Source organism: Pelobates fuscus, chromosome 7, assembly GCF_036172605.1.
Source record: "Pelobates fuscus isolate aPelFus1 chromosome 7, aPelFus1.pri, whole genome shotgun sequence".
Taxonomy (NCBI): domain Eukaryota; kingdom Metazoa; phylum Chordata; class Amphibia; order Anura; family Pelobatidae; genus Pelobates; species Pelobates fuscus.
The window spans coordinates 210446515-210518603 of NC_086323.1; the positions used below are offsets into that span (position 1 = coordinate 210446515).

A 72089-nucleotide genomic window follows, 5' to 3' on the forward strand; every position below is an offset into this window, starting at 1 on the left:
TCGGCCATCATATCGGTAACCACCGGACAAACCCTGACTAGCCGCCCCTAGACTCAAACAGCACCGAGCCAGAGTACCAGAGTACCACCGGGGTATAGGGTACTGTAACATGTGACAGACAGCCAGCATCACCCCACGATGGTCCCCAAGGAAAACCCACCCACTTGTTCGTGAGCTGGGTACCACATGCCTACCATGCCACCAGAAAGGGGGACCTCCAAGAACACCAGAGTCCGCCAGAGCCAGCGTATTGGCAAGAGGCAGCACCCCCCGAGAGCCAAATGGCCCAAAACCCAAAACCTGCTGCGGCGGTGAAACAGTTGGAAGCCAGCAGAAAAGGACACAGGGGGCCAGAGTGCACAAGCCAGCATTAGAGGAGGCCCAGCAGGAACCCCATACAGTCCCAAGGGCAACCCCAACAGGCAAAGCCCAGCGTACCACGGAGAGCCCACGGGTAGCGCAGCCGAAACCCACAACGCCCCTCCAAGCCCCCGACGCCTACTGCCTGATGCCCCAAACCGCAGCCAGGGGCACCGGCGTTTCCCTTACAGGAATTGATCCCACTATCCAGGAGACAAGAGCACACATCCCGACCCACGAATAAGGCCTTGGCCACGGAACTCAGAAACTCCAAAACACTATCCCAAGAAAAAACACTGCAACAGCAGAGCGCGTACATGCGACACTGACGGCCCCACACATAAGCGACATCGGGAGCAACTTACGTGGAGGCACATAGCCACCTAGTCCTGACCGTCAGAACACAGCCCAGAAACAACAACTCGACGGGCGTACCGGCAGCAGCCGGAAGACCGATTCCACCGCCGCCTACATCGGCAAGGCCCCAAGGCCCCGCAGCCCCACTCACGCAGACCGCTGCGCCGCGCCACCAACACAAACCCAGCCCCCGGAAGGAAAACGACAGACGAGTAAATAAGGAATCAGGCAATATCAACCCCGCTCCACCATGGGTACCACATCCCAAAGGGGGGGGACCCACAGAGCGAACTCCAGGGGCACCTGTAACGATTGGGAAGTAAGCTAATCGAGCGTACTTGGGAGCACCCACGTCCCCATCCCGACAGATCGCAGGGAGGACGAAAAATGCACCGTGCTGAGGCACCAGGCGAGACCTAAGTAAAACCAGAGGCCGGAGCCCATCCGGCCCCAGGCCAAGAAGGGTTGCACCGCCAACTAAAGTGCAAAAGGGACCTCCACCAACCCAGCTCCTCCCAGGGACGATACGCGTCCCGAAAGTGTCCTGACCGCAGAACCACGCAGCGCATCCCCGGGGAGCCCTCTCCCCGACCATGCTAACCAGAACACAGGGTGCATTCGAACATGTGCCATGGGGTGTAACCGACCAGAGCATGCTCCCCACAACCCTCCTGGAGCCCCCAATGTCCCTCTTAGTCAAGGGACCCCCGTGGCAGGAGGGAACGTCCCTGCAATAAAAGCCCCTCCCCACCATCTGCTCCCCAGCATTGCGCGCAAGCCAAGCGGGCCATATAAGCCCAGCAACACCCAGAGTCACGCGAACTCGGGCCGCTGCAGGAAAGCAAGCTGAAACATACGATGCGTACTGAAATTTAAGGGGGAGGGGGAAGCGGCGTCCATGCACCTAAGTACTTGCATTCTATTTCAGACGTTTTCTTCCGTTTACGTTCTTTTTTTTTTTTATTGTTGTTTTGCTTTTCTTTTACTTATTTATTTATTTATTTTTTTATGTGAACGATCAATCTTCTTGTATAAGTCATAGTATGCACTGTCTTTTCTTTTTTTATTTTTTTTTTTATAATTTATTCCAGTTGGCAATTTACAGTGTATTCTTTTTTTTTTTTTTTTTTATTGTGTGCAAGAGGACCAGACTGAATAAAGGAAGGAACAACGTATGCACGCGAAGCGCGAAAAGGAGGGGGGAAGCGTACTCACCGGTCGCAGCCTGGCGATCCAAGCCCGGCACTGCGCTCACAGAAGGCTGAGGCGAAGAAACAGCAGTCCCAGCATCCACAGAAGACATCAGCTTTGATCCAGGCGCCACCTGCTGGACGGTCCATGAACTGCAGCAGTATCCTGAGAAGAAGCAGCAGAGAAGATGAGAGCCCACGCCCCAGAGGAGATGGCCGAGGTAAGTGACCTACATGGGGGGGGGGGGCAGGTTTAGGAAGGGGGGGGAACAGAGGGGAGGCAGACGGGGAGAGACAGAGAGGGGGGGGATTACAGCAGAAAAGGGGAAACAGGATGGGAGAGGGAGAGGGAGGGAAATTAGAGCAGATGGGGGGGGGGGAAAGGGGGCCACCGGAGAGGGGGGGGTGGAGAGGAAACCAGGCACGAGGAGGGGGGGACCAGCCAAGGGGCCCCCCAGCGGAACGGACAGCCCAACAGGGGAAAGAGGGGGGGGGGACAGGTGAGACAGCCCTGGGAGCCTTCCTCACCGGCAGAGGAGGCTCCCGACGAGCAAGGGGACCCCCCCTGGACTCCCCACGGCGGTACCAAGGTACCCCGCGCGGCCCGCAAGGGCCTACTCACCACCACACCACCCCGCGGGCCGCGGGGGGACCCGGACCGTTGCCGGGCGGCCGCCTGCCGCCCGGATGGCTGTAACCGCCGCCCACCGCCCCCGGACCGCAATCCAGCACAGGCGGCCGGGGCGGATGGTGAAGTAAGGAGAAAACATGTAGGCCGCGCGGCAGCCGGAAGCAGAAGGCCGCGCGGCGGTACCAGGCCGCATCCCCGGCTTGGGAGTCCCAGGCTGTGCGCCAATGGAAGCGGCTGGCCGCGCGGCAGTGGCAGGCCTCGTGGCAAAAGGCCGTGCCACGCGCGCAGCCGCGGAAGGCCGCAAAGCACAGCAACTGGAGGTAGGCCGCGTGTCTGGAGCCCCAGACACGCGGTCCCGTTGATGCCTCGGGCCCGGGCTCCACCTCATCAACCGGGCCCGAGGAGTGGAATCAGGGGAGAGCCTGGCAGGTGGGTGGGAACGCCTGCCAGTGCTGTTGCGGCCCCCAGGGGCAGGGGCCGCAGGGGAGGCAGCAGGGGAGAACGCAGGGGGTGCTCCAGGGGAAGGCAGCAGGGGGAGGTAGGCCACGGGGGGGGGCCCACACCGGTAGCCATACCTCATTAATGCTTGCCCATTGTACCCACAGGTGCCGGCCACAATCCACGCTGCAGCAGCCCTGAGGGAAGCCAGAAGCCTCAACCATCAAGCTGTGTCAATCTGCAGGCCCAGGCAAACAGGAGCAGGAGGACAGGAAGCTGTTTGCTGGCCCGAATCCCAAGTGGCACTGAGGTAAGACCTCCCCCACACTGTCTTACACAGAACATAATCACACCCACAGACTCTTCCCAACCAATCCCATGCATCTATCCCCACACTCCTACATGTGCCCTTGTCCGCTTAGCTGCGCTATCTCCCCAGGGCCTTGTCACTAACTCATGAGGTGACACTTGAGTTTGGATTTGCAGGAATAGACATTAATACTCCTGGTAAATATGTTAACCAATTACTCTTATCTTAAAGCATTTTTATTTTATTTATTCATTTTAATTTAGAAATTAATTTATATAGAGTACCATGCGCTTTTTGCCAAAGGAACTCTCTGCAATTTTGGTTTCTAGTATTTAGGTCTTGGATTAATTGAGCACATATGAGACACTTCTGCAGTATATTTCTACACTTTTTGTTTTAAATTAGGATGATACAATTTATTTTGCAGGACCTTAAACAGTTTTCCTGTACCCAAATGCCCTGTGTACGATGATTGAATACAATCAGCCCTGTAATAAGCCACTAGGTACAAATGTTTGTGTTTCATTGTGTTTAACCCTGTACATGCCAGTTTCAGTATCTAGACCAGGGGTAGGTGTCAGGATCGGGACAGGGATCCAACCCGCAGAATACAAACAGGAGCTAGGTACGTATACCGGACCTTAGAGTGGGCAGTTATTTTGCGCCTTGGTTTTTCCACACGCTTCTTGCGACCCTGTTGACTATTTTGAATGAAACGCTTGATTGTTCGATGATCACGCTTCAGAAGCTTTGCAATTTTAAGAGTGCTGCATCCCTCTGCAAGATATCTCACTATTTTTGACTTTAGTGTTCTGGAAGTAATCTGAATAAAAACGTGTAATTTCATATCACAAAACAATCCTACAACTCAAATATTTAAAGTTCCTATTTCAAATTTATCTCTGAAAAAATGTATATGGAGGACATTTTTAAATTGAAAAAAAAAAAAGATTTATATAAAAAAAAAAAAAAAAAGTTCCTAAAATATATTTTAAGGGAACGGAAAGACATACTGATGGGCTCTTTTACTACCTGTATATTGTAAGTGTACTGAATAAAGCGTGTGATTTATACTCTCAAGCAGTGCTATACTATGTCCTTTTATATATCTCTTCCATGCATCCACGGACACTGAGATCTATGAGAGGGTGAACTCCTGAGAATTTAAAGCAACACTGACGGGCCTGAAAAATCCATTCAGTCTGTGAGTGCCATATTGTTATAAGGGTCTTTTTTGACCTATGGTATTTTCCTGTGAGTTTTTTTCTTTACTCTGTTCATATTTAGGTGTATCTTTTGGGGACTTTAGAAAAACGAACATGTGTTAAATTAAAAGACCTGAGGTTTTTCATATGATTCATCGGTGTTTTTTATCTCTGTGGTAAACAAGGTCAACAATATTGTCAAACGATTTTTTTCCCCTTTACTGTTCGTTTCTGCTCTCGTGTAAGAAGGAAGACCAAAGCTCCTGAGGAAGTTGGATCAATGAAAAGCATAGATCATTAAAAAGGAGATCCCCTAGGAAAGGACTTTAGTATTTGGTTCACTTTTTGCGCCAATATCACACTTTATCCATGCACTTTACACTAGATTGTTTAAGGTGGTGTGCTATTGAGATAATGGCCTCCAGGCTGCTTTATTTGGAGGACTACACCTATTCAGGTTACACTGAGTGTTTGTTGCACAATATAGTTTTTGCTTTTTGTGACAAATGTGAAGGCTTGGCAGGCAGTTGTGGGAGGAGCATGGTACTCTATTTAAACCCACTACTCACCTCCCTCTGTCTCATTTGTACCTTGGCGTTGCATGACGCTGATTCCGGTCACCTTTCCACGCTCACCTGGTCCTCGTGGCTTTCGTTGCCAGGCCTGCCGTCCCTCGCTGTGTCACTTGCCTGTGGTCGTTCTGGGCTCCGTTTCTGGCTCTCCTGTCGTCCCCAAGCCATGGCTATATGATCCGTTAAAAAATACCCTTTTCTGTCTAATTAGAGATTTTTGCCAGAGGCTCAAGGAAGCAAGGTGAATGGTTAGAGTTAGGACCCACCTAGTGGGGTCTGCCTTGACGTTGGCAGGTGGGTGTAACGGATCGACGGGCACCCCGACTGGGTACCTCCGTTGAAGGATGCTCCTAGCATTTCCTGAGGACTCCAAGCACTCTGGCAGACACCACAATCACCGAACCGGAGAAGCATATAAATTCTCTCAAGCATATGAATGCTGTATACAGCCGAATAGGAAAAACCATGCGAATAGGTTTACACTCCTAGCAGTCAAACTGGAACAGCATACAATAAATCCTTCCCCCAATAATGAGACGACACTTCACTTTGAGGGGAGGAACTCACTGTACTGGCACATACAGCCTTTTTTATTCCCAATCCACAAACATAGTACAGCCCACAGGGTTTTACAGAACAACCAATCAATCCGTACAATACACACAGACACTCCCACACAAAATCATCCCCTCTGCCTGTGATATGATTACTGAACACAATGGGTAATCTCATTATCACAGGCAGAGGAATACAGTTTTATAAAACATATCACAGGGACCCCAAAACATGCCCAGGAATGAGAATTAGCCCCATGATGGCATACCATTTGCAAAAGAAGACAACCCAAGGTATTGCAGATGGCATATGTCCAGTCTTTTTTAGTAGCCACTTAGTCACAAACGCTGGCCAAAATTAGTGTTCAATTTAGTTTTTTACTTTTTTCACACACAAACAAATATGAACGCTAACTTTGGCCAGTGTTTGTGACTAAGTGGCTACTAAAAAAGTCTGGACATATACCCCATATTGAATACCCTGGGTTGTCTACTTTAAAAAAATGATTTTGGTGTGAGGTGTGATTCAGAGGTTTCTGAGAGATAATAGTGTTACCATGTCACTATTGATACATTTTTGAAATAAATATTTTGAAACAGCAATTTCCTACTTGTACTTATAGCCCTATAACATGCAAAAAACAAACAAACAAACATGTAAACACTGGGTGTTTAAACTCAGGACAAAATCTGGGATCTATTTAGCATTTCTTTTCATTAGCTTTTGTAGATAAGTAAAAGATTTTTCAAGCAAAACTCAAAAAAGATGTTTTTTTTAATTTTTCACAATATTTTATTATTTTTTTGAAAGTAAATTATATGACATGATAGAAATAATGGTATGTACAGAAGCCCTTTTTGTTGTGAAAAAAACAATATATAACTTGTATGGGAACAGTAAATGAGAGAGCGGAAATTTACAGCTAAACACAAACACCACAAAAGTGTTAAAACTGCTCTGGTCCTTAACGTACAACATGGCCGAAACAGGCCGGTCCTGAAGGGGTTAAACAAATATGAAGCCTCCAGTCATGTTATAAAATCAGAGTGTGCAGACTTTGTATTCCATACCTCCTCTGTTCTGATATTACCCACCCCCCATCTCCACCCCCCTCCTGCTGAGCTAAAGCCCATTTGCTTTCTGTCCTGTCTAAATTCTGTAGGTTTCTATGTCCCTCCCCCCCACCACTACTTAAAATCTCCTCCAACCCTCTAGCCATCCTGCCCCCCAGCCCTGCAGACCCTCTCCCATTTAGGTTCTATCTATCACGGCTATAAAGATTGTACCCAGTCCAGTGCCCCAATAACGCCCAAACCCTCCTTCCTGCACCAAGACTTAAGCCACGCATTGACCCCTCTAATCTACCCCTGCACGACACAGGTAATATCTCAGAATACCACCTTGGGGTATTGTGTATTGTATGACTGTCTCTGTATTGTACCCAGCTCTGTGTATTGTATGGCTGTCTCTGTATTGTACTCAGCTCTGTATATTGTATGGCAGTCTCTGTATTGTACCCAGCTCTGTGTGTTGTAAGGCAGTCTCTGTATTGTACCCAGCTCTGTGTATTGTATGGCAGTCTCTGTATTGTATCCAGCTCTGAGTATTGTATCCAGCTCTGTGTATTGTATGGCAGTCTCTGTATTGTACCCAGCTCTGTGTATTGTATGGCAGTCTCTGTATTGTACCCAGCTCTGTGTATTGTATGACAGTCTCTGTATTGTATCCAGCTCTGTGTATTGTACCCAGCTCTGTGTATTGTATGACAGTCTCTGTATTGTACCCAGCTCTGTGTATTGTATGACAGTCTCTGTATTGTACCCAGCTCTGTATATTGTATGGCAGTCTCTGTATTGTACCCAGCTCTGTGTATTGTATGGCAGTCTCTGTATTGTACCCAGCTCTGTGTATTGTATGGCAGTCTCTGTATTGTACCCAGCTCTGTGTATTGTATGGCAGTCTCTGTATTGTACCCAGCTCTGTGTATTGTATGGCAGTCTCTGTATTGTACCCAGCTCTGTGTATTGTATGGCAGTCTCTGTATTGTATCCAGCTCTGTATATTGTATGGCAGTCTCTGTATTGTACCCAGCTCTGTGTATTGTATGGCAGTCTCTGTATTGTACCCAGCTCTGTGTATTGTATGGCAGTCTCTGTATTGTACCCAGCTCTGTGTATTGTATGGCAGTCTCTGTATTGTACCCAGCTCTGTGTATTGTATGGCAGTTTCTGTATTGTATCCAGCTCTGTGTATTGTATGGCAGTCTGTGTATTGTATCCAGCTCTGTGTATTGTATGACAGTCTCTGTATTGTACCCAGCTCTGTGTATTGTATGGCAGTCTCTGTATTGTACCCAGCTCTGTGTATTGTATGGCAGTCTCTGTATTGTACCTAGCTCTGTGTATTGTATAACAATCTCTGTATTGTACCCAGCTCTGTGTATTGTATGGCAATCTCTGTATTGTACCCAGCTCTGTGTATTGTATGGCAGTCTCTGTATTGTACCCAGCTCTGTGTATTGTATGGCAGTCTCTGTATTGTATCCAGCTCTGTGTATTGTATGGCAGTCTCTGTATTGTATCCAGCTCTGTCTATTGTATGGCAGTCTCTGTATTGTACCCAGCTCTGTGTATTGTATGGCAGTCTCTGTATTGTACCCAGCTCTGTGTATTGTATGGCAGTCTCTGTATTGTACCCAGCTCTGTGTATTGTATGGCAGTCTCTGTATTGTACCCAGCTCTGTGTATTGTATGGCAGTCTCTGCATTGTACCCAGCTCTGTGTATTGTATGGCAGTCTCTGCATTGTACCCAGCTCTGTGTATTGTATCCAGCTCTGTGTATTGTATGGCAGTCTCTGTATTGTACCCAGCTCTGTGTATTGTATGGCAGTCTCTGTATTGTACCCAGCTCTGTGTATTGTATGGCAGTCTCTGTATTGTACCCAGTTCTGTGTAGTGTATGGCAGACTCTGTATTGTATCCAGCTCTGTGTATTGTATGGCGCTCTGTGTATTGTATGGCAGGCTCTGTATTGTATCCAGCTCTGTGTATTGTATGGCAGGCTCTGTATTGTACCCAGCTCTGTGTATTGTATGGCGCTCTGTGTATTGTATGGCAGGCTCTGTATTGTATCCAGCTCTGTGTATTGTATGGCAGGCTCTGTATTGTATCCAGCTCTGTGTATTGTATGGCAGGCTCTGTATTGTATCCAGCTCTGTGTATTGTATGGCAGTCTCTGTATTGTACCCAGCTCTGTGTATTGTATGGCAGTCTCTGTATTGTATCCAGCTCTGTGTATTGTATGGCAGTCTCTGTATTGTACCCAGCTCTGTGTATTGTATGGCAGTCTCTGTATTGTACCCAGCTCTGTGTATTGTATGGCAGTCTCTGTATTGTACCCAGCTCTGTGTATTGTATGGCAGTCTCTGTATTGTACCTAGCGCTGTGTATTGTATGGCAGTCTCTGTATTGTACCCAGCTCTGTGTATTGTATGGCAGTCTCTGTATTGTATCCAGCTATGTGTATTGTATGGCAGTCTGTGTATTGTATCCAGCTCTGTGTATTGTATGGCAGTCTCTGTATTGTATCCAGCTCTGTGTATTGTATGGCAGTCTCTGTATTGTACCCAGCTCTGTGTATTGTATGGCAGTCTCTGTATTGTACCCAGCTCTGTGTATTGTATGGCAGTCTCTGTATTGTACCCAGCTCTGTGTATTGTATGGCAGTCTCTGTATTGTACCCAGCTCTGTGTATTGTATGGCAGTTTCTGTATTGTATCCAGCTCTGTGTATTGTATGGCAGTCTGTGTATTGTATCCAGCTCTGTGTATTGTATGACAGTCTCTGTATTGTACCCAGCTCTGTGTATTGTATGGCAGTCTGTGTATTGTACCCAGCTCTGTGTATTGTATGGCAGTCTCTGTATTGTATGGCAGTCTCTGTATTGTACCCAGCTCTGTGTATTGTATGGCAGTCTCTGTATTGTACCCAGCTCTGTGTATTGTATGGCAGTCTCTGTATTGTATCCAGCTCTGTGTATTGTATGGCAGTCTCTGTATTGTACCCAGCTCTGTGTATTGTATGGCGCTCTGTGTATTGTATGGCAGTCTCTGTATTGTATCCAGCTCTGTGTATTGTATGGCAGTCTCTGTATTGTATCCAGCTCTGTGTATTGTATGGCAGTCTCTGTATTGTATCCAGCTCTGTGTATTGTATGGCAGTCTCTGTATTGTATCCAGCTCTGTGTATTGTATGGCAGTCTCTGTATTGTATCCAGCTCTGTGTATTGTATGGCAGTCTCTGTATTGTATCCAGCTCTGTGTATTGTACGGCAGTCTCTGTATTGTACCCAGCTCTGTGTATTGTATGGCAGTCTCTGTATTGTATCCAGCTCTGTGTATTGTATGGCAGTCTCTGTATTGTATCCAGCTCTGTGTATTGTATGGCAGTCTCTGTATTGTATCCAGCTCTGTGTATTGTATGGCAGTCTCTGTATTGTATCCAGCTCTGTGTATTGTATGGCAGTCTGTATTGTACCCAGCTCTGTGTATTGTATGGCAGTCTCTGTATTGTATCCAGCTCTGTGAAATATATTTAATGAACTTTAAATATTTGTGTTGTATGATTGTCATGGTGATATGAATATTATAAATTTTTATTCAAATTACTTCCAGAACACTGAAACTGAGAATCCTTACCTAGTATTCTATTGGTAACAGACTTTCTTTGTATAGGAATGGTTACCACATGGTTCTCGTTAAGAATGATGGATGAAGGCCTGTTTATAGTAGCCTTTGACCTAAGCTTTGCTAGCCAGACTCCCGGTGGATTACCAAGGCTCCGATTTCTAAAGGCATTTATTCAGTTAACCATGTATATACAGGTGATACTCAAAAAATTAGAATATCGTGCAAAGGTTCATTTATTTCAGTAATGCAACGTAAAAGGGGAAACTAATATATGAGATAGACGCATAACATGCAAAGCAAGATAGTTCAAGCTGTGATTTGTCATAAGTGCGATGATTATGGCTTTCAGCTCATGAAAACCCCAAATCCTACTGCCGGGAGCAACCGGGTCCTCTCCTGCCTCCCTCCCCAGCCGGCGGCTACATCTTAGTGCCTCTGGGCCAGTGAGGGAGATCTTTGATCTGTCCACCGGCCCATGAAGGCACACAGCAGGGCCGGCGCTCGGATAGTGCTGGCCCTGCAGGGGCTGACAGGGGAGATTCTGTGATCTCCTCCGCCGGCCTCGGCCCACGCCCATCAGTATGCCCGATGGCCAGTCCGAGCCTGGTACGCAGAACTAGAGACTTATCTCCAAAAGGATATTGATACCTTAGAGAGAGTTCAGAGAAGGGCTACTAAACTGGTCCATGGATTGCAGGATAAAACTTACCAGGAAAGGTTAAAGGATCTTAACATGTATAGCTTGGAGGAAAGACGAGACAGGGGGGATATGATAGAAACATTTAAATACATAAAGGGAATCAACACCGTAAAGGAGGAGACTATATTTAAAAGAGGAAAAACTACCACAACAAGAGGACATAGTCTTAAATTAGAGGGACAAAGGTTTAAAAATAATATGAGGAATTATTACTTTACTTAGAGGGTAGTGGATGCATGGAATAGCCTTCCAGCTGAAGTGGTAGAGGTTAACACAGTAAAGGAGTTTAAGCATGCGTGGGATAGGCATAAGGCTATCCTAACTATAAGATAAGGCCAGGGACTAATGAAAGTATTTAGAAAATTGGGCAGACTAGATGGGCCGAATGGTTCTTATCTGCCATCACATTCTATATTGCATGGCAGCAGAGGGGTGCACTATACCTGTAGTGGAGCGGAGCTCTCTGCTATGGCCCCCCTGTAGAGCAAGCATGTCAAACTCAAAGTCTAGCACGGGCTACATAAACAAGGTTTACATTTATGTGGGCCGCAAAAAAAACAAACCTTTAAATTTTCATAGAAACATAGTTTTATTGTGAAAATTACAGTATTAAAAAAAAAATGGCAACCCCTCTACAGCACCCCCTATACTGAATCTCAGTCCCAATCCCCCCCCCCTACACTAAATCCCACTCCTTCCCCTCTACTAAATCCCAGCGCCACCCTCTAGCCAAAAAAAAAGCAGACTCCACTCCACATTGCCGCTGCCAGTATGCGACTCTGGAGTCCGGCCTCTGGTATACCCCAAATGGCACCGTCCACACCCTGTGCCAAATCTGATCCTCCCGCTACTTCTTGAAACCCTGTGAAGGTGGAGCACGTTGATGTCACGTTGGAATGTGACGTGGCATTGCGTGCCTCCATGCATGTCCAGTCACAGCCAATGCAACACTGACCAACACACACACACATTCTTGCACACACATTTTCTTTATTGCTCCCTACCTTTTGGAGCCGATGTGGGGCCTCTCCCTGGCATCCAGTGGGGATCTTCTATCTGCTCCTCACTGCTCCCTCGCATGGTTTAGTGATGCTGGGTGCCAGAATATGACGTAATATTCCGGCGCCCGGCTTCACTACAGACGGCGCACGCGAGGGAGCAGTGAGGAGCAGGAAGACTGAGCTCCCTTGCTGGCCCTCCTCCCCGGCCGGTTAAGTTTTAGCAATGTGGGGAAAGCAGGTACCTACTCTGATTGGAACACTAGGCATGTACTCATGCGGCCCGCAAGTTTGACATGCCTGCTGTAGAGGCATCGGGTCTCGCACCACTCGCAGTTCCTATGTTACCAATGCAATTTTAAGCTTGATTGACATATGCCTCATGATCTTCCTAGGCTTTGTCTGTGCTGTTGCACTGTGTATATATCTCATATTGTCAGTAACCATACTTAGCCACTACTTCTATGATGTTCCCTTGGCTTTATCGTGTTATCTCTTGTCTCTATCCCTTAAAATTGTGCTGATATTATGATTGCCACACTGTCTTGTTATGTATTTTACTGATCTTGGCTCAATGCAAGCCTGTTTGTTATCTGAGCAGAACAAAACTATTGACAAAAACAAATTGTGACCGAATGTGTCCAGAAGGATGCACGTTCGCACAATATCGTTCTCTGGCTTTTTACTAGCAAATGATCATTTTAAGTACGAATATTCCATGGCCGTGCTAGCAGCCAGCGGGGTAATGGCTAGCCAGTAACTGCATTTATTAGTTAAAAAACAAGTGAGCCTATGGGGGTCAATATCATAACATGTTGTAAATCCTCCCTCATGCGTCAGGTAGGTCATATCTACCAAATAGTGAGCAATCACTGGCTGTATTTCTAATCTAGCAACTCCATGTAAAATAAGGGGACCTGCCTCCCCCCGTACCCTTACCCATTACTGAATGATGTCGATAATCAAATGAAAGGTACATAAAACAACATGCCAATTTCTTTTTTTTAAGGTTTGTGTTTATTACAAAATCTTTGCCTAAAAAGCAGACTCTGAGAAAGCAGCTGTCAAGCTCTATTCGGTAAGTTGAATAGCTTTTTATTTTGTTTGTCTGTGATGTGTGTGTATCTCTATTCGTATCTCTATTCGTATCTCTATTCGTATCTCTATTCGTATCTCTATTCGTATCTCTATTCGTATCTCTATTCGTATCTCTATTCGTATCTCTATTCTTAGCTCTATTCGTATCTCTATTCTTAGCTCTATTCTTAGCTCTATTCTTAGCTCTATTCTTATCTCTATTCGTATCTCTATTCGTATCTCTGTTCTTTTTTTTTTTTTTTTTTCTTTCAATTCTTTATTTTTGAAAGTGCATTTATAATTACATATGTCAGTAATACCAAAGGTTATTACAGTAGAAGATTATTGGTGACATTTTGGTAAAAAATACAAGATGCATTGCACTTTTTTTTTTAGATTAGAAATTCAAGAGTTAACAGAGACAGGCGTAGTAAAATAAAAGCAAACAATAGGTTATACATGCTGCATGGAACACTTTAGCTTGAGATAATATTACTAGGTTTGGTCATAAAATGCAAGTAAGTACCATTGTTACAGACAGGCTTGTTATGCCCCAGAAGCAAGTAGAGCCTATAATGCATATAAACATGGTGAGGGCACTTGATGGGACTTGCATATTTTGTTTAAATGGTTAGTTACTCATGGGTTAACGTTTGCTGGAGCTGGCTATTTGCTTTTGCCATTGCTATTGCCAAGAGCGTAACAGGTTGGACTGTGCTATCACATGCTGCAGAAACTACAAGAAGGTAAGCTTAGGTTGAACTATGGGTTAAGTTAAGCTTAGTGCTTATGGTTAATAGGTTAACCCTTTCAGGGGACCTATGTCATGGCGTTGGATTGGATATTTTAGGGACCGTGTCTACATTTTAAACTTAACTTTGCAGTCCAGTATTGAAGAGCTATCATATACTTAGAGTCCTGAGAGCACTTGCTTGTGATGTAGGAACACCCCAGCAGCAGGCAGTTGTATACCCAGACTCCATGGAAGGATGTTAAGCAGGCTCTGCACCCTCAGTGAGGGCAGAGCTGTTTTCTCAAGTCCTCTCTGCCTGGGGTCTGTAGTGTGGATGTGTAAGGCTGGTATGTCCCCCTGTGATAAGGAGTTTGCCTTTGCCGCTATCCTCCAGCCGTTGGTGTCCTCCCCTTGCAGTCTGGCTGTGGAGGGTCGCTGTGCTGTTGTGGAGGCGTTGCGGGCCAGATCCGTGGGACGGAGCGATGAAGTGCACTCTGTGTAAGTCTTCTGGAGGGGTTGTCTGATGGGTCTGGGTAGCTGGGTCTGTGCTTTGTGTGACTTTTGTGTCAGCTTGTAGCCGCTCCCGCCTTTTCGCCGTGTGTGGACTCAGGGCCTTGGTAGCTGTTTAGCCAGGCAGAGACTGAGGCTGTGTGTCAATGTGTATTGGGCTGCTCCATGCAGGTATGCAGGGCCTGCATGGATTTGGAGGGGATTGCATCCTCTTGGGAGCCAGAGGTAACAGTGTGGGTCAGCAGGGTCACTGTGCCTCCATTTTAGATGTGGCTCCCGGTCTGTTCTTCGTTTTGGCGGCCGGTTGGGGCCCCGAGAGCTCCGGTAAAGCAGGGGCTGCAGGGCGTACAGGGTGTGGGCCAGGATCACCCCCACCGGCCCAGGGGGGGAGGGCAGGGCCCGGTCCTCCCAGCTGAGGGAGTCTGGCTGGATATCATCGGGCAGGATAGCGGGCGGCGGCCGTCCGCCTCACTCACCGCCTGAGTAGGCCTCATCCGAAAGGAACGATGCATATCTTTCCGAGGGACTAGAACATTAACTGCAAGCCTCTCCCCGGGTCCAGTGTCTCCTCATGTGCCGGCCCACCGCGGTAGGTCGTCAGGTAGGTCCAAAAGTGCCTTATTGTGGGCTAATAAGTCGAAAGTTGCTGGAGCTGTTGTGCCATGCGGCCGGCCAGCATGGCGGTCAGGCCCCGCCCCCTCGTATCTCTGTTCGTATCTCTGTTCTTATCTCTGTTCTTATCTCTGTTCTTGTCTCTGTTCTTATCTCTGTTCTTGTTTCTGTTCTTGTCTCTGTTCTTGTCTCTGTTCTTATCTCTAGTCGTATCTCTGTTCTTATCTCTATCGCTATTCTTATCTCTATCTCTATTCTTATCTCTATCTCTATTCTTATCTCTATCTCTCTTCTTATCTCTATCTCTATTCTTATCTCTAGCTCTCTTCTTATCTCTATCTCTATTCTTATCTCTATTCATATCTCTACTCTTATCTCTATTCATATCTCTATTCTTATCTCTATTCTTATCTCTATTCTTATCTCTATTCCTTATCTCTATTCCTTATCTCTATTCCTTATCTCTTTCGTTCTTATCTCTTTCGTTCTTATCTCTTTCGTTCTTATCTCTTTATTTCTTATCTCTTTATTTATTATCTCTTTATTTATTATCTCTTTATTTATTATCTCTTTATTTCTTATCTCTTATCAATAAGATGGCACAAATGGGAGAAGGATCTTAGTACATGCAGCAACCAACAAAAACAAATCCTGGTAAAACGATTTGAACATAAAATAACTTACAGTAGTGATGGTGCGCAATAACAAAAATCGTATTCACTATGGACCTCTTATAGAGAGTGAAAGTAACCCTGTGTACATGAAATGAGGTGTATACAGAGTGGAAATATTATAAATAATTGAAAAACAAACAGTGGTTGTGGTGAAACAAAGCCCAATCTGATGGTATACTTGCAAACATGGAAATCACTCTGACACCTATTAAGGAGACAAAAACAGAATAAGTAATTCACTTATAAATATATAGAATAAAGCAAACAGAGGTGCCTTTTAGGTGTTACATTCACAAAATTGGAGTGGTAAAAGCACCACTCGTTGCTATAGCACTCAGGGAGGATCAGCCCCTAGAGTGCGTGGGATCCGGGAAAAGAAGCTTGCAATCCGGATCTCAGGTAAGTATACTTTATTAATAGCAATTTAAAAACAGCAAAACTTGTTGTGGAGGTAGTTAGTCCGCTCACCAGCCTCAGGAAACCGCAAAGAAAGTTCCATATACTCATGCAATGTAAAAATCCTCCGGCTGCTGTTACCGACTGTCTCCAATTCACTTCCTGGTTCCGGGTCCGTGACGCGTTTCGCCTCGCCCACAGGGCTTTGTCAAACGGCTGATGCTTCCTCCCACTGTCCTGTGTCTTATATACACCAGTTCATGTTACCAACCATTTTAAAATCAATACAAACTTTCTCGTCAACATTACAAAGTCCAAATTAAGTCTCTTATTAGTAGCACTGCTGATCCCAGTGCTAACTGATAGAAATGGGGTCTCAGATATTCAAAACTATGAATATAAAAACGATTCCTTTTTTATAAAGTGGCAGCATACATTTTCATAATCCCACTAAAAATCCACCTAGAAACCTGATTTAGGGACAGACAACATATATAACCCTAAATAAATGAGGGTGTTTAACATTTGGAAAACCTCTTTCATATAACATACATACACACATAAACCGATTTTTCACATATATCGGTGGGCAATAAGAAACTCTAAAAAAAATTATTTTATTCAATTAGCAGTATGAATTTAAGTAAATATATACATTTACAATTCTAAATAAAAAAGACAATTTCTTTTCTTAAAGTGGCAGCACACATTCTCATAATACCACAAAAAATCCATCTAAAAACCTGATTAGAGAACAAAAAACATATACACCCCTACATAAATGGGGGTATTTACCACTTTGAAACTTTATTTCATGGCAGCTCGTTTGTTTAGAAAAAAAGAGAAAAAGAAACAACTACTTTTAAAAATACTTAAAACTTGATAAAAGGGGTATATTGCCTAAACCAAATTTTGCACATATTTCTATATGTAATAAGAAATTCCAAAAAAACCATTTTTGCTTAATTAGCATCGTGAATATAAATAAATATGTTCACGATGTAACAATCAGTAAAAACTATACACTACATAAAAAAATATAATAAAAAACAAATCCTCATATATCATGAAAAAAAAAAAGCACAATTTAAGATCACAAATATAAAAACATAAACATTTTAAAATACTACAGAAAATTGTAAAGTTCAAAATCTTTGTTAAGACCGGATGGAGTTAGTGTTTCCATTTGAAAGATCCATCTCATCTCCTCCTGTCCGATCTTACGAATAAAATCACCTCCCCTCCAGTCCCGCTGTACCTTCTTAATGCCTATGAACTCTAGTCCCCGTGGATCCTGTCCATGCACTTTCTTAAAATGTTCTGAGACACTATGACTTTCTAATCCTTTTCTAATGTTATAAATATGTTCTCTTATCCTTATGTGGAGTGGACGGGTCGTCCTTCGCACATACTCCAGTCTACATGGACATTTCAACAAATAGATCACATTATTGCTGTGACAAGTGATGTGCTCTTTAATCTTGAATTCTCTTTGCGTTCTCTCTGACCTTAATTTTTCTACTTTGCTCTCTTTAATATTCCCCATATTCCTACCGGCAAGACACATCTTGCATCTGTAGAAACCGATGGGGTGTCCTAGGAAATTCTCCGTTACTCTCTTAGGCTTTTCTCTCAAGTAACTTTGTACAAGATTGCTTCTTAAACTCGGAGCCCCCCTAAAGGTAATTTTGGGTTTGGACGGGAGTAGCCCACTTAAGTCTTTGTCTGTTTTTAATATTGGCCAGAATCTGTTGATAGTTTTTATCAAATATTTATGCTGATTATTAAAATCAAAGACTAACACTTCATTAAAACTTTCCTGGTTCATATTTTTCACTTTTTCTTTTTGAATTAGATCGATTTGTGCAATTGGTTTCACCTCGTTAAAAGCTTTTTTTAGGATATCGTCTGGATAGGATTTTTCCCTAAATTTCTGTAGAAGGTCTTCAGCCTGCTGATCAAACACTTTTTCCTCTGTACAATTCCATTTCAACCTAAGTAGTTGGCCCTTGGGTATGTTTTTAAGCCATGGCGAATAGTGCCCACTGTGATATGAAACATAGCCATTCACATCAACTTTTTTTTTTTAAAAAGTCTGTGTTTTCAGGACCCCATTTTCTACGTATATTTTGAGATATAAAAAGTCAATACATATAGTGCTGATATTACTTGTAAGGCGTATGACCCAAGTATTATTATTCAGGTATTCTAAAAAATCTCTAAAATTGTCTTCTGTGCCTTCCCAAAATTAAAATCATATCATCAATATAACAGCCATAGGCCCGCACCCGCGCAGTCCAGCTATGTTCATTATTAACGGATCACTTGGCACCCTGACTGGGTACCTCCGTTATTGGATGTTCCTAGCCTTCCTGAGGGCTCCAAGGACTCCAGCAGACACCATACCCACCGTAGACTCCTTCCGAGAGCAAGACAGGAACAAGCTCTTAAAAGAGCTTAGAAGTGATTATCCAAGGGAACATGCAGAGTATAGCAATCCCTTATAGTGATACATCAATTCCCCCAATAAGAGACTGGACTCTAGATTGAGGGTGAAGAAGAACTGTCTGTACTGGCACATACAGCCTCTTTTATTCACATTTTACACACATAATACTGCCCACAGGGTTTTGCAGAACAACCAATCAATACGTACAATACACTCAGACACTCCCACACAAAATCCTCCCCTCTGCCTGTGATATAATTACTGAACACAATGGTCTAACTTAATTATCAGGCAGGAAAATACACAGTTTTACACAATATTCATAACTCTAAAAGTATACATCACATTCACATAAAACTTACATTTTCAGAATCGGCATACTCAAAATACAATAAAATACGTAAAAATATATAACTGTGCAGCTACTGCATAAAACAGGTACATTCAACATATCCCCAGATAGCTTAGGTCTGAGCGCACATTATTACTGAATGGCGCTCAGATCACATACATACAATTCAATTGCCATGGAGCCAAAGTATTTCACATAGTCTTTCGTTATACGAATGGGCTCCATGGCATAGCTATCTGGGGTAACACTGCTCCAAAGTAGTTTAAGGGCCAGGAACATCAATATAAACATCCATTAAGCCCAAATCAGTTCCTAGAAGGGCAATACATCCCAGGGCCATAGTCGCAGGGCAGGAGGCTGGCAAACAGGACCCTCCAAAAAACAAGTGGCGAGGTTACTTTCGCCACAATTATAAATAAAAGAATTCTCCCAGTGGGCCATAAAAATATTTGCATAGCTGGGTGCGTAAGTGCTGCCCATCGCTGTCCCTCTTTTCTGTAAATAAAAAGAAGAGTCAAACCAGAAGTAATTGTTATTCAGAGTCCATCAATTTGTGCAGATAAGAATGTCTGATCTTGTTCTAAGAAATACTTGACTGCTGCACATCCTATATCATGTGGCATACATGTATATAGAGAAGTGACATCACAGGTTACCAGGCAATATCCCTCCTTCCATTCAAAGTCCTTCAGCATCCTCGGGACGTCTGTTGTATCCTTCAGAAAGGACTTTGTTTTAAAAACTACAAAGAAATCAAGGGGTATTGGCGCTATTAATTATCACAAATATAAAATTGCTGGTGCAGTGAAAAGTGAATCCCACAACACTTAGAGATAAATAATAAAACAATAGAATAAATACTGCACCAGTCAACGAAATGACAATTCGGGATCAATCTAAAAAACACAAATGACATCACATAGTGCAAAATATATATATATAATGATAGACCCCTTATGTAGAGTAAAACTCACAGGATTTAGAGCCGTCCCAGGCTCTATATAATTAGCAGAAGGGAGCCGAAAAAGGCTAAAACAATATCCTTGAGGAGAGCAGCACAGGATACAAAGTGCAGAATCCAAAATGTATTGAACAAATAAACAATTAAAACAGGGTCAATAAGCAGTGTATAAATAGTAAAATATACCAGGCACAAAGCCTAAATAAAACACTGTAGAGTAAATAAGAAAAAGTCCCAGATACAAGACTTTGGTCCAGCAGCAAACGCGTTTCAACTCCAGCAGGATCATTGTCATTTCGTTTACTGGTGCAGTATTTATTCTATTGTTTTATTGTTTTAAAAACCACTGGTTGGAGAGAGGAATCAATATATTTCGATAAATTGTTAGAGATTGAGCCAATCCCCAAGACAATCGGTCTTCCTGGTGGGTTATGGAGATCCTTATGCACCTTTGGTAGAATGTAAAAAAACTGGGGTCCTGGGTGATTCAACATAAAAAAATTCATATTCCTTTTGTTTCAGGATACACACCAGTTTACCTCTATCCAAAAGTGCTGTTAAAGGGACACTATAGTCACCTGAACAACTTTAGCTTAATGAAGCAGTTTTGGTGTATAGAACATGCCCCTGCAGCCTCACTGCTCAATCCTCTGCCATTTAGGAGTTAAATCCCTTTGTTTATGAACCCTAGTCACACCTCCCTGCATGTGACTTGCACAGCCTTCCTTAAACACTTCCTGTAAAGAGAGCCCTATTTAGGCTTTCTTTATTGCAAGTTCTGTTTAATTAAGATTTTCTTATCCCCTGCTATGTTAAAAGCTTGCTAGACTCTGCAAGAGCCTCCTGTATGTGATTTAAAGTTCAATTTAGAGATTGAGATTGAGATACAATTAATTAAAGGGACACTATAGTCACCTATAGTTACCTAAATTACTTTAGCTAAATAAAGCAGTTTTAGTGTATAGATCATTCCCCTGCAATTTCACTGCTCAATTCACTGTCATTTAGGAGTTAAATCACTTTGTTTCTGTTTATGCAGCCCTAGCCACACCTCCCCTGGCTATGATTGACAGAGCATGCATGAAAAAAACAACTGGGTTCACTTTCAAACAGATGTGAGTGATAATCTACATAATAGCTTGAGTCTCTGCCCCGTAGATCCGGTGAGCCTCCATGGGAGTGGCGTGGGTGGCCAGTAATGGTAGCGGATTCGGTAACCGTTGGGTAGCGCCGGTCTCAGGGGGCCAAGGAGTCAGCCGATGCACTCAGTGGGCCACGTTTTGTAGTCTCCGTCCAGGCCGGCTATGGGATGCGCGTGGTGGATCGAGCCTCTGAGGGCTCCATTTCTGTTTGCCGGGCGGAGGTGAGGCGAAGAAGCTCCGTGGACCCAGGCCCGTATTGAGGTCCGTTTCTCTATGCCGCTGGCCGGGGGCCCAACAATGCCCAAGTTCGTCCCCACCAAGGGAGAACAGGGTCGGGTCGCGAACTTGCATCGCCTTGCGTATAATTTGCTCCTCTGGCGTGGTTGCTGTCGGTCTATTAGTGTTTCCCTTCCCTGGAAGGCAGTTGCCGGCTGTAGTGGGTGCTGGGCGCCGCTGTGTGTTTTGTGGTTTGCGGTCATTATGTGTCTTCTGGCTCTGAACTTTTGTTTGGGGTTCCCATTTGGGATTTGTTGCTTTTACCGCCAGCTTCGCCCAAAAAGCCTCCAGGATAGCATCAAGACTTGACTCCAGGGTCCCCCGGGCCACTGGTCTGCAGTGTGTGATTACACGCTTTGTTTGGTTGTGGCAGGTGAGTGCGCCTGGCCTTTTGTGTGTCAAGTTGCTTTTCGAGGATTCGCTTTGTGATTTGTTCGGGTCCAACCACTCCGTTGGCAGTGGAGTGTGGGTCTGGGCTGGGGGAGGGGAGGGGGAACGGGACTCTGTGTGGTCTTGCTGGGGTAAGAGACAGAGGACGGGAGGTCAGCCGCTTCTTCCGCCCAGGGTCCTCTCTAGGCCGCAACCACTCTGCTTGGTTGTTGGCAGTTGGCATCCCGGTTTTCCGTGCTGGAACGCTACAGCCGCTGTCTTCAGCAATTAAAAATTACATTTGTGGGTCGATTTTGTGAGCGGCAGGAGTCTCTGTTCCATGCTTGGTCAAGTACTATGCTAGGGAGCTCCTGCAAGTTGTGACCCTCCGCCATGCTGGTCAGGCCCCGCCCCCCCAACTCCTCTTTTGCACCCCATTCCCCCACTATAGCCCCTAACTCCCCTGTTACACCCCATGCCCTCATTACAGTCCTTACCTCCCCACTACAGCCTCTTTCTTCCAATTGCACCCTATATCCTCCCCACTACAGCCTCTTTCCCTAATTGCAGCAATCCACAAACTTAAGCCCCTAACCCTCCTAAAACAGCCCTTATGCACCACTACTATTGTAGCGGAGAACTGGTCTCTCACAGACTATTTCCGCTGGTAATCCAAGTGAGGCTCAGGAACAAATAGTAAAACCCAACAGAATAGTATCCACAGCGAATAAAGCAATCCAAGGATATCCCATCACCTTTCCCAATGACTGGACGACACACAGTATCAGGAGCAGAACTGATCTTTTATTCCACATACCCTGCTTTTATGCATCTCTCCCATGCAAGGGAGATACCCACAATAATTAGTACAATAACCAGATACACGTTACCTCCCACACATCTCCTCCCCTCAGCTTAACGGATAATTAACTTATACGGTACATACTTTTCCCCAATTCCTGGATGTTCCCCTAAATATACCAGATACACCCCTAAATGTGGTATCCCCTGGTAGCCCTGATCTGGGTGAGCAACATATTTAAAAATCACCCAGATCGGACCAGGGGTTCGGGACCGCACAGGCAGCAATAGCCAAAATCAGTTCCATACAGTTTGGCCTTGCGGTTGGTTGTTCGTGAGTAAAAAGTCCCCAAAATCCTTGCCAGCCAGGGCTGAGCTGGCATTCGTATGAATCCCCTAGTTAGTGGGATTCATTTAGCCGAACGGCGGGTTGTTTGTGTGTTTCAGTCGGCAGTTATGGAGCTCTGGATGTCTTAGCGTTGTTCGCGTAGTCGAGTGTCTGATTTGGGTTCCAGACACTCGACAACAAAACACCACTGAGCGTGCAAATGCTAAGATGGCCGCCGCCACGTGTTCGTATGCCGAATGGCGGCCACCCAGGGAATACAGCAATGAGTTCATGCTTTTCAATTCAGATTTAATAAAATGAATGGGGAGGTAAATTGCAGACACACTTCTCTCAAGGGTGGTCTGGTTGTTCGGTATTTTATTCGTATGCCGAACTAAGTGTTTCATTGTAGTCTTTTGGGGCTTTTTAACGAACAACCAGACGGATGCTTCTGGACACAATACATCCACACGAAAGTCTTGTGGCCAAATAACACATAAAAAGGGAATATGATGGACAGCCAGAGGGTCTCTGCTACAACTATTCCAAACCCCCATTTACTCATACCCCCCCACTACAGCCTCTAACCCCTCAATTAGAGTCTCTATCACCCCACTACAACCCATTACCAGTGCCCCTCCAGAGATTATGTTTTGGATTTGTTCCTGCCCTGTCAGCCACTCCAGGTAGACACTGGGCAGATGGAAATGCTAGCAGAATGCTTGGTTGTATAGGGAGAGGTATTAGCAGTAGAAAGAGGGAAGTGCTCATGCCATTGTACAGAACACTGTTGAGACCTCACTTGGAGTACTGTACGCAGTACTGGAGACCCTATCTTCAGAAGGATATTGATACCTTAGAGAGAGTTCAGAGAAGGGCTACTAAACTGGTTCATGGATTGCAGGATAAAACTTACCAGGAAAGGTTAAAGGATCTTAACATGTATAGCTTGGAGGAAAGACGAGACAGGGGGGATATGATAGAAACATTTAAATACATAAAGGGAACCAACACAGTAAAGGAGGAGACCATATTCAACCCCTTATTGACCAAGCCGTTTTTAAATTTTCTTACTGTTTTGGACCAGGGCTTTTTTTACATTTCTGCTGTGTTTAGCTGTAATTTTCCACTTACTCATTTACTGTAACCTCACATATTGTATACCGTTTTTCTCGCCATTAAATGGTCTTTCCAAAGATACCATTATTTTTATCATATCATATAATTTACTATAATTTATTTTATTTTTTTAATATGATGAACAAATTCAAACAATTTTTTTTTAGAACTTTGACCCCCAAAATCTGTTACACATCTACAACCACCAAAAGCCACCCATACTAAATAGTTTCTACATTTTGTCCTGAGTTTAAAAATGCCCAATGTTAACATGTTCTTAGCTCGATTTGCAAGTTATAGGGCTATACCTTCAAGTAGCACTTTGCTATTTCCAAACCAATTTGTTTTCAAAATTAATGCAAGTTACATTGTAACACTGATATCTGTCAGGAATCCCTGAATAACCCTACACATGTATATATTTTTTAAAAGAAGATAACCTAAGGTATTAAACCTGGGGTATTTTGAATCTTTTCATGCAACCATTTTACCACCAGTCTATGCCAAATGTAAACAAAAACAATTGGTGTTTTATTTTGACACATATAGCAATTTAAGAATACATGTACTGCCAAAGAACACCCCAATAAGTGTTCAGCAACATCTCCTGAGTACAGCGATACCACCCACGTATAGGTGTGCCGGGTTCTCTGGGGGCTAAAATACCTTATTTGGAGGGTGTGCATTCCAGTTTTCCAACTTGGAATTTTCAGTCATCAAGCACCCATGTCCCATTTGGGACATTTTTGAAGCTGGACAATATAATTTACCCCCATAAAACCATATATTTTTTAAAAGTAGACACCCTAGGGCAGTGATGGCGAACCGGTGGCAAGCCGGGCCCTCACTGTGGGCACGCGCCCATAGGTTCACCATCCATGCAGAGTAGGCACCTGTCTGTCCAAAATGGCAGGCGCTTACTCTGCTTCCAGGTCAGGTGGACAGGAGGAGGGCTCTAGGAAGCAGCTCTCCTGTCCTCCCGCGCGATGCTGTGTGGAGCGTTGCTGCGCGTTACCATGGCAACGCTCCACACAGCATCGCGCGGGAGGACAGGACAGCTGCTTCAAAGAAACATACTAACCACCACCGGACCACCAGGGATTGATGTGTCCCCTCCTCCTCCTTCACCAAAGGGGGGGGGGGGGGGTAAACAGGATTAATAGACCTTATTTATTTATTTTATTTGTGTATCTTTACCCCTATTCCCTATAGCACCCATACCCCCCACAGCACAGCACCCCTTCCCCCGCAGCACAGCACCCTTACCCCACAGCACCCTTACCCCACAGCACCCTTACCCCACAGCACCCTTACCCCACAGCACCCCTACCCCCACAGCACCCATATCCCCCACAGCACCCCTAGCCACCACAGCACATCACCCCTACCCCCACAGCACAGCACCTCTACCCCTCACAGCACAGCACCCCTAGCCCCCACAGCACAGCACCCCTACCCCCCCACACACACAGCACCCCTACCCCCCCACACACACAGCACCCCTACCCCCCCACACACAGCACCCCTACCCCCCCACATACATCACCCCTACCCCCTCCACACACACAGCACCCCACAGACAGACACACACAGTACTCCACACCCTTAAACACAAACACATACACGTCACCCCTCAATGCAGTATGTGTGTCTGTATTCAGCAGTCTGTGTGAGTGTATGTATTTTGCAGACTGTGTGTGTATGTTGTAACGGATCGATGGGCACCCCGACTAGGTACCTCCGTTGATGGATGCTCCTAGCGCTTCCTGAGGGTTTCCAGCACTCCAGCAGACACCATAACCACCGTAGACTCCTCCAGAGGACAAACCAGGAACAAGCTCTTAGAAGAGCTTAGCAGTGAATATAGCAAGAGAGTATGCAGAGCATAGCAATCCCTTGTAGCAGATTCCCCCAATAAGAGATGGCACTCCAAATTGAGGGTGAAGTAGAACTGAACTTTTAATCCAACACTCTGCTTTTATGCCAATTTTAGAAACATAGTACCGCCCACAGGGTTTTGAAGAACAACCAATCAATACGTACAATACAGAAAATATACAGTTTTTACCAAATATCAATAACTTCCAAAATATACATGCCATTCACATAAAACATACATTTTCAGAATCAGCACACTTGAAATATACACATACTCAAAAATCATGCAAATCCCTCCAGTAGTTCTAAAGTTAGTCGGAAGTCCTTTGTGACCGACCGCAAGCACATTTTCATGCCCAAAACGGTTCTATAGATTAGGGCTGTGCGGTCGGTCTATTTTACACTGAAAAACATGCGTTCGAATCTTCGAATGGGACTTAGTCTCTGACCGCAGTGTCGGAAGAACGTACGGGTCAGCGGTGTTCGTGGAAATGTGTAGCCGATTTCAGTTCCATGGATTTGGCTACACACACCGCTGACCGCGTGCGAATAAACAAAGATGGCCGCCCTCATGTGTTCGTTTGTCAAATGGCGGCCACTTCGACTACTTCGTCACTTCGGCTGCATTTATTTAAAGCTACAGAACTGCACCAATACAATTTAAAGGGGCAGCAAGAGTCTTTTAAAATCCAATCTTCTAAAATAGAGTCTATAACAGGCAATATCTTCCAGGGGCCATTGTCTTAAAGGGGCATTGTTCACCAAAGTCACAATGTGCCCACGCCCACAGACGGTTCTTAAAGGGTCATACACAGTCCAATAAAAGTCCATAAGCCCAAATGCTGGTTTTAAAAGGCACAATCTCCCAGGGGCCATAGTCGCAGAGCAGGAGGCGGGCAAGCACTCCCTCCAAAAACTCATAGCAAAATTTCTTACAGGGGTGAGTTTGCTACATATGTATTCAGCAGTAGGTGTGTACTCAGCAGTGTGTGTATTCAGCAATCTGTGTGTATTCAGCAGTGTATGTATTCAGCCGTCTGTGTGTGCGTGTGTGTACTCAGCAGTCTGTGTGTGTGTACTCAGCAGTGTGTGTATTGAGCAGACTGCTGAGTACACACATGTAACGGATCACCTGGCACCCCGACTGGGTACCTCCATTGAAGGATGCTCCTAGCGCTTACAGAGGGCTCCAAGCGCTCCGCAGACACCACAACCACCGCAGACCCCACGAACCGCCGCAGCTTGGTTGGGGTCTCGCCGTCTCCTACCCACCCTGGACCTACGACAAGGCTCCAGGTTCAAGTGGGTGAACCTCTCCTCCAAGAGAGTGAAGCAAGAACAGGATCTTAAAAGAGCCTAGAAGTGATTATCCAAGGGAGCATGCAGAGCATAGCAATCCCTTGTAGTGATATAGCAATTCCCCCAATAAGAGACAGGACTCTAGATTGAGGGTGAAGAAGAACTCTGATGTTTAATGGCAGGTACTCTGCTTTTATGCAGTGCTCCCCTGCAAGGGAGACACCCACAGGCAATTAGTCATTAACTAATCACATATCGGTTACATCCCACATATTCCCTCCCCTCTGCTTGGGAGATAATTGAGTTTCTTACTGTATCTCCTCAATTATCTCCAAGCTAAAACTTATACATTTGTATACATTTTTATAACTTTAAAACTATACATTCAATCGTGATAAAAACCACATATTATTAATCAGCACACTTGAAATATGAACATGCTCAAAAATCATGCAAATCCTTCCATTAGTTCAAAAGTTAGTCGGAAGTCCTTTGTGACCGACCGCAGGCACATTTTTATGCCCAAAACAGTTCCACAGATTCAGGCTGTGTGGTCGGTCTATTTCTGCTCTGAAAATAACAAAGTCCAATCCGAAGGCGGTGTTCGAATCGTCGAACGCACTCCGACATCTGTCCAAGTCTACTGTCCATGTCTACTGTGGCGAAACCAACCTCGCCACTATGAACTGGAGAAGCCTGGTTGCCCGCCTGCTGCCTTTGGACTATGGCCCTGGGAGATTGGGCCCTTTAAAAAAACGCATTCGGCCCTAACAGAGTGCATGTCACTCATTCTGGCCCTTTAAATACAGTGGGGTCATTCGGTACATGCCCTGTGTGAGCGGTGATACCCCAGATAGCTATGCCATGGAGCCTATTCATATAATGAAATACTATGGGAAAGACTTTAGCTCCATGGCAATTGAACTGTGTGAATAGGATCTGAGCGCTATTCGGTAGTTTTGTGCGCTCAGATCCCAGCTATCTGGGGATATGTGAAATGTCTGTGTGTTATGTGTAAAAGGTGACTTTATGTATTTTTAAAGTGTTTTACTGTCTTTGTGTCCCCATGTGCATAATGGAGTCTTGTCTCTGTCCTGGGAGGTAATCGGATTACTTCTCCATTGTCTCCAGGAGAGAGGGCTCTGTAAAACCGGTCTGAGCCGGAAAGCCATGCTGGCAGGGGTTTTTAAAAGATACTTTACTAACTTTTGAACCCCTGGTCTGATTCATGCCATTTTTTAATATGTTGTTCCCCTGAATGGATTGATTGTGGATATGTATTTTTATGTGAATGTGGTGTATGGTTTTAGAGTTATGAAAGTTGGGCAGAAAGTATGTTTTAACTGTATGTGTAATTGAGTTTCCTCTCAGGATAAGGGGAGGGAATATGTGGGATGTAACTGATGTGTGAGTGGTTGTTTTATACCTCCCTGTGGGCGGACCTGTATTTGTAACAACTGCAATAAAAAACAGGCTGGGTGTGCCAGCACCTCAGTTCCTGCTTAACCCTCAAAGTGAAGTGTCGTCTCATTATTGGGGGAGGATTTATTGCATGCTGTTCCAGTTTGACTGCTAGGAGTGTAAACCTATTCGTATGGTTTCCTATTCCACTGTCTACAGCATTCATATGCGTGAGAGGATTTATATGACTCTCTAATTCGGTGATTGTGGTGTCTGCTGCAGTGCTTGGAGTCCTCAGGAAACGTTAGGAGCATCCTTTAACGGAGGTACCCAGTCGGGATGCCAGGCGATCCGTTTCATCTACTGTCTACCAGATGTCTATTTTACACCCAGAAATGACAAAGTCCCGTTCGAACGTGCGTTCAAATATTCAAACGGGACTTAGTCTCCAGCCGCAGTGTCGAAGGGTAGGGGAAGGTACAGCTCACCGCGTTCGACTGGATTAAAATGGCCGCCGCCACGTGTTCGACTGTAATGGCGGCCACTTCGACGACTTCGGCACTTCAACACTTCGGCTGCATTTGAAGTGCCAGTTTAAAGTTGTAATACTACTCCCAAGTATTTAAAGGGCCAGGAACAGCATACAAACATCCATTGTGCCCAAATCTACTTCTTGAAGGGTTAATACATCCCAGGGCCATAGTCGCAGGGCAGGAGGCTAGCAACCAGGCTTCTCCAGTTCACAGTGGCGAGGTTGGTTCTGCCACAACACAGATGTATGTGTATTGAGCAGTCTGTCTGTATGTGTATTGAGCAGTCTGTCTGTATGTATTTAGCAGCCGGTGTGTGTATGTATTAAAAGGAATCTCCAGTGCCAGGAAAACAATCAGTTTTCCTGGCACTGCAGGATTCCTCTCCCTCCCACCCCCCAATCCCCAGTTGCTGAAGGGGTGAAAACCCCTTCAGTGACTTACCTGCTCCTCCCCCGCCGCTCCACCTTCTGTCTACGTCGGCCGGTGGGCGAGACTGATCCCGCCCACCGGCCGAGGAGACCTAATGGGGAATTGAGCAACGCTGGAGGTCCTCACACAGCGTGAGGACGTCCAGTGACGCTCTAGCACAGAAAACCTGTGCTATAGAGCAGGAAGTTCCCTCTAGTGGCTGTCTAATAGACAGCCACTAGGGGAGGACTTAACCCTGCAAGGTAATTATTGCAGTTAAAAAAAAAAACTGCAATAATTACACTTGCAGGGTTAAGGGTAGTGGGAGTTGGCACCCAGACCCCTCCAATGGGCAGATGTGGTCTGGGTGCCTACAGTGTCCCTTTAAGCAGTCGGTGTGTGAATGTGTTCAGCAGTCTGTGTGTGTGTGTATTTAGCTGACTGTGTGTGTGTGTGTGTGTATTTAGCTGACTGTGTGTGTGTGTGTGTGTATTTAGCTGATGGTGTGTGAATGTGTTCAGCAGTCTGTGTGTATGTATTGCATTTGTTGGAGATACTAATAAATATAAGCTGAATTTTATCTATTTATATCATTATTTAAAATTTGTATCATCGAACTCTCTGTTGTGTTCTTCTTTTAAAAGTTGTTAATTAGTTCAGACAACTGTACGAGTTGTTTTATCTAAACTTAAACCTCAGTATTCAGGTTTAATTGCCGTGTTGGCACTTTGAGGAAAAAAAAGTTGGCATGTATTGCGGTTTGGACACTCGGGCTCAAAAAGGTTCGCCATCACTGCCCTCGGGTATTTCAAATGGTGGTATTTTAACACTTTCCATGCACTAATTCTACCACCAGCCTTTGTCAAACTTTTGGATAGTCGTTTTTTGGTGTTATTTTTCTCTCACATTGTACTTTAGGCATGGATTTTTAGTTCCGTTTATGTGTTACTGACAAAGAAACCCCCAATATGTGTTCAGCAACATCTCCCGAGTACGACAGTGCCCCCAATGTACAGGTTTTATGGGTTTTTGCAAACTTACAGGGGATCAAATGTAGGGCTTTTCCATGTTTGCACATTGAAATTTGCCAGATTGGTTTGCTGGGCCTATGTTGCCTTTGAGACCATATAGCAGCCTAGGAATGAAAATTAATTTTATAATATATTATACATATATAATGCATCTATGATTTCATCATGTGTATTTTAAGATATATGTGTATATATATTGTGGCAAACCTAGCCACTTCAGACTATTACTGTTTATATTTCATGGTTGTCCTAGAAAGGCTGTTTAACCTATGTTGTTTTATGTGTTCGCGGTAAAAGGTGATAGAGGGCATTTGTATGCTAGTGGCACGAAAGCCGCTAGCATTCATATGGTAGTTTCACAAACAGTGACTTTCAACACTGTTCGTGAAACGTACAAAGTACCTAATGGGAGACCACACACAGGAGGTCGTGTGGCTCCAATTAACAGATTGCAACATTGTAGCATTCCCCAGTTAATAGATTCACGGGGTGGCCGCCATTCAGATACCGACCACGTGGCGGCGGCCATCTTGGATTCACTTTTAGCTCAGCGGTGTTCGGTCGTCGAGTACCTGGAACTAAAATCGGCTACTCGACGGCACGAACACAGCTGGACTTCCAGACCGTTCGGGAACACCGGTCTTTCGGTACTTTTACTCACACCATGTATTCGAGTCTTTTATGGAGAATCCATATTAAAATGTATTTTGTGTGGCATTCGGCTAATTGTGCTGGGATCTGAGCGGTAATCTACCGAAATATGCGCTCAGATCCCAGCTATCTACTCATATGTCATTCGGTCCAAGAGCACGAATAATGTGGCAGTTACATATTTTTGAATATAAAGCTCAGCTCTGCTGTACGGGGGGATAATCCACTTAACAGGATATTCTGTGGGGGTATCCCTCTCATACAGCAGTGCATGGTGGGAGAAATGTCCTGTATATTCAGTTTCCCATGTAGTCCCCTACTGTATAACCCCTGTACGATGATTAAGGATACCCCTTGCATGGGGAATCCCATAAATACTGGAGCCTGTAAATAAAAACCTCAGTTGACTCCCAGAACTGTGTTTCGTCCGGTTACTGGGGGATTTGGGATATTGCCTTCATTTCCAGCGCTTTTCTTGGATTACTTTCTGTACCAGCGGAGATATTGGGATTTAATATTGCAGCTCCGCTACATATATCAAAGTACACTTTTATAATGAAATCATATAGATGCATTATATATAAATGATTTAATTATTTTATAATATGTTACACATATATAATATAGACCATCCTCACTTATTGACCGGGTTCCCTTCTTATGACCTGGTCGTAGAACAAATTGGTCAGTAAGTGAGAAGTTAAGGGATTCCCTGCTCTGGTGCATCTTTCTATGCTCGGGGAAACTTTAATATATTTATTATTTTATACTTTTAGCAGCCTGGGGGACTGCCTGACAGCTCAGACAGTCCCCTTACTGACAGCTCCTAGAGTCTTATTGCGGTGATGTGATCATGGTGATCACATGGCCATGGAGGGTCAGGGTGGCCAGAGCTGCTGTAGCGGGACTGCTGGGTTATCTGGCAGTCCTCCCTGACCATGATCGCCGCAGATCGTCGGTCCAGGGCTCCTATTTTTCGCTAACGTCCTTAGCAACCGTTTTTTGTCGGACGTACCTAGTTTGTCCTCGGCCGTTAAGGGGAAATTATACATAGAGATATCATTTAATTCTAAGTGTATTTTGATATAAATAAATATATATTTATATCAAAACACAGTGAGAATAAAATGCCATATTTATATACATATTTTTTTTTAAATAGTTTTTACAGTTTATTTTTATTTGTCATAAATGGAAAGGCAGAGCTTGTAGTTGTGGGAGGGGTTTGTCCGGCCTATAAATTCACAGGCCTCCCCTTCCTCTGGGCCGAGACTTCCTGGTTCAGTACAGAATCATCTACTTCCAGTTCAACGGTCATCAACACAAACTGCATGAACTCCAAACAAACAAACAAGCTGGTCTTGGCCTAGTGTGGCCCACGCAAGTATTCATTTTACCTCATTTGAGTAAAAAATCAAAAAACAGACCTCCCTCGAAGCTCATAGGGCACTGCCACTGCTTTGGTCTGCGTTGGGCCACGCTATCACTGACATTCCACACGTATTCAGCCCACTTTTGGCCTTTCACTAAGTAGGGTGGCATTAGCATTTCAGTCCGTATTGCTTCCTCATTGGGATATGGCGAATTGCACTACGAACGCAAATACGGATTATTTCAATCACAGCATCACAGTCATACCTACTTTCGGTTCATGCATTCTGATTACTGTATTCGAACATATCGTATTTTCGAATATGCAATTCAGTCACCCTAAGTTCTTTTAACCCCTTAAGGACACATGACATGTGTGACATGTCATGATTCCCTTTTATTCCAGAAGTTTGGTCCTTAAGGGGTTAAATAATCAATGCTACGCCATATTCCATTTTCATATTGTATACAGGGCCTCTAACACATAGTACTGTCATTCGATTCGAACGTCACTAGCCTCACATTAATGCATGTTACTCTGTTATTCTAGCATTTGCTGTTGCTTTTAACCCTATTTGTGCTATACCAATTATGTATGCATAAGTGTTAATCATCCCCCTTAAAACGTATGTATTATATATCAAAAGATAAAAACATTATGTTCACTTTTCACAAGCTAGACGTTTTATAAACGTTTGTCTTATAAATTTGGTTTCCTCCTACGTTTAGCATACGGCCATCACAGCCTAAAATCAATTCAGCCCTATTGCATTCTAGTGGTCTAAACCTCATTCCTGTCGTAAATTCAGTTTTATACCCTCAGTTCAACTGGCTCAGTAAGTATGTATTGTATTTCCTATGTTCTTTATGTTAACCATTTCACAAGCCAGACGCTTATTATTTTTATTGTTATTATTTCTCTACTGTCTCATTACTATCATAGCTCCTTTAATCGCTACTTCTCAACAAACTCTACAACCTATATCTGATCTACCAATCACCCCCTCCATTATTTTTATCACAGCTTCACGTGGCCACCCTGCACCTCAGGACTTACACTGGGCCCCTTCTCGACCTCATATACATAGTTCTTGCAAAAGGCCCTCGATGGGACTTTGCAACGTCCATTTCACGTGACCCTCAGTGGGCAACATACTATGCTCCTATTTCAGTGCTTCATTGGGCTTTTCATTTGCATAACATCCACTAACAGGGGTTGCATACTACCCCACCACACGATATTGATAAACTAAGCATACCTTACTATACTGTATGGCTTTCACTAGTACATCCTCATGGGGAACCTGTATCCTTCATCATATACATCGTCCCTACCCCATATCAAACACTATGGTTCAGCAGTATCTATTAGGTGGGATCATTATCTACATAGGACACAGCCTAATTATACTCATATGTTGCAAACGATTGAGTGTAATCAATACCTTTAAACATAGTCCTTTCTTGACCTTCACTACATTCGCTTCACCAGGCCCTCTATGGGTAACCCAATACAACACAATTTTGGCTCCTCATTTGGGCTTGAAATGAAGGGCCTGCTTCACGTAGGTTATATATATTACTTAATTCAATTATGCGCTCGGTCTCGCTAGACCTACTTCAACCAAATCTATATGGACCTCTCGGTGCCAAAGGAATCCGGGAAACCTTAATCCCTCATCCGATAAGTTTTATCCTTATTCCACATATTAAGCCACTTCAGCCTAGCATGGTATTGACAACATTACATATGACAAGTCACCTACATCTAGACATTTAATGATATATCATGTTGGTTATTTGCCTCATTTTGCTTTGATCACAGCCTCAGATGGCCCTCCACTACATACAACATTGCCACCCTGGTATTCATGACAATTCTGCATACCGCTACATATGGACCGTTTCAAACGAGAAAGGCATCATGCTAGGCCTCTACACAACTCTTACAACCTCGATATGTTTATTCCACATTTGTTCATTACATATGTCCGTACCCCTCATACAGCCCTATTTTTTTCCATCCTGCAGTTCAGGACTTCTATTGGGCACTCTCTGCCTTTTGCTACGATACCTCTACACATGGCCCTCATTAGGTCTTCACTCCAATTGGTTACACACAGCCCTCTTCAGGCAAACCACTACAATCCAATTTCGGCCCCCAATTTGGGCATTTACATACAACATTTTCCTGCTTACAAGGGAAAACTACAAACCTTTCATATCACATTTTACTATTCCACCCTGCCTCGCTAGGCCCACACAAGTCCTCCCTATAGGGTTCCTCTCTCGGCACACTCTCAAGAACCCAGAACCCCTCATTATGCAATTATATGTATTCAGGGCTCTTCGATCTGTATTTTACTTCAATTAGTATAACCCTCACCTTCATCTAAGGTAATTACTAGATCTAATAGTTCCCTTCACACTACTAAGCTAGAGATGTTACATACATGTTTTAACGTTTTTTTCTCATGCATACTTCAGGTCCTTCTAGTAGGACGCACAGTGGGAGCTCATATCTAGATTCAGTTCAATCAGGTATCTCTTTTCCTGACTCATTTTGTTTGGCCTAGGTAAGTACTCATTATACATAAGTTCCCTTATTATTTTTTTGGTTCCCACCATTCTTACTTATCAACCTGTTGTTGACGTATTAATCCTTCACCACAACACAGGTACGTTATTTCAATTAGCACGTACACCATCCTGAACATATTCTCAAGCTCAACCTCACTAGTTGGACAATGTACGTACGTTCCAGCATACTTTCTATCAATCCATTACATTTCTATTCCCTACACTTCTTAGGGATAGATCAACTGGCTGCAAAGGGTTTGGTGCAGGCCATTTTATAGTATATATTAATAATTCAATCCCGCGAGGCCAACACCCATCCTCACGCAGAGGTATTCACCCATCGGCCCAACTCATAGCTAGAGCCTCGCTCCAACCTCTACAGGTTATTAGATAGGGCCTCACCTGTCACGGCCACTCATTTGAATCTCTTACTTGTCACCGAGAGGCCAACATTCACGCCACTTCTTACTGTGGCCTCAGTTCCTTTGCCAAAATCACAGCTAGAGCCTCTCTGAGCCACTTGGCATTTAGCAAGGCCTCACCTTCCCCTTGTATAGCTAATTTCTTCACCATCCGGCACTTAGCGAGCTGCCAGTTGATACAGGGCTACACTCTCATCGACATGCCCATTACATTTACTCATTGTTTATTGATCATATTATGTCTTTCACCACTAGAAGAGATTATTTAATTTCCAAATAACCCCGCCAGACTCTCCACCCCAGCTAGTCCATTGTCAAGTACAAGGATACCACCAACACAGTTCCTTGTAATCCTGGACCGTTCCTAATTGCTGCCGAACTCATGTGTAAAGACTTACCGCTCCCATCTACAGCACTGAAGCCAAGCTGTACACACTCATGATTGCCAACTCTGAGCTCCCCAGCCGGGTATCTACATCCATGCAAGTATCACAGACAACTACCTGTGACATTAATAGGCATACATCTTGACTTATTGTCAATACAGCCCTGCCCACCGCAGACAGTGCCCAGCTTATCAGAAAGACTGAGTCATTCATTGGCAAAGGTTCCCATTTGTATCTCCAGTCTCTCCTTGGTTCTCTGTACTTTGCCATGTGCATTATACCGTAAGGTAACCCCTTATTTCCTGACTGCTCTGCCTACGCCAGGTTTCCTACTGACAGTAGCACCATGATTACACATGTTCGAGCAGACCTGTTAATGTAGGCTAACATCCTACCCCATTGTAACAGGTAAGGGATGTTCACTCCCCCACTGACCAATGACTCCCCTGTTATTTTAGATTGGGTTTGCAGCCATTATCAAGGACAACTGGTTCTGTGACATATGACCTGCAGAGAAATTAAGCCTACTCTTTTGTGGTAGTATACTCCATTGCGACCACTGCACAGCCTGGGGGTCTCTTTGGGGGAGGAAGTCTGTCAATTACTACTCAAACACAGCAGTATGCAAAGTTACTTGGCTGGAAGCAACACAGCAATTTGACCTTGTCTGCATACACATATCAGCCGGTCACAACATAACAGCTGAAGCCTTGTCTCAATCCAGGTATTCCTCCAAACATTCCACGGCTGCTTAACCACATACTAAAACTCCTACATTCCAGTATCTCATTTTGGATTAGCTCATCTCATGGTCATGGTAGATTGCCAGCACATGCGGCTCAGTTTCCTCATGCCAACCATTTATATACCAGGACTATTTTAATTATTTCACTTCAGAATATTGAATCGTCAATCCGTACTCCATCGATACCATGGTGACATTCACATCCTTTTGCCACCTCAACCTTAAATTTGCTTACAAACTCTTATACCGATACCCACCTGCAGACATATACCTACATACTATCAACAATAAATGGTGCCCGGTCAACATACTAGACCAATTTGGCCGACACTCAAAGGACTACACAGGCATGCGCTCTCTTTTTTTTTTTTTTTTCTTTCAATTTGTATTTTTGTATTCATTTTTGAACAACATATGCAATCGTTTTTTCCAATGTATTCAGATTTAGTGTAATAAGTGAGCATATTGACAACGTATTGGGGATAAAGGTAAAGGGTTTGACAGTAGGAAACAATAATAGAGTGTAAGGTAGTCTCTAAGATGCCACTGTTGCCGTTGGAGGACCTTTAGGATCAGTGTCCAGTTGCAGAGTCCTGCGGACCCTTGTAGCACGGTGTGTCGCGGAGGGGTCTGTATAACTCCTTCTTTCTCTGTGTGGTCTCTGTTATTTATCGGGTCTGGGTTTCGCAGCTTTAGGTAGTGGAGTCAGTTTCTTAATGGTGATGGTGGGTGGTACACTATGTCGGCGTTTGCTAACACCCTCTGAGTCCCCCGGGTTTTTGGTGGGAGTGGGGGTGTTTTGCTGTGGAGTGGTTGTCAGGCCTGCCCTTTGTAGAAAGAGCTCCAGGTCGTCTTTTGAGGTGAGTGTACAGCTCTCTCCCTTAATTTCCGTGAGGAGAGAACCTTCCATGCCCCAGCGGTACCTGATACTGGCGTCCCTTAGCTTCCTGGCTATAGGAGCCAGCTGTCTCTTTTCCGCGAGGACGGAGAATGGAGTGTCTGGGTAGACAGCTATTTTGTGGCCGTCTACTGATACTATCCCCATTTCTCTGGATTTTGTGAGTATGGTGCATCTCACGGAGATGTCTCTGGTCAACACGATTACATCTCTAGGTGCTGAGTCTGGTGCTCCCGCTGATTTCCGCACTCTGAACGCCGGGGTGATCTGTGGTAGGTCAGGGTTAACGGCAATACCCATGGCTGTCAGGATGCTATGGGAGTAGGGCAGGAGCTGTGCGCTGTCGACTCTTTCGGGGATGCCTCTGAAGCGCAAATTTTTCCGCCTGTGTCTGACCTCCATTGTGGTGAGTGTGCGTTTCATTTGCTTTACCTGTGAGGTGAGCTCTTGTATGTCTCGGCCGGCGGTGCTTATTTTTTCGTCTCTGGAGGTTTCTCTCTTTTCCAGGGAGTTGACTTTCTGTTGCACACCCTCCACTTCTGTCTGCAGTTTCTGGAGGTCACCCCTCCATATCTGTCTCATCTCTACCAGGAGCTGTTTCATATCCCCTCTTGTGGCAGGTGCTTCATCCTCCTCAGATTCTGAGGCAGAGGATCTAGGAGAAGGCAGTGAGTCCTCTTCTTCCAGGGAGGCTTCAGATGCCTCGGGTGTGCAGCAGGCCTCAGTGAGTTCGTCGGCCGCTCAAAAGCTAGTCTAATGTCAGATTGTCGGGGCTTGGTTGGACCTTGGGGCCTCTTATTTTTCTTCCCCATCGTCTCTGCTTTTAGGGGGTGTCTGTCTCTTGGGTCAGAATCGCACAATACTGTGATTTTTCCGTTATTTTCTCTGGGTCTGAGCGGAGCTCCGTGAGAATGCGTCCGCTCAGTTTCGCTGTCGGCCACGCCCCCATGCGCTCTCTTTTAAGGTTACACGTTAACCATTCGCTACATTAAATTCATCCTGTACGTCAGGGCACAATTCATCAAACTCTAATACGACCCTTCAACTTATTCAGGTCATTCGTTTATAATAAGCACTGCTTCTGCAGCCTTTAGTAAACATCCCAGCGAGCATCATTACTGGGACATTGGAATCGTCTACATACTCCAGATATCCCTCAAACGGAGAGAGAACTGAGGCAGGCATTTAAAGTACTGGTTATGTAATGTCAACACGTACTAAGGATTAAACGGTTAAACTTTTTGCCTTCTTTTACAGGCCTATCCGAACGTCGGTTTTGGCACACCACAACCCACTTGTACCACCACTACTATAACTCGGCTTATTGCCCCGACCACAAATGGAAAGGTGGAGCCTGTAGTTGTGGGAGGGGTTTATCCGACCTATAAATTCACAGGCCTCCCCTTCCTCTGGGTCAAGATTTCCTGGTTCAGCCCACCCACCGCTCTCTTTATTAGGAATTCACTTAGTGGGCCCTCTTTTACAGGCCTACTCGAACGTCGGTTTCGGCACACCACAACCGACTTGTACCACCACTACTATAACTCGGATTATTGTCCCCGACCACAATTATATATATATATATATATATATACACATAATACATATCAAGTTATATATATATACACGTGTCTAATTTTACTGTGTATTTTTATATTAATATAACATTATATATACATGTGTTTGTGTTTATATATATATATATATATATATATATATATATACACATATATATATATACACGTATTATATATAGATATAATATATATATCAGATATAAAAAAAATTAATTTATTAACTATATTTTTTATTTTTTTGTAACGTCATTTTAACTTTTCCACCACCCTTGCTGGCAGCACAATAGACATCTGTGGGGGGCCATGTGACCGCTCTAAGGTCACTGTGGCGAAACCAGCTTCGCCACTGTGAACTGGAGAGGCCTGGTTGCTAGCCTCCTGCCCGCTGACTATGGCCCCTGGACATGTTGCATTTTAAAAACTATATTTGGGCATGTAATAATTTATATTGCTGCTAATGGCCCTTTCAAATCAGCGATGGACATTTTGGGACTACTGTCCCTTTAAGACTGTGAAGCATGTTCTATTGTACTGCCTGTATATTGTATATGTATTCATGTGTTAAGTTTAACCTGCAGCATTCATCTGATTGTTCGGTAGAATCACTCCATTCATTATATTGAGTGAAACTACCGAACAACCAGACCACCCAGGAATAAGTGTGCCTCCAATTACCGTTTGCAACAATGTTGCAAACAGGTAATTGGCAATCCATGTAATGTATTCTTTGTCCTCTGGGTGGCCGCCATTCGGGAGCCGAACACGTGGCGGCGGCCATCTTAAATTACCGAACAGCGGTGTTTTGCCGTCGAGTGTCTGGAACTGAAATCGGACACTTGACTAGGCAAACACCGCTGAGACCTCCATACTCCCAGAAATTCGTATAGAAACTACCGAATGACCCGCCGTTCGGTAGAAAGAAACATACGAACTAGGGGATTCATGCGAATCCCCCTTAGTCTCTATAACCCAAGTAATTCGTCTGTTTCATTCACTTGTTTGTGACCGACCGCAGGGCCAAAATGCATGGAACTGTTTTCGGATACTTTACCCATGCGGTCGGTCAAATCTTTGGAACCTCATATCTCCCGAACCATTCATCCGAATGACCTGATTCTTGAATATGTTGTCCCCCTGAATAAGGGCTATCAGGGGATACCTGTTTTGGAGGTGTAGCATATGTATTTGGGGTACATCCAGGAATTGGGGAAAAAGGTGTACGGTATAATTATGTTAAGTGCTAATCTAAGGGGAGGAAATGTGTGGGAGGTACATCCATGTGATTGGTTAAATTCATCCTCCCCCTGGGAGTGTCCTGTATGTACTTGGTTGTAATAAAAGCCAGACTGGGTGTCCCAGTCCAGAGTTCTTGCTTAACCCTCAAAGCGATGTGTCGTCTCGGTCTTTGGGGGAATGGGATTGTATGCTGACTGCCAAGAGTGTAAGCCGATGTCTGCTTTTCTTGTTCAGCTGTTCCAGTGTTCGTGTGGTTCCAGTCGGGAGAATGGTGTTTGCAGTAGCTGCCTGTGCATCTGGAAAGGGGATTATCACCTAAACTGGGTTTTATCCTCTTGTAAGTGAAACGGTCCGTTACAATTGGTGGCAGCGGTGGGATCGTTCCTACAACCAGAGGGACAGCTACAGACAACACCATTTCTGGATTACAAATTGAGGGCAACGCTAGTATCCGTACAGCGACCCTAGCTACAAAGGAAATAAGAAAATGGAAGGAGACAGAGTCGCAGCTGCTGCAGCACCTCCGAGGGAGGAGGAGGAATCCGAGTTTATCAGGGAATATAGGAGAAGGATGGCTTTTTTCTCACCAGCCCAAGCGGAGCATATGGTAGGCCGGATCTACGACGAGGTACATGCACACCTCCTGCTGCTAATGACGCAGAGGACCCAACAAGCTGGGTCCTGTGAGGAACCACAACAGGCAGGTGGAGATGGGACCGAGTTCTCTCCACCGGGCCCAACGGGATGGTGGGCAGCAGGCCCAGATCCCCAGCGGCAGTGTGTACCCCAGGGAGATGAAGGTGTCGTCCTTCCTCCCCAGCGGCAGGCTGAGTCACAGGGGGCAGAGGTTGTTGTTCCTGCCCCCCAGCAGCAAAGTGATATGCCAAGAAGGCAGTGTGAAGTGAAGGGAGAGGAGAGCAGCGTCCTCCCTCCCCAGCGGCAGTGTGTGTCCCAGGGAGCAGAAGGTGCAGTCCTTCCTCCCCAACGGCAGTGTGTGTCTCCGGGAGCTGATGGTGTCGTCCATCCTCCCCAGCGGCAGGCTGAGTTACAGGGGGCAGAGGTTGTTGTTCCTGCCCCCCAGCAGCAAAGTGATGTGCCAGGAAGGCAGTGTGAAGTGAAGGGAGAGGAGAGCAGCGTCCTCCCTCCCCAGCGGCAGTGTGTACCCCAGGGAGATGAAGGTGTCGTCCTTCCTCCCCAGCGGCAGTGTGTACCTCAGGGAGCAGAAGGTGCAGTCCTTCCTCCCCAGCGGCAGTGTGTACCCCAGGGAGATGAAGGTGTCGTCCTTCCTCCCCAACGGCAGGCTGAGTTACAGGGGGCAGAGGTTGTTGTTCCTGCCCCCCAGCAGCAAAGTGATATGCCAGGAAGGCAGTGTGAAGTAAAGGGAGAGGAGAGCAGTGTCCTCCCACCCCAGCGGCAGGGTGTGTCTCAGGGAGCTGATGGTGTCGTCCTTCCTCCCCAGCGGCAGTGTGTACCCCAGGGAGCAGAAGGTGCCATCCTTTCTCCCCAGCGGCAGTTTGCCATCCAGAGAGAGGAACTTGTTACACCCTCTCTCCCACGGCAACCTAACCCACCAAGGGGAGATGTTAAGCCCCACAACTGTGCAGATGGGACCGTAGTCTCTGCACTTACAGCACAAGGGATAGGGACGGTCGGTCCTGTTCCCCAGCCTCAGTGTGATGGATCCAAAGGGGAGACAGTCGGTCTCCCCCTCCGGCAGTCGAGCTGTGCACCTAAAGGGGAGACAGTCAGTCTCCAGCAACCAGGCGCCCACCAGACTACTCCCGTGGTAGTGCTGGCAACCGGACAGAGTACCGCTGGTCTCTGCCCCCTCAGCAACCCACCAAGGCAGCCTACCCGTCTCCCACCCAGCAGTGGTGAAACACCAGAACTTGGACAAAATTCTTCCTCACCCAGATGTAGTAACCGGTTAGTGTGGGTGGGCTGCTCTGTTATTTCTGTTTTGTGGGTGGGTTGCTGGACTAACCAGGGCACTGACCGGCAGAAAGTCAGGTACCCTGTTAATCTAATTGGCAAAGGGGAGAAATGTGGCGAAACCAGCTTCGCCACTGTGAACTGGTACACCTGCCGCTGTGTGTCATCTGGTTTGGAGGTGTAGCATATGTATTTGGGGTACATCCAGGAATTGGGGGAAAAAGGTGTACGGTATAATTATGTTAAGTGCTAATCTAAGGGGAGGAAATGTGTGGGAGGTACATCCATGTGATTGGTTAAATTCATCCTCCCCCTGGGAGTGTCCTGTATGTACTTGGTTGTAATAAAAGCCAGACTGGGTGTCCCAGTCCAGAGTTCTTGCTTAACCCTCAAAGCGATGTGTCGTCTCGGTCTTTGGGGGAATGGGATTGTATGCTGACTGCCAAGAGTGTAAGCCGATGTCTGCTTTTCTTGTTCAGCTGTTCCAGTGTTCGTGTGGTTCCAGTCGGGAGAATGGTGTTTGCAGTAGCTGCCTGTGCATCTGGAAAGGGGATTATCGCCTAAACTGGGTTTTATCCTCTTGTAAGTGAAACGGTCCGTTACAGTCACAGGCCCCTGGGGGTCCTGAGTTGGAGAGGAAGGACCCTCTGGGCTCAGTCCAGAGAGTCCCCCCAAAGAAGAAGACCGATAGCCGGCAGGGGAACGCGGCGATTGGTAAGTACATGGGGAAGCAGAGGGGGATTTAATTATTTTTTACAACTATTACTGAGTGCCTTGACCCCTCGAGGAACTCAGTAAACATTAGAGCATCTGAAGCCTTCGAATGGCTTCAGATGCTCTCCCTACACTGCCGGGCACCACGTGCGGCAAAACCGGAAGTGATTGCTCCGGTGGGTGAGGGGGGTGGCAATCACTCAGAGCGTCTGGAAGCAATCACGATCGCTTCCAGCGCTCAAAATAGCCGCGGAGTACGTCCAAGGTCCTTAAGGGCCGCTTTTTTGTCGGACGTTGCTGGTACGTCCGTGGTCGGGAAGGGGTTAGAAGAAGGATAACTTCCACAACAAGAGGGCATAGTCTTAAATTAGAGGGGGAAAGATTTAAAAATAATTTCAGGAAGTATAACTTTACTGAGAGGGTAGTGGATGCATGGAGTAGCCTTCCAGATGAAGTGGTACTGGTTAACACAGTGGGGGAGTTTAAGCACATGTGTATAGGCTATCCTAGACTTAAGATAAGGCCTGGGACTAATAAAAGTATTTAGAAAATTGAGAAGACTAGATGGGCCGAATGGCTCTTAACTGCTATCACATTCAGTGTTTCTATGCTTCTGTCTAGGAGGCAGAATAAGCATCCAGGGGGTTTCCTATGGTAACAATATCCACTTTTAGGGGCTCTTGAGACCAGCGCCATTGTCTGCATACAGGAGTCAGGCCTTTACGCCTCTCCAAAAGAGGCTAAGATGATATGCAAAGAGAAGTAGATATGCGGAACAGCCTTCCAGTGAAAGTAGTAAAAATGAATAGTGATATAGAAAGGGTAGTAGATATGAAGACTTCCAGTGGAAGGGGAAAGGGCTAACAGTAAAATGCTGTGCTGCATGTGTCTCGACTGTATGCGTGATCTGCACATTATATAATTTTGCAAAGCATATTAAAGGTACACTAGAGTCACCAGAACAACTACAGCTTAAAGTAGTTGTTCTGGTGAGTATAATCATTGCTCTCAGGCATTTTCATGCAAACACTGCCTTTTTAGGGAAATGCAATGTTTACATTGCCCCTAGGGGCTCCTCTAAGTGGCCAATCCTCAGATGGAAGTGCTGATTGGCCAAAATGGTGTTTAGCCCCGCTCCCTTGCCAATTTTTTCTTTTTTTTTTCAATGACCATTTTGATGGTTACCAAGGGGGCAGGGCCAGCACAGGCAGACCCGTGCCGCGCTTGAAATAAGGTGAGTTTTCATTCCTTTTAAGGGATCTAAGGGGTGGCAAACCACCTAAATGGTGGATTTTCCACTATAGGGTCAGGAATACATATTTGTGTCCCTGATCCTATAGTGATCCTTTAACGTGAAGGCTTGTTTACAAAATTTCAATAGTGAAAGGGTTAGAGCACACAACATATTTTTGAAGGTATATCTTAATAAATATGACCATTAAGTATCATTGTTTTTATCTTTCATGAAAATAGTCTATATTTCAAAGTATGGTAAACTATAAATGATTTATAGTTAAAGATGTTCTATAACTCCCAGTATTCTTCTTTCAGGTGTTTATATCAGAATAAATTATTCTGAAGGACGTGACAAGAACAGAAATTCTCAAAGCAAGACCATGAAGAAATCTTTTGATAAAAGGACAAAGGATTCCAACTCTGAAAAATCAAGGGATCTCTCTGAATCCGATATAACTGCAAAGGAGATCGTAAACAGAGAAACAAAACCTTTCTCCTGTTCTGAATGTGGGAAATGTTTTGTCAGTAAATGTAGTCTTGTTTTACATCAGAGAACCCACACAGGAGAAAAACCTTTCTCCTGTTCTGAATGTGGGAAATGTTTTGCCAGTAAATTTAGTCTTGCTGTACATCAGAGAACCCACACAGGAGAGCAACCTTTCTCATGTCCTGAATGTGGGAAATGTTTTAGCCAGCAGGGAAATCTTTGGAAACATCAGAGATCTCACACAGGAGAAAAACCTTTCTCCTGCTCTGAATGTGAGAAATGTTTTGCCAGTAAATATTGTCTTGTTGTACATCAGAGAACCCACACAGGAGAGCAACCTTTCTCATGTCCTGAATGTGGGAAATGTTTTAAGCAGCACTCAAGTCTTTCGAAACATCAGAGATCTCACACAGGAAAAAAACCTCACTCGTGTCCTGAATGTGGGAAATGTTTTAGCACACGCTCAGGTGTGGTTCAACATCAGATAAGTCACACCGGAGAGAAACCTTTCTCATGTTCTGAATGTGGGAAATGTTTTGCCCGTAAATTTAATTTTGTAGAACATCAGAGAACTCACACAGGAGAAAACCAATTCTCCTGTTCTGAATGTGGGAAATGTTTTAGCCAGCACAGAAATCTTGTTGTGCATCAGAGAACTCACACCGGAGAGAAACCTTATCCATGTCCTGATTGTGGGAAATGTTATAGCACTTCCTCAAATCTTGTTGTGCATCAGAGAATTCACACAAGAGAAAACCAATTCTCCTGTTCTGAATGTGGGAAACGTTTTATCCAGCACAGACATCTTGTTGTACATCAGAGAACTCATACAGGAGAGAAACCTTTCTCATGTTCGGAATGTGGAAAATGTTATAGCCAGCCCTCAAGTCTTGCTGTACATCAGAGAACCCACACAGGAGAGAAACCTTTTGCATGTTCTGAATGTGGAAAATGCTTTAGCCAGTCCTCACAGCTTGTTGTACATCAGGGAACCCACACAGGAGAGAAAGCTTTTTCATGTTCTGAATGTGGGAAATGCTTTAGCCAGTCCTCACAGCTTGTTGTACATCAGGGAACCCACACAGGAGAGAAAGCTTTTTCATGTTCTGAATGTGGAAAATGCTTTAGCCATTCCTCACAGCTTGTTGTACATCAGAGAACCCACACAGGAGAGAAACCTTTCTCATGTTCTGAATGTGGGAAATGCTTTAGCCAGTCCTCACAGCTTGTTGTACATCAGAGAACCCACACAGGAGAGAAACCTTTCTCATGTTCTGAATGTGGGAAATGCTTTAGCCAGTCCTCACAGCTTGTTGTACATCAGAGAACCCACACAGGAGAGAAACCTTTCTCATGTTCTAAATGTGGGAAATGTTTTGTTAGTAAATCATATTTTGTTGGACATATCAGAACACACATAGAAGAGAAACCTTTCTCGTGTCCTTAATGTGGGAGATTTTTTAGCATGTCCTCAAGTCTGGTTGTGCATCAGAGAACATCAGAGAAATGTGTTGTCAGTAAATCAGAGATTGTTAAACATTAGAAAACTCACACAGGAGAAAATACTCTAAGATTTCGCAATGCGTTTATTGATTAACATGGGGATTAAACATACTGTGATTTTTTATCATATTGACACAAATAATAACTGTGACAGTAGCAATGTACAAATGATGCATTGGTATTGTGATTGTGTTATCTCCCTCCCCTTTATTATTATTATTATTATTACTGTTTAATTTAAAACCTACTGCTCAATTCATGCTTTGTTTAGTGTTCACCTCAATATCTGTATACTTTTTCACCCATAATTATCATTTTCTCTAATGCCAGATTCTCTCTGACTGTTTGTGCCCCAAACAACAAAGCTATATGGTAGCTTTCCTAGTAGATCAAGTCCTACAAATACCATCTCATCAGACTTGTCTAAGGCATCCTAAAGTAACTGTTTTCTTGTTGTTGTTTTGTTTAACCATTTATAACTCTCTCTCACACAGAGCCACACTCCACTTTCACCTTCCAATTCCAATTCTGCTACTTGCTTGCTTGCTACCCCCGACTTTGCCATTCTTATTGTGTTTTTATACCCCATCGACTCTAGATTGAAAGATCTTTCAAACAGAGTTTGTATCAACCTTTTGTTCCGGTAATGATTTGTAATTGTCTAATTTGTTGTTTCATTTTTTCTTTGTAATATTGTAAAGCAATGTGGAATAAATTAGCCTTATGTAAATGCCATTATTAATAATAATAATAGGTCTAACACGCACATATACATATTGATAAAGTCATTACCACAATCTTATTTAAGTCTGCTTGATGCCTACCTGTGTGCTCAGAACATTTGGTTTTATTTACGTTTTACTGTGCTATGGGTATTTGAAGGTTGCTACCACAAATACAAACAGGTGAATGAAACACACAGTGTACAACGTTCAGGCTAACCATAGGGTCACTCCCAACCCCTTTTAAAACAGAACAAAGCAATAGAAAATATCTATAGGCAAATCAGGGCGTCACTTTAAATTATCTGATGTGTTGTAGAATCGTGTTGCTGTGATATGAATATTATGAAGTCTTTATTCAAACTTCTTTTAGACACAGGATGTGACTAGTATTACAGACTTTCATTGTATATGGATGGTCACTACATATGGTTCATGTTAAGAATGGTGGATGAAGGCCTGTTAATAATAACCTTTGACCTAGTGATACCGGAGAAACTGACGGAAGCCAAGCACAGAGAGATGGACACAGGTTTCTTCAGGAAGGAAGAGATTCTTTATTCGATTCACCGAACGGGACTCAGAGGGACTAATGTCACCAAAATACAACAAGATCTGAGCCCCGGACAATAGTGTAGGTTCCTTAAATAGGCATGTAACTCCACCCATAATTAGCTCCACCCACACATACTCTTACCCAATCAATCAAACAAGAACTAACTTCCTGTTTGACCACATGGCTTGCCCAGCACAATGGAGGAGGGGAATACTACATCCTGTATTCTCGCACATGCTCCGTACACTACTGATTGTATCTTTGCCACGTGCAACCAACCGACCGATACACCAGTATATGCCACGTGGTAATCTCGGCCTACTAAATTTATTTTTACCGAGATTCCACCACATTAGCTTTGCAAGCCAGACTCCCTCTGTATTACCAAGGCTCAGATTTCTAAAGGCATTTATTCATTTAACCATGTATATAGAACTTATTTTGTGTAACTTCTATTTTACCGCCTAAACATAATGTATGGCTTTAATCATATATTTCAGATGATAATAAGCCACTACCCTTTTTTTTATGACAGCCAATTATTTTAAAGTAAGGCAACCTTATGTTTACGCTCCAATATAACTGAATTTTAAACCTATAAAAACTATTGTAGCTAAGGATTATTTTACCAATACTTTACCATCAAAAATGGATTCTATCTTAAAGTGCTTGCACATTGCACTGTATTGGTCAAGACGTATGCTATTTCGGATGGTGTGTATGTTTGAATAAATATACATTTTTGGCTGCGAGACACTCTGATTCGATTATTAGAACACTGGTGTGTGACAAACAAACATCTCAAGAAAAGCTAATTTCCTACAACAGTCACTATATATTTATCAGCTTAAGGATGAAATTTTCATATATGGAGAAGGAAGAAAAGAAAAATGATAAAACGATGAAATGTGAAACAGTAATACAATGTTTAATAATACATTGTCAGGATTACAGAATGATCCAGCACGTAGAATTGTGTAACATAGAGGAATGGCCGGACTAACGTACCAAAGAATAGTCAGGAATAGCCGAGGTCAAGGGAAACAGAAAGAGACACAACGATAAGGAAAAGCCAGGAGTCAGGGATGCCAGAAAACAGGGAAGTCAAAAACAAAGCCAAAGTCAAATAACCAGAATAACCAAAATTAATAACGCGCTCTCGGACAACCACAAGGGAAACCAGGCACTGAGGGCACTGAGCAGGATGAGAACTGGGCCTAAATACCCCTCCTCTAGATCTGATAGGCTGTAACCGGCCTTTGACCCCAAAGGCAGTTACCAGGTTCCTATTTGCATAATTGCTGCTCAGCAATGGATTTGGTTGCTGCTCGGCACAACTTTTCATGTGTGGACAGTGTGACGAGAGCAATCTCGCCACATTGCATTGGAGAAGCCTGGCTGCCCGCCTCCTGCCTTTGGACTATGGCCCTGGGAGATTGGGCCCTTTAACCCCTTAAGGACCAAACTTCTGGAATAAAAGGGAATCATGACATGTCACACATGTCATGTGTCCTTAAGGGGTTAAAAACAGTATTCGGCCCTAACAGAGTACATGTCACTCATTCTGGCCTTTTAAACACAGTGGGGCCATTCGGTACTTGCCCTGTGTGAGCGGTGATACCCCCAGATAGCTATGCCATGGAGCCTATTCATATAATGAAAGACTATGGGAAAGACTTTAGCTCCATGGCAATTGAACTGTTTGAATAGGATCTGAGCGCTATTCGGTCGTTTTGTGCGTTCAGATCCCAGCTATCTGGGGATATGTGAAATGTCTGTGTGTTCTGTGTAAAAGGGGACTTTATGTATTTTAAAGTGTTTTATGTCTTTTTGTAACCATGTGGTTAATGGAGTCTGCCTCTAGCCCTGGATAATTGGATTACTTTCCCCTTTGTCTCCAGGATAGAGGCCTCTGCTTAAACCAGTTTGCCATGCTGCCAGCCAGAGACCAAAATATACTTTTACTAACGTTTGAACCCCTGGTCTGATTCATGACATTTTTTAATATGTTGTTCCCCTGAATGGATTGATTGTGAATATGTATTTTTTTTATGTGAATGTGATGTATGGTTTTAGAATTATGAATGTTAGGTAAAAAGTATGTTAAACTGTAAATGTTCTGGCCAGCAGATAATTGAGCTATGTATATTGCTAATATATATAAAGAAGTGGAAACCACCCAGAATACGTTAAGATCTATATATAAAAATAGAATGACCTGTATTGAGGTAAATCCTCCAAACATGCGCTCTGTATAAACAAATCAAATAGCTAACATAGCGTAAAATAGTTTAAATTAGGGATATAAATAAATGTGGTGTGAATTCACTCACAAACAGATGGGAGGATCAAGCCTTTCACCCACTCAGGGGTACTGTGATGAATATAAGATGTAGGATGTAGTCTTCCAACCAGATATGAAAAATAAAGGAATCAAATATAGTGAAAGTACGTTATAAAAATATATAACACGTTTTATTGGTCGCACTTACACTTGGGATGTATAAAACAGCATATCTCCAAATAATTATGGACCTCTCGGTGATGTAAATCCAGAGTTTTCACAATGGGAGTCCAAGAGCAGTAATTAAAATATTGGGCCCCACAGCCACATTGCAACAAATAAATGACAAAGGAAGAAGAACAATGAATGTGTTTTTTGATAGTGTACGTTTTTTTGGTATAAGTACCCACAAAATCTTTGACTTTTCTTTTTTGGTGTTTACAAGTCGAGCAGTGGCCACAGCTAAAAAAAACTTGTATCGGAGCTTTCAAAAAATTATTACAGGGAGGTGCACTAGGTAGTAAACTGGGTGCCAATTTGTTTTTTAGATTAGTGGATTTTTTGTAAATGACCATTGGAAATGTTTTTTTTTTTATTTTAGTTAAATCCCATATTCCCCCCCCCCCTTTTTTTTTTATTATATATATCCATTTCCTTTTCATCTTCATGTCCCTTATCTTTGCATTGATGGTTCTGATAGGATCACACCAATATTACATTTTATTCTCTGTAGCAGACTCTCAGGCGATTTTCGCCTTATGTTTTATGTCCCTCGTAGGTTGCGGTACTTGTTGTTTACGCATGCGGAGTCGCGCGCATGCGTCTTCATACCCGGAAATACTAATCAAGCGTTCCGGATATTCGGCGCGCTTTTTGCGTTCCACCTGTGAAACGCACGCCAAATCTTCAGCTGTCCGGACGAACCGGAGATTTTACCAGCTATAAAAGACTCACAAGGAAGAACCTTTAGAAATCCCTGAAGAAGTCCAGCATTCTAACGGACGAAACGCGTTGGATTTATGTTCCTGTGAACTTTTTTTATTTATCATTGTTTATTTTATGTTTTGCTGTATTTTAATTACTGCTCTTGGACTCCCATTGTGAAAACTCTGGATTTACATCACCGAGAGGTCCATAATTATTTGGAGATATGCTGTTTTATACATCCCAAGTGTAAGTGCGACCAATAAAACGTGTATATATTTTTATAACGTACTTTCACTATATTTGATTCCTTTATTTTTCATATCTGGTTGGAAGACTACATCCTACATCTTATATTCATCACAGTACCCCTGAGTGGGTGAAAGGCTTGATCCTCCCATCTGTTTGTGAGTGCATTCACACCACATTTATTTATATCCCTAATTTAAACTATTTTACGCTATGTTAGCTATTTGATTTGTTTATACAGAGCGCATGTTTGGAGGATTTACCTCAATACAGGTCATTCTATTTTCATATATAGATCTTAACGTATTCTGGGTGGTTTCCACTTCTTTATATATATGTGAATATTCTCTTAGGTGGCTGTGAAGTACACCTGGGATCACTTCCAGTTATACGGTTTTCACCTTTAGTGTATATACTTTTCTTTTGTTTTTTATGTATATTGCTAAAACTCAATTATCTAGCCTGGCCCAGAGGAGGAGTTTTATGCTGCATAAATTGTTCTGTGTGCCAGTAAATCAGTCCTGTTCCAGCATTAACCCTGCCGAAAGGCAAGGCCCCAGGCCCAGATGGCTTTGCCAACTCCTACTACAACAAATTCCAGGAGATACTGGCACCTCAGTTAGCAGCAGTATTCAATGAAGCAATAAGAGGGGAATCTCTCCCCGGGGAAATACAGCTGGCACACATCATTACCCTCCCCAAACGAGGGAAACCGCCAACATGCCCACAAAATTTTAGACCTATCTCGCTCCTCAACACGGATGCAAAACTCCTAGCCAAACTCTAGGCATTGAGATTGAGACCCTTACTCCCCCACATCATCCATGATGACCAAGTAGGGTTTGTGATGGGAAGGCAGGGGGCGGATAACACCAGAAAAGTTATCAGCATAATGCAGAGCCTCAAAGCATCCAAGGGGGGATGGCTGCTGCTCTCCCTCGATGCGGAAAAGGCATTTGACCGACTGGGATGGGGGTTCCTGGAAGCAGTTCTCCACAAGTTTGGGCTCCCTGGGAACTTCATCTCAGTGGTCAAGGCCCTATATTCTTAAGTTCTAGTTCTTAACTCAGGATTTGTTTCAGACAAATTTAAAATCATGAATGGAACTAGACAGGGGTGCCCTTTGTCGCCCTTGCTCTATGTGCTGGCATTGGAACCCCTAGCTTCAGTGATACGAGCAAATCCATCCATTCATGGCATACAGGCAGGCGACAAAACATATACTCTAAACCTATTTGCGGACGACATCCTACTGACCCTGGCACAACCTCACATCTCACTCCCAAACTTACTACAATGCATACACGACTACAACACGGTCTCCTACTATAAACTAAATTTGACCAAAACACAGACAATGGGCCTGGACCTTCCTGGGTCCCTACTGCAGACCCTTAAGGCATCCTTTAATTTTGATTGGAGGGATGATTACAAAACCTTCCTGGGGATCAGACTAGCCAGAACGACACACCTTCTACACAAACACAACTATGAGAAACTATATCAGGAGATAGCACATACACTTCAAACTTGGAGTGGGGACTATATCCTGGTACGGGCGGATGGCGGCATTCAAAATGTCGTTACTCCCCAAACTACAATACCTATTCTGCACGCTCCAGATCCTTCTACCCAAACACTACCTGATGGCACTAGAAAAAGCTATCACAAAGTTTGTATGGGCGAACAAAAGACCCAGGGTCGCAATAACCACACTCAAAAAAACGGTAGCGAAGGGAGGGATGAACCTTCCAGATATAAAACTATATTACAAAGCTGCAATCCTATCCACAATAGCAAGCACCCACATACAACACAACACACCACAATGGGTAGCCATTGAATCACACTGGTCCTGCAAAGCCGGTCTACATTATTTATTCTGGGTATCTAACGCACAGAGACCAGCAACGCCACACGCGCTAGTAACAATTACACTATTGTTAACTGTGTGGGACCAATACTGGGAACATCTCAGTGGACCCTCGGAGACATCGCTAGCCACACCAATGTACAGCATATACTTAAGAAACCAGACCTTTGACTACAACATATGGGTAAAGGCGGGATGCACACATGTACATAATTTATATGAAGGTACCAAGCTTAAAACATTTCCAGACCTGCAAACTCAGTTTCACCTCCCCAGTAGAGCCGTTTTTTCCTACCTCCAATTCAAGTCCCTAATGAACCCGACTACTGATCGCCTCCGGGAGTCTACCCTCTCCAAATTTGACTCTTGGTGTCTCAGAGGTACGATGCATCAAAAAAAAATTTCAATCATTTATACAACACTACTGGACAAAGCAGTAGAGCCCAATGACAAATATACCCAAGCATGGCACGAAGACCTAGGTTGCTCCTTTACATCTACACAATGGAGCAGAGCACACACGGCTCACAAAGGGAATACAAAATGCATTGCTCACTTTGAGCAGATATGTAAACTACAATATAGATGGTACTTAATTCCAACAAGGCTAGCACACATTTTCCCAGTCACTTCCTCACAATGTTGGCGATGCCAATCTGAAAAGTGATCATTTTATCACATATGGTGGTCGTGTGAGCTCATCCGGCCCTATTGGACCATGGTGGGCGAAATCCTCAACCACCTACTACCTGTAGCGGTACTTACCTTATCCGTGGGCCGGCAGAGGTCCTCTATTCCCGTGCCCGGTCCTCTATTCCCGTGCACGGTCCTCTATTCCCACGCGTGGCTCGTTCAATGTTCTGACGAAGGCGGGCATGACCGCGAGATGCGATCATGTGTCCCGCCTAGCTCTAAGAGCGCGCCGCACGTCTCGGGCGCGCTCTTAAAGAGACAGTGGGAGCCGAAATTTAAAACGGTCTCCCATTGACCCCTGTCATTCCACATTCCCCATACACTCACCTTTTGGGGGCGTGGATATGACAGGGGCCAATCAAATTAAATACTAGGGTATTTATACTTACCTCTCCCTTAACTCCCTGCCCTATCGTGGTTTCTGTTTCAGTTCCCTTTAGCGCTTGTTGTGTTCAGTTGTGATTTTTCGTACTTGCCCTTGGCTTTGTATCTGACTCCATTTATCTCTTTAGCCCTGTTTGTACTGTTTGCCGGCTTACTGATTACTGTGTACCAGACCTTGGCTCGTTCTTGTTTTCTCTGTCTCTTTGTACCCTGGACCTTGGATCGTTCCTGACTCTGTATTTCTCTCCTCTACGTCTAGTCCGGCCATTCTAAGGTCCGGTAAGACGTATCTCTGCTCTATTTTGTCAATTGTTGGATTAAATCTTATGAGTTGGGGTAAACTACCATGACACTACCAATGCAAATTGACTTAACCCCGGAGATATGCTTCTTGTATATATGGCCCGACAACTTAACTAAGGTACACTCCAAACTTTTATTCCACACACTGGTAGCAGCTTCCACCCTGATAGCCAGAGTGTAATGGACCGTTTTGCTCACCAGAGGTTAAAAACCGTTTAGGCGATAATCCCCTTCCAGATAGACAAGCAGCTACTGCAATCACCAATCTCCCGAACTGCAAACTGCACAAAGTCACCAACTCCCGAATAGGAAACTCACGAACACAGGAAGCAGCCGAACAGGAAAACCATATGAAAGGGTTACACTTCTGGGAGTCAGCATACAATCCAATTCCCCCAATAACGAGTCAAAACTTCATTTTGAGGGTTAAGCAGAATCTGACTGTCCTGGCACATACAGTCTCTTTTATTTCCAATCCACAACCACAGTACAGCCCACAGGGTATTACAGAACAACCAATCAATCCGTACAATACACACAGACACTCCCACACAAAATCCTCCCCTCTGCCTGTGATATGATTACTGAACACAATGGGTAATCTCATTATCACAGGCAGAGGAATACAGTTTTTACACAATATTTATAACTTCTAAAATATACATGTCACAAACATAAAACATACATTTTCATAAGCAGCATACTCCAAATACAAATGTCAAAATCATCCAAATTGGTCTATTGGTTCAAAAGATAGATCGAAGTCCTTTGTGACCAAATGAAGCATGGCTTTTCTGCCCAAAACCAGTTCCACAGAGTCTTCTATCCTGGAGATAATTGAGAAGTAATCCAATTATCTCCAAGGACAGAGGCAAAACTCCATTAAGCACATGGCTGTAAAAAGACAGTAAAATACAATAAAATACACAAGGTTACATTTATACATAAAATACAGACATTCTACCTGTGGCAAACCTAGCCACTTCTAGAACACTGGATGTTATATGTCAAAAGGTTGTCTGTATTTTCTGCTGTGTTGTATATGTACTTGGGTGTATAGTATGTGCCATTGTAATTCGTATGCTAGCAGCCGTAAGCCACTAGCATTCATGTACTTTGTTTTACAAACAGTGACTATCCGGGCGGTTCGTGAAACGAATACGGGCCCCCCTGATAGACCACACATTAAGGGACGTGTGGCGCTCATTAACCGATTGCAACAGTGTTGCAATCGGTAATTAAAGGCTCTCCTAGGTGGCAATCGTTCGACTACCGACCACGCGGCGGTCGGCCATCTTGGATCCTTTGTCTCTTCAGCGGTGTTTGGTCGTCGAGTGCCTGGAACTGAAAACGGCTACTCGACGACACGAACACCACTGGACTTCCAGAGCGGTCGGGAGTTCCGCCCGCATCACATTATGTTTCCCATCTGTGTTCGGTAGTTTTAAACCAAACTCGATAGTTAAGACTTTTTCGTGCGCCGTTCGGTAGTTTTAGCTGGGATCTGAGCGGTATTCTCACGAAATATAACCTCAGACCCCAGCTATCTGCCGACCGTCCATTCGTGCAAATAAGGTGAATAAAGAGAGAGTTATGTATTTTAAAGTAAAATGCTGGTTCTGCTGCACGGAGGGATAATCCACTTAACAGTGTATCCCAGTGGGAGTATCCATCTCGTGCAGCAGTGCCTGATGGGAGAAATGTCCAGAATGTTAAGTCCCCCATGTAGTCCTCTACTGTATTACCCCTGCTAAGTCTGTCTGGAAACCCCTTGCATGGGGAATTGTATAAATATGGAAGCCTGTGAAGACCTCAGTTGACTCCCAGAACTGTGTTTCGTCAGGTTACTGGGGGATTTGAGATATTGCCTTACTTTTCAGCGCTGACTGTGGATTTACCCTTGATACCAGCGGAGATCATGGATTTTAATATTGCACTCCGTTACACTACCTATCCCCAGATAGCTTAGATCTGAGCGCACGTTATGACCGGATGGCACTCAGATCACATACATACAGTTCAATCGCCATGGAGCCAAAGTCTTTTATACAGTCTTTCAGTATACGGCTGAGCTCCATGGCATAGCTATCTGGCTTTAACAGTCCGCAGAAAGGCACAAACCAGCCTTTCTGCAGGGAAAAAGAACAGGGGCCATAGTCTAAAGGGAGCAGGCGAGCAACCAGGCTTCTCCAGTGCACAGTGGCGAGGTTGGTTTCGCCACACAGAGCATGGAAAACGACAACTACCCCCACGAATCACAGCAACTGGGATACGCAGACACAAAGGTAACAAACAGCTTTTCCGTTAAACAGGCAGAAAGTCCCACCAGAAAGACACAGGGACAAGCGAGATACCCAGAGAACGCTGCTTCTGTCTATATAATGATATAAGTGAGCAAGAACTAAAAGCAAAGTCACCAGAGAAGATATATCCTAGATCACAGATCCCCTATAAGAAAAGTCCCAGCTGAGAAAGTAGCCAAATACCCCGCATAACTTCTAGCCCCAATGCACTAGACGAGTGATGACACAAACGATGACCACTTAACATACACAAGCACCCACACGTACATAGGTTGTAACTTACCTACCCTATACCCGCCCCTCCAACACAATCCAGGTACAGTCGACAATGCTGCAGCTCCTCCAAACATTAAAGCACAAGAGTAAGCATGAAACGAAAGGAGTCATAGCAAGGATGTGTAAGCAAAAGGTCACTATGTATCAGGTTATTGAGCACTGCATTCACGATATTTGACCATCTCTGTGTAATGAATAAACCACCTAGGACAGAGATCACAAATATGTACCAACATTTTATAAATGTGACACCTTTTGAACCCCCCCCTCCCTTCTTCCTTTCTGTACCCAACCCCCCCTTAACTATGAAAATAAAAGTTGTCAAATTGAAAAAAAATAATACATATACTAAAACATATGTTAAAACAAGTTGTCACAAAAAGCAAAAGTACATAAAATATATTGTGCAACAAATGCTCAGTGTAGCCTTAATAGGCTTATGTAGCGGACCCTGGGTAACCTGGCTGGTTACCTTCGCTATTAACAAATGAACAGACCCATCCCTCCCCCACCCAGTAACTAGACGACACACAGTTCCAGTCATAGGCGTGCGCAGCCTGTTGCATTAGGGTGTGCACCCTAAAGCACAAACACACACGCCGCGTGTATATGTATTTTTATATACACACACACACATATATATATATATATACACATACACACACACAAATACAAGTATACGTAGGTGCAGTGTATGTGTGATTGTGAGCTGAGCTGTGCAGTGTGTGTGATTGTGAGCGGTGCAGCGTGTAAGGGGTGCAGTGTGTGTGATTGCGAGGGGTACAGTGTGGTGTAATTGTGAAGGGTGCAGTGTGTGTGATTGTGAGGGGTACAGTGTATGTAATTGTAAGGGGTACAGTTTGTGTAATTGTGAGGGATTCAGTGTGTGTGGGGTACAGTGTGTATGATTGTGAGGGGTGCACTGTGTGGGCGACAGGGTTTAGGAGGGTGGAGGGGCAGCAACAGGGGTTGGGGGGGTAGAGGGACAGGAGGTGGGGGGTGGAGGGGCAGTGACAGGAGGTAGCGGGGTAGACGGTTAGTGACAGGGGTTAGGGGGTAGTAACAGGGGTTAGTGGTGGTAGAGGGGTAGTGACGGGTTAGGGGGATAGAGGGGTAATGACAGGGGTTGGGGATAGAGGGGTAATGACAGGGGTTGGGGTAGAGGGGCAGTGACAGGGGGTGGGGGAGTGGATGGGCAGTAACAGGGGTTAAGGGGGTTGGAGAGGCAGTGACATGGGTTAGGGGGGTAAAGGGGTAGTGACAGGGGTTAGGGGGGTAGAGTGGTGTGACAGGGGTTGGGGGTAGAGGGGTAGTGACAGGGGTTGGGGGTAGTGACATGGGTTAGGGGGGTAAAGGGGCAGTGACAGGGGTTAGGGGGGTAGAGTGGTGTGACAGGGGTTGGGGGGTAGAGGGGTAGTGACAGGGGTTGGGGTAGTGACATGGGTTAGGGGGTAGAGGGGCAGTGAACGGGGTTGGGGTAGAGGGGTAGTGACAGGGGTTGGGGGGGTAGAGACAGGAGTTAGGTGGTAGAGGGGCAGTGACAGGGGTTGGGGGGTGGAGAGGCAGTGACATGGGTTAGGGGGGTAGAGACAGGAGTGACAGGAGTTAGGGGGTAGTGACAGGAGTTAGGGGGGTAGTGACAGGAGTTAGGGGGGTAGTGACAGGAGTTAGGGGGTAGTGACAGGAGTTAGGGGGGTAGTGACAGGGGTTAGGGGGGTAGTGACAGGGGTTAGGGGGGTAGTGACAGGGGTTAGGGGGTTAGAGGGGTAGTGACAGGGGTTAGGGGGGTAGTGACAGGGGTTAGGGGGGTAGTGACAGGGGTTAGAGGGGGTAGTGACGGGGTTAGGGGGGTAGTGACGGGGGTTAGGGGGTAGTGACGGGGGTTAGGGGGTAGTGACAGGGGTTAGGGGGTTAGAGGGGTAGTGATAGGGGTTAGGGGGTAGTGACAGGGGTTAGGGAGGTAGAGGGGTAGTGACAGGGGTTAGAGGGGTAGTGAAAGGGGTTAGGGGTAGTGAAAGGGGTTAGAGGGGTAGTGACAGGGGTTAAGGGGGTAGTGACAGGGGTTAGGGGGTTAGAGGGGTAGTGACAAGGGTTGGGGGTAGTGACAGGGGTTAGGGACATGGGTTAGAGGGGTAGTGGCAGGGGTTAGAGGGGTAGTGACAGGGGTAAGAGGGGTAGGGACAGGGGTTAGGGGGGGTGGGGGGCAGTGAGTGACAGGGGTTAGGGGGTTAGAGGGCTATGGACAGGGGTTAGGGGGGTATGGGGGCAGAGGCAGGGTGGGGGGGCAGTGGGTGACAGGGGGCAGAGGGGGGTTTAAATACCTGCCCTGGTGGTCCAGTGGGCGCCCTCTCTCTTCAGTCTGCAGCTCCACCGGGAGTGAGCTGCAGACCACATGGTGAGTCTCGCGATCTCCAGGCAGAGCGATCTCCGTGGCAACGCTCTGACAGGCTGGAGATCGCGAGATACTTCAGTCTGCAGCTCACTCCCGGCGGAGCTGCAGACTGAGGATCAGGGCAGACGGACAGGAGGGGCCTCTCACCCGGCGGCATTGTGTGCACGCCGCCGGCCCCCTCCTGTGTCGGGTCCTCGGTCATAGACCGAGGACCCGACATGTTAGTCTGCCCAAAGGTAGTGCAGCACGGAGGTGTGATTAGGGTGTGCCCAGGCACACCCGGCACACCCCGTGCGCACGCCTATGGTTCCAGTGGTACAACTTTATTGGCCAAATTTGGCTTTATACTTTCCCAATGCAAGGGGTGGAACACACATGAAGACAATGTCTCGTCCCATGGTCTTCCCCCGCCCAAGGGGTCGCATAATGGAACTGGAACTCCAGTCCCTTTGTCCCTTGTTCCCGCCACTCTGTGTCACCCCCAGGGCCCTCCCTCTTGCAGGGGTCTTCTTCCCAGAGGTCTCTGTATCTGGGGGTCGTAGCACAAGAAAATGTGCGTCTCTTTACCTCCCAGTGACAGAGAGCCCGCCAACCTCTGACATTGTCCCCAAAGGATGTCCCCACCAATCTCAGGGCCTTCCAAAATGGTAACTGCCATGAACAGCAGCCTGCTTTGTTTGAATATTTGTTATTGCTAGTGATTTTAAGGGTCCCGGAAGAAGTTCCAAGTCTGGGATGAAACGCATAGGATCATTTATTGCTGTTTTCATTGCATTATATTGGTGACTATTCACCTTTTTATTTATAATAAAGCTACTGATTTTTTTACTTTCATAAATTGGAGTCCGGATTCATAGTGGCACATACAGATTGAAAAAAAAAAGGGATTTACAGCACTCCAGCAACATCGGGGGAGGCACCCTTGAGTGCATGGATACATCTTCATCTTGTGAGTGGATTCATTTACAGGGAACACTTCTAATTTATAATTGTATTACACTATATTTTGTTTATGTTCTTTTTGTATATGTAACAGCCCTATCCCATATGTTTTTCTTGTTTGTACACTTTATCAAGTCTCGGCTGATGTTTGCGTAACCAGGCCCGGACTGGCAATCGGGCACACCGGGCAAATGCCCGGTGGGCCGCGGTGGCCATGGGCCGAGGCCGGCAGGGGAAGGTCCCAGGATCTCCCCTGCCGGTCTATGCGGTGCCGGCACTATCCGAGCGCCGGCCCGCTGTGTGCCATGAAGGGCCGGTGGGGAGATCAGAGATCTCCCTCACCGGCCCCCTTGGAGAGACATGCGGCTGGGGAGGGAGGTAGAGGACCCGGCGGAGCTCTATCTTGCAGCTCCGCCGGGTTCCTCTCGCGAGATCCGGCGCGTTGCCATGGCAACGACCGGATCTCGCGAGAGTGAACTCTAGCCCTCAGGCTAGAGTTCACTCACCACTGGACCACCAGGGATGGTGTCGGAGTGCCGGTCCCCCCCTCCCACTCACCAGCATGCCGGTCCCCCCCTCCCAGGCTAAAGGTAAGAAGGGAGGGGGGGACATAATGACTACTCTTTTATTTTATTTTACCCCCCCAACACTCAATCCCTTCTAACATTCACACGCAGCACACACATCACTATTACACACAGCACTCTCACTCCCATCACACACAGCACTCTCACTCCCATCACACACAGCACTCTCACTCCCATCACACACAGCACTCTCACACCCATCACAGCACTTTCACACACAGAACTCTCACACACATCACACTCAGCACTCACACACATCATCCACAGCACTATCACACTCGGCACCCTCACACACAGCACCCTCACACACATCACCCTCAGCACTCACACACATCATCCACAGCACTATCACACTCAGCACTCTCACACACATCACACTCAGGACTCACACACATCACACTCAGCACTATCACAAAACACATCATACACAGCACTCTCACACACATCATACACAGCACCCTCATACACAGCACCCTCACACACATCACACACAGCATCCATCATACACACATACTGCACCCCTCACATACACACTGAACCTCCCCAACACACTGCACCACACACACACAATACTTCCAAATATATATATATATACACACACGCACACACACACACTACATTCCTGACATACACACTCTGGATACCCTATACACACACTAGATTCCTTGTAAGCAAACACATACTACACCCCTAAACACACACTCTCTACAAACACTACATCACATATACACACACACACACACACTATAGCCTGTATGCACACACTTGCTACATCCCCTATACACACATTCTTTACAGACCCTAGCCACATATACATTACATTACACCACAAACACAACACGACTAAAACCGACCTTATTACACAATACCACACCACAATCAGCTCACTCTATACACACACACACACAATCCCACAAGCAGGCTCCAAACACAGCACGATACTCTTTCCTGGCATTTTTGTCTCCTGGTATCCATTTATAGAGACACCAGAGACACGTTGCAAGGAAACACAGTGCAAGCATGTTATTAAATTTGCTTGCACTGTGCAGAACAAATACAGGGCTTTTTTCTCATGCTAGAGCTCTTTAGCAGAGCTCTGCGCATAGTCTGCCCTGGCCTGCACTTTGAGAAAGGGGCGTGTTTGTCGTTAGTGACGACAAAACACACCCTCTCTGCACCACCCCTTCTTAGTGGGCCGCTGTGATAAAAAAATGCCCGGGCCGAATTTTTATCCCAGTCCGGCCCTGTGCGTAACCAAGAGCTCTGATCACTGATTTACCTGGGAGTTGGGAGACTTATAACGGATATACTCAGTCGGGGTTGTGACAAAAGCAACTTCGCCACTGGTTTTTGGAGGGGCCTGTTTGCCAGCCTCCTACCCTGGGACTATGGACCCTGTGATAACCCATGTTCAAAAGTACTGTTTCTGCCCCTTGGACTTTTAACATGTGGCGGCGGCCGTCTTAAATTGTCCAGCAGTGTTTTTTCGTCGATGTATGGAACTGTTTTGGCCACGGGACCATGTGCACGGTGTTGTTCGCCCAGATCGGGGCTATCAGGGGATGTGACTTTTGTGGGGATTGTTGTATTTAAATATTGTTGTATTTATCTATGTATATATAAATAAATAAAAAGAATGCGAACTATTCATATGTCCATATACAAAATTACATAAATAATTATATAAATATACACGTAGACTTCAAATATATAAATATGCATATATATTGAAATTCTACGTGCGTATTTATGTAATATTTTTACATAATTAAGTTATCTTATTGATTGCAATTTAAGGGACCTGCCTGCCAACCCAGGCCGAAAATCCAGAGAATTTAATTTGCTATCCCTGTATTTTACCCTGTAACGTTCTACGACACCCTAAAACCTGTTTTACTCGGGAGACTTCGCTGAACACAAATATTAGTGATTCAAAACAGTAAAACATATCACAGCGATGATATTGTCAGTGAAAGTGACTTTTTTTGCATTTTTCACACACAAACAGCCCTTTTACTGATGATATAATTGTTGTGATACATTTTCCAGTTTTGAAACACTAATATTTGTGTTCAGCAAAGTCTCCTGAGTAGAACAGGACCCCCCATGTACAGGTTTTATGGTGTTTTCAAAAATTACAGTGTCAAATATAAGGCTTGTGTTTAATTTTTTTCACATTAAAATTCGCCAGATTGCTTATGTTGCCTTTATGACCCTATGGTAGCCCAAGAATGAAAATTACCCCTATGATGGCATACCATTTGCAATAGTAGACAACCAAAGGTATTGCAAATGGGGTATGTCCAGTCTTTTTTAGTAGCCACTTAGTCACAAACACTGGACAAAATTGGCGTTTTTTGCATTTTTCACACACAAACAAATACGAACGCTAACTTTGGCCAGTGTTTGTGACCAAATGGCTACTAAAAAAGACTGGACATACCCCATATGCAATACCTTGGGTTGTCTACTATTGCAAATGGTATGCCATTATGGGTGTAAATTTATTTCCTGGGCTACTATACAGTCTCAAAGGCAACGTAACCAATCTGGCGAATTTCAATTTCAAATGTAACACGCTATATTTGACCCTGTAACTTCCCAAAACACCATAAAACCTGTACATAGGGGGTACTGTTTTACACGTGAGACTTTGCTGAATACAAATATGTGTATTTTATTGCAGTAAAAGCAAACAGTATTATGACATTGACAGTTAAAATGTCATGTAGAACGAAAAAAATAAAAAAAAATCTTATTTTCTCCCTTTTTTTTCATATTAAATTATGTTTCATAGCTAAATATTTGATATTAAATGAAAGCCCTGTTTTCCCTGAATAAAATGATATATAATAAGGGGGGGTGCATTTAATATGAAAGAGGTGAATTACGGTTGGACAGACATATAGCGCAAATGCCAGGTTTTGTTTACGTTTTGTTTCGTTCACAACTTGTACATTTGGCTGTGGTGTTAAGGGGTTAAGGGGTTAATAAAAGTCACATATTATTAATCAGCACATTTCAAATACAAACATACCTGAAAATCATTAGAATCTGTTCAGCCGTTCGGGAGCGTTCGAATCTTCGAAAGGGACTTAGTTTCCAGCCGCAGTGTCGAAGTAGAGTAGAAGGTACGGGTCAGCGGTGTTCGTGCAATTGGGTAGCCGAAAATAGTTCCATAGATTTGGCTGCACTCACCGCTGACCGCATTCGAATTAGTTAAAATGGCCGCCACCACGTGTTCGGTTTTCGAATGGCGGCCACTTCGACGACTTCGGCACTCCGACTGCACCCAAAGTGCCAGTTTAAAAGTACAAATCCTTTCTCTGGGAATTAAAGGGCCAGAAACAGCATTCTAAAAATTCATTATGCGCAAATCAGTTCCTAGAAGGGCCATACATCCCAGGGCCATAGTTGCAGGGCAGGAGGCTGGCAAACAGGCCCCTCCAAAAACCAGTGGCAAGGTCACTTTCGCCACATATCTCCCCTTTGGGGGGTAGACTAACCAGGTACCTGACTTTCTGTCGGTCGGTGCCTGAGTTAGTCTGACAACCCACCCACAACAGCAAAGTACAAGAGCAGCCCACCCACAACAAACCGTTACTGCATCTGGGTATTCCTGAGGTCACTGGGCAACACGCCGTGGGGGCTTGGGGGGCAGAGGCCGGTTGCGCTCTGCCCCAATGCTAGCGCTTCTGCTGGGGCAGCTGGGTTAGGCCTTGGCTGGGGAGGGGAAATAGTACTTACCCCCTCCTCCTGGTGCCCCTGCAGGGGTAGTTGGGGATCTAGACAGGCTGTCCAGCATCCCTGTGGGTCATGCACAGAGACCACAGTCCCATCTGCCCCGTCTGGAAGATTGGTAGGGTCAGCTGCCGCTGGAGAGGGAGACCGACTGTCTCCACTCTCGTAACATTGTCCTGCTGCTGGGGAAAGAGACGAACTGTCTCTGCTCGCTGTAGGACACACTGCTGCTGGGGAGGAAGGAACTCACACTGCTCCCTGGAACTCACACTGCCGCTGGGGAGGAAGGACGGCACCTTCGGCTCCCTGGAACTCACACTGTCGCTCAGGGCCGCCATCAGGTGGTGACAACCATGACAGTTGACACGGGCCTGGCGGCCCTGGGGGGCCCAGCCGCCCGGGCCCCACGTGTATCAGCGGAACTGCCACCGGTGCATATGCACCGGGGCCCACATGCTGATTGGGGCCCATCAGGTGGCCCAAGCATTTAGGGCCACCCAATGGGCCCTATTATCTTCAGGGGCCCAGTCAGCGCTGTAATAGCGCGACCGGGCCCCTTTAAAAAAAAAATGCAGCCGGAAAGCAACTGCTGCTGGGAGGAAGTGACGTCCGGTCACTTCCTCCCTGTTTATTCCGCGTGGGAAGGAGGAGAGAAAGGCCGCGAGGAGAGTCAGCCGACTCACATCATCCCCAGCCACCCTCCTGCAACAAAATGGTAAGGAAGAGGAGGGTGGCTGAAAATGAGGTGTGTGTAGGAAATTGGCATTCCGTGAAATCTTTGTTTGTCACATATCAGTTTTCATAACAATCGAATCAAATATCTTGCAGTTAACTTATGTTTATTCAAACATAACAATCCATCTGGTAATAACAAATGTCTTTAACATTCTTTGTCCAATACAGAGAGCAATTTTCTAGATGTTATCCATTTTTGATGTTAAAGGTATTGGCCACGAATTCTAAACTACAATTAGTTTTATGGGTTTAAAATTCAGTTACAGAGGGGAGTATACATAAGATTGCCTTACTTTAAAATAAGTGGCTATCTTAGAAAAAGGGGAGTTACTTAGCATCATTTGAAATCTATGATTAAAGTCATACGTTATATTTGGCGGCAAGATGTGTAAGACAAAGAACTTCTATATACATGATGTAATGAATAATTGCCTGTAGAAATGTGAGTCTTCAAAGGAATTCAGGCTTTCAAGGCTAGGTCAAAGGTTACTATAAACAAGCCCTTCAACATCACTCTTAAAGTGAACCAGATGTGGTCTCCATTCCTTATACAATGAAAGTCTGTAATACTCTATAGGCCAAGGTATGGCTTCTCAATTTCAGTGTTCTGGAAGCAATCTGAATAAAACTTATAATATTTATATCAACACATTAAATACATTTAAAGTACATAAAACATTTTTTTCAAGCCCCTCTTTGATGCTTTATTTTAATGAATTTTAAAATATTGCATCATAATAACTTATACCAATTACTTATGGGATTTTAATTTTGTTCTCTGATATTGATCTAAGTATCAATTTACAAGGAAAGGCCTTTTAACACAGCCATTTCCAGTTGTCTGTATTGCTTTTTACACTCCAAGAGGGAGAAGCAAGTCATTTTAACCCTTTCATTTCTGAACTCCTAAGAACAAAATTCTTGTTACAATTACCTTTACATTTTTCACTAATTCATTAATTTACCTTGGGCATTGATTTTACCTAACATTAATAATAACGGTATCATAGTTATTATGCTGTGCAATTGTATACAGTTTATATTAACCAGAAAACACAATCGGTTTGATTTAGTCCATGAAATATTGTCCTCTCCAATCGAATCCACAAGCACAGTCTCTTTGAAAGTCCATAATGTCCTTTGAAAGTCCAAACAATTTGTCCTTTTATTTAAAATCATACAGGTTTTTGTCCATGTAAAACAGTATTGGTTCTGTAATGAAAAACAGATGGCAGTTTACTATTCTTATACATTAGTAAATTTCTTATACATTAGTAAATTTCTTATACCTTAGTACATTTCTTATACCTTAGTACATATCTTATACCTTAGTACATTTCTTATACCTTAGTACATTTCTTTTACATTGATCACTAGACACAAGAATTGATTTATTACACTTTGTACCAATGTTTGCTTTTTAACCCTGTAACACAGTTTGTCCTAATTTTTATTCTTAGACTAACATAAGGACCATAAGGACCTTCCCAACTTGCTTTTCATAGACCTGGTGTTTTAAATGATTTACCATTGCCTTATAACCTGGCTTAAACATATCTGCATAATTTCCCTGTGTTACTTCTTTATATTTATTTAATTTATTTTTATATATATAGCGCCATCAGATGCCGTAGCGCTGTACAACTTTAACACATAGTTTACCATAAGGGACGACATTTGAAGTAGCAAACTTCAAATCTAACAATAGATGTTCCTGTAATACTTTCAACTATTGAGCATGTTCTGCTGTAACTTGGAACAAAAGGTTCATTAGGGAAAGTGATTACATAGTTCTACATGTCACTAACTCATGAGGTGACACTTGAGTTTGGATTTGCAGGAATAGACATTAATACTCCTGGTAAATATGTTAACCAATTACTCTTTATCTTAAAGCATTTTTATTTCTATTTTATTTTATTCATTTTAATTTAGAAATTAATTTATATAGAGTACCATGGTATTTTTGCCAAAGGAACTCTCTGCAATTTTGGTTTCTAGTATTTAGGTCTTGGATTAAATTTAGCACATATGAGACACTTCTGCAATATATTTATATACTTTTTGGTTTAAATTAGGATGATACAATTTATTTTGCAGGACCTTAAACAGTTGTCCTGTACCCAAATGCCCTGTGTACGATGATTGAATACAATCAGCCCTTGTAATAAGCCACTAGGTACAAATGTTTGTGTTTCATTGTGTTTAACCCTGTACATGCCAGTTTCAGTATCTAGATCCATTTTTTCTATACTGAAAGCTACATCCTTTCATTCTCTATCTGATCTTATAGGGTATTTGTTATTTGTCTTTTACTAACAGTTGCACTCATTACATTTTTCAAGTATTACAACTCCTCAGACAAAGTTTCCTTTAATTCCTGATCTACAAGTCTGTTTCACAACAACAAGTTAAACCCTTTTTCCTGCCTAATTAAACAGTTCTGCCAGAATACCTGCATGCTTTAAAGCTTTATCCTGAGAATCTACCATTCCTCTTTTCTCCATATTGGGAGGTGAAGTGTTGCTTTAACTACATAACTGCTGTCACTGATTATATTCACTGGGTCATATATTTCTAGAACTTTCTTTACAGACTCTAACTCCGCTTCTGAGCAGCCATATGGCCTGGCAGTCTATCTTTGCAATTCTTTTGTTTAATCGTCATATATGACATAACCTGTGTGATGTGATCCATCAACATAAAATCTTGTCCCTCCACATACAAACTAGAAATCCCTTGTATTGTTTGCTTCTCAAAAGGAGATCTGGATTATATTTCCATTTCCTTCTGACATCAAATCAGGAATAACATAGCTTTTACTGGTTTCTACCCTGGGTGGTTTATTTTGTAACTGGCTATACACTCCTAACTCAGAACAATTTTGTAACAGTTTTAGATATTTGGGGGGTTTGTAAATGTATCTGTCCAAATCCTGCCATTTGTTGTGTTGCTTCTAAAGCCCATCATACAGCCATGAGCTGTTTTACATAGGAAAACATTCCTCTTTCCACTGGATACATAATTTTAGAAAAATATCCCAGCATTCGTAAAGATTCATGCTACCTTTGCATTAAACTGCTATTAATGAAGAGACACCTGCGTAACATTGAACAATATATGGTACTGTTTCAATGGGAGCAGCTAGCACAGGCGCTTGTGTGAGAGCATCTTTTAACAGATTTAACTCTTTTCAAATTCCCCTGTCCAGATGATCTTATCTTTTATATTTTAGCATATTGCATAAGGGTTTTGCTATCCCTGTCATATCATATATAAATTCTCTGCTAACATTTATCAAGCTTAAACATTTCTGTAGATGATACACTGTCATTGGCCTTGGCAATTGCTGCAATGCTTTAACCCTTGCTGTACATGGCGTTTTACATTCTGGATCTATATTAACTCCTAGGAAAGTAAATCTTTCCTTCAAGATCTGCACTTTGAATGTGTTCAGTTTTAACCCATTATGTGCCAGTGTTTGACAATTATCACACAGTATCTGCTCACGCTCTTCCCTTGTTACTGTTTGAACTTAACAGATCATCAATATATTGCAAAATCTTATTCCCATACCCCAGGGGTTCCAATACTTGAGCCATTGCTTTATGAAAGTAAGCTGGTGAGGCGTGGAAGCCCTGTAGCAACACCTGGAACAGATATTGATGATTTTTAAAGGTAAAAGCATAGCAATACTAGCTATCTGGATTGAATGGTATAGAAAAGAACACATTGACTATATCCAATACAGAAAGTACTTAACATTAGCATCTATTTGCGCCATGATATCTGATGAGATTTACTTATTCACCACATACGTGTCTACAATTAAACCATAAGTGCCATTGGCTTGATTATTAGCCAAATGGTGACTTACATTTGGAATTACCCACTCTCAACACTCCTTGAGATACCAATGCTTTTATCACCTGATTCACACCTTCTTCTTATTCTTTGGGATCTTATATTGTTTAACTGCAGGGGGTCTAGAACTACAATTACAACTTGCAAATTCACTATCCCACACTCTTGTTTAGACTTAGAGCACACTGTGGGGTATTTAGTTTTAAGATATGGTATAACCTCATCATCTTGTTGTATAGAAGGTGACACTTCACTCTGTTTTACAGTTATATCATGACTAAACTATCTTAAATTATTAGGTTTAACCACTCAACCTGTTTTGCTCTCACCTAAAGCTTGCCATAAAACCAAATTTAATAAATCCACATACAACTTTTTTTTCATTGATAACATCCATTCCCATAATAATAGTACAGTGGGAGGAGAGGTGCAACTATAAATCACCAAAAGATTTTTCCTCCTTCAATCTCCACTTCATTATCATTGGATAGAATTCCATGTGTCTATTAAACTTAGAAGGGATTTGTTGATATGCTTAAATTTTTAAAGGCAAGCGTGTTTTATTAGAGTCATTCCTGCTCCTGTTTCTAATAAAACTCTGTTATTTTTCCCTCTAGTCTTCCATAAATATATGGTCGCCCATCTTCACTTTGTTATCAGCAAGATAGATCTGATAATAGCTAGGGGTTTCACATCCCTATTTATTGGTGAGTTTAGGCAGATTTTACTTGTCGATTTGTGACACCTTTCTTTCAATGGCACTTAACATCAGTATACACTCTTCACATGAATTTGATATGTGAGGGGGGGTTGGTTGAAGATGTATGCTCTGTTTTTACAGCTGCCACTCTCTGTAGATTCTTATGGTCTGGGAAATTCAATTTTCTTTCCCTTTCACTGGGTAAGTTTTTTCTTCATATTTAGGACAATATCTCCTAACATGACCTTATTGGTTGCAATTATAGCATACCATAGAATTACTCTAATAAAACCCTATAATATCTATCTTGGGGTGTGGCCGAATAGTTTTTAGTACCCTGGTAATTTTGTTAATTTTGTGGTCTTTCCTTAAACCTCACTCTAAAATTACCATATTCAATTAATAACCTCATTTCTCCTTCTACCTTCTTCACTAGACACATTTTTAATAGGGGCCAGTCCTGCTGAAGTATCCCTAGACAAAAGTGTGTCTGTGCAACATTGTAGTTATTCCTGTGTTTTTCTTTTTTTTAACAATTGCAAGGATTTCATAATTTCCATAGCAGCAAAATCTCTTAATCTAGCTCATTTGGTTACCCTGATATTCTAGAGACATATTCACTAACACTCTGCCTGTGTTACTCTTTAGACATAGTAAACTGTTTTGTGTCAGTAATCAAATTCCATGCCTTATTCCTTAAATTAGCACAAACATGTATATCATAATTTTCTCCATTTAAATTAATCAAAAATAGAAAATTCTAAACTATTCAAACCAGTTGCACACTGTACAACCATTAGCAATATATTTGGAAACAATTCCTGCAACTAAACTCTGGGCTTTTCACATTCCTTATCCTCCAACACATCAATGAGTTAATTTTTAACCCATTCACTTAATGAGGCTGGCAGCCAGATCAAACGACATCTGGTGGCTACCACATCACTAAATTTTTATTTTATTCATTTCACCTTCAAAAACCCTCATATTGTAAAAAGGTCCTCTCTGCTCATCATATTTAGACACATTTTTAATCAATCTGGCTAATCTGAGAGTATCCATCTGACCCTTTTTCTTGCACAATTTCCCCATTTTCCTATATCTTTTCTTCTCTTCTGCCCTTTTCACACAACTTCTACTTTAATCCAAATCTTTCAGATTTTTCCACAAAATATCTGTAACATTCCCCAGACTAACAATTTTTGCAAATTGTCAAAATTAGTAACAACGTCTAATATTGGACATGTGAGACATTGTTTTATGGGTTCTATTTAACAGATCAGTCTGATTCTTAAGCATTTCTTTCATTATATTAAAATCTTAATTTCCTTGACATTACTTAAACCTTTCAACAACTGCCGAGAGTCTGAGTTTTTGTTTCAACTAATGTTGCATCCAATGCACTCTCAAAAGAGAGCCATGGGGGGCGATTTCCTTCTTTTAACACTTTTAAGGAGATTTACAGTTTAGCTAGAGGCTAGGTAAATTTACTAGACCTTGCAACAACACATATATTTTTCAATTGTTTTTAACAACACATTTCTTTTTTGTTTCGATGTATTACAAACATAACAATTACTGGTCTTTTTAAGTTGACACCATTCCTTTATAGAATCTTTAGTTTCCAGAAAGCCTTTTGCCAGTAATGCAACTTTTTCTTTCCCTTTTAACCACATTGCTTTGCTCATTACCAGTTAATCTGTCTAACCATTTCAATACACAATAGCGTTTTCAGGATTAACTCTTTTACAGACAGATCCTGTTACATTTGACAGCAGTCTTTTGCTGCCAATCCATAATTAACTAAACAGTTAATACAATTTGTTTCAATATACATATGAGCAACTTCTACAGACATGTTAAAGACACATACCCTTGAAGTATTTGATTTCCACAGGTGTGCGCATCATCTGATGGAAGAATACTTTTTGGAATATGTAGTTATTTCTTGAGAATCCTCCGAAATGCCATCTTCGATCTGCAATTCGTCATAACATTTATTTCTTCATAAATAAAGTATGGATAAAAGGATCCAGATTGTCATCTCAATTATTATCGTCAAAATTATAATATATTATCAATATATTATCGTCATATTCTTCCGTCAGTACTGAGCATTTCCACGTTCGAACGATTTTTCCCCCTGCGCAACTCTATTTTCGCATAGTAAAACTGAATGTTTAAATAAAGGATTTTTGGGATGCCATCCTGCTGTATCAGTCAATTTTGTTTCTCCTGTTGCAAGCCGGGTACTAAAGCTTTTTTCTTCAGGGAACAATTTCAACTTTTCTTCAGTGAGTTTCTTGTCTTCTTCTAGTAATCTTCTTGTAGCTTGTAGCAGTCATAATTCAGGCTTAATTCAAAAGTTTGCTGTTGTTGGTGCCCGCATTCTCCACCATTAAATGTAGGAAATTGGCATTCCGTGAAATCTTTGTTTGTCACATATCAGTTTTCATAACAATCGAATCAA

At 43.9% G+C, this 72089-nt stretch overlaps 1 pseudogene; it reads left to right on the forward strand.

Moving 5' to 3' along the window:
* The first annotated feature begins 6782 nt into the window (after window positions 1–6782).
* On the forward strand, window positions 6783–46131 carry LOC134569316 (oocyte zinc finger protein XlCOF7.1-like; annotated as a pseudogene).
* Window positions 46132–72089: the final 25958 nt, after the last annotated feature.